Source organism: Trichosurus vulpecula, chromosome 6, assembly GCF_011100635.1.
Source record: "Trichosurus vulpecula isolate mTriVul1 chromosome 6, mTriVul1.pri, whole genome shotgun sequence".
In the NCBI taxonomy this organism is placed as follows: domain Eukaryota; kingdom Metazoa; phylum Chordata; class Mammalia; order Diprotodontia; family Phalangeridae; genus Trichosurus; species Trichosurus vulpecula.
In genome coordinates, this window is record NC_050578.1 from 79,066,330 (window position 1) to 79,138,418 (window position 72,089).

The following is a 72,089-nucleotide window of genomic DNA, read 5'->3' on the forward strand; positions in this document are numbered from 1 at the left end:
AGAAGATAGTAGCAGGTAACAATGCCTAGCAGAGACTAAATGCCCCCCAGTGACTACATACTACTCAACTGTGACCAGCAAGTTCTCTTACAAGCAGAGAACTACAATCATAGAGGATTAGGCCCAGTGAAAGCTACATGGTAAGATCACTGGAAGACATCATTGGGAATGTGAGTTAGGAGAGAAAGCCCCAAATTTATGAGAAAGCTGTTCCATTTCAAATCTTCTTACTGTATCATATGCTTCATTAAACACCTTTTCTTTGAACTAACTATGTCCTTTGAATAGAGCAAAAATGAATACATTGGTGGGGGCTGATGTGCAATCATTTTGAGTGAATATATCCCTGTGGAGTAACTTGAATCTTACATAAGTTATTCTGGGGTCCCCATACATGAGTGAGAGAATATCTTTGTGCTAAATCAAATTAGTTTTGACTACAGCATGAGAGAATTCCAGAGCACAAATGACACATATATAAAGGTAGGACAAAGTATACCCTATAGTAGGAAGGGTACCCAGAGTGGAGAGAATGTTTAAGTATCTTCCTCAGGTAAAGGACTGATGCTGTAGTTAGAACAGAAATACTGTTCCACTCCTTGGCCCAAGTTCCCCTCAGCCTAGTCTAGAGTTAAAAATGTAAAATCATCTGCATATAATATTTCATAAATTTATCTCAAATTGGCTTATTACTCTACTTTACCCCAGGACTCTGGAAAAATCTCTAAATATACCTCATGTCTCATTTCCCATCAAAATTCATATCTCCTTCCTGACTTCATGTGACACGAAAGGAAAATATACTCCCATTATAATTTCCAGTATTTTTATGAAAAAAATTAGAATTGAAAAGACAGTATTAAATATCCCAAGTGGCTCAGGTAAAAGGCAAGCTATTTACTCTCTAGGGCAGCAGCAACCACCCATGTGGGAAGCTTGAATTCACAATCTCACTTTTCCAAAGTGACTAAACTCCCAGAAGTCACTGGAAAAAGACTATCCTTTATTTCTCCTTAAATCACACTGATAAGGAGCAGAATATGCTTTCTTTTCACTGCAACCACAGTAGCTTATTGGGGTGTTCATCTGAGGATTCAGGGCCAGGAGTCATCTCCTTCCAGGGATGGCTATTTGATGAAACCACCCACAATGGTCTTGCCAGTGTCTCTCAAATGTTCAGTGCCCAACCTTCTGACCCTGGATACTGAGAGACCTCTATCCCTCAGGCATGGAACCTCCCCTCTTTCCCCCCAATCTATTGCATCTCTTTCTAGTCTGGCCACTGCCTTACTGCTAAGCAGGTCTCTTTCTTTGTCATGGTTGTTACAAATTGATTGGTTCAGTGAATTTTTTCAATCTCTGCCCAGAGTGATAATCTCTTATTTCATAGTTCTAGGATTTTCTGTCCAAACCACACAGACCAATAGTAACTATGTAGACCCCACGAATCTGTGAAGAAAAGATCTGTCTGCCCGGAGGGGTGCTGCATGGAGTTAGAAAGCACAAGAAACTTGAGACTATTGATGTTACCTAGTTAGTTTGGAAAATTTAACTTTCTTTTCCAGATCTATTGGCAGCTAGGGATGTTCTGATCAATTCCTACCCCCTTTCCCTACTACATATATATTTTTCTATGGGGTCATTCATTGCCTAATAACTATTTCATGCCTTGAATATCTGTATCGGCGTCAGGAAAGCTATTATACACATTGAGGTAACAAGCTACTCTATGAATACATTTGGAGATTTTCCTGGAGAACTTCATGTTGGGACAATGAGCTAAAGAGTAAAATTGACCCTTTTTGAGTCAGGCCCCCAGGGTGAGAACCGATCTGGGTGATCCTGGAGTCTTTCAGGACATGAGTTATAATGGGGGTGGGAGGTGTGTGGTTGGAGCCAGTTCCTACCAGTTTGTAAAAGCCAATTGTTAAATTTGCTGCATGAGCATTTGCCTTAGAAATTTGCAAATGCCACAGATCAAGCCTTGATTTATTGTTTTGCTGATTATCTAGACTTAAGAAAGCAATGGAGAAAAAGTTAATAACACAGATTTATCTTAAAAGTGTGTCATGTACGCATTTTCTTCTTCCCTTCACCTCACCCCAAGCTGGTTGCTAAACATTTACTGGCACATCCCTGGTTATAATTACCTACATCAAAGTTGGAAAGGACATTAGAGTCTGCCTAGTTTAATATATACTTTACCAAAAATTGCTTCTCTAATATCCCTAAGAAATAGTCAGGGTTTCCGCAAAGAAACTTAAACTTGGTGAGAAGTTAGGTACCCTACTCTCTTGTACTATCTCCTTATTTATATTCAACCAATCCATCAACTAGCATTTATTAAGTGGCAAGTACTTAATATTATATGATATTACCATACCACATAATATGATATGATATTTATTATATCATAGGTATCACATAGGTACCATTCAAGGCTCTGGGCATACAAAGACCCAAAAATATAAAACATATTTGCATATTAGTCATCTTGTGGGGAAAAAACATCAAACAAAAAGTAGTATATGCTTCAGTCTGTATTCAGACTCCATCAGTCCTTTATCTGGAGGCAGATAACACTTTTCATCATGTACTTTTGGGATTATCTTAGAATCAGATCATTACATTGCTGAGAATAGCTAAGTCCTTCACAGAGGATCATCTTAAAATATTGCTATTGTGGGGCGGAGCCAAGATGGCGGCTGGAAAGCAGGGGCTTGCATGAGCTCCCCACCACGTCCCTCCAAGAACCTATAAAAAATGGCTCTGAACAAATCCTAGAACTGCAGAACACACAAAATAGCAGAGGGAAGCAGGGACCCAGCCCAGGACAGCCTGGATGGTCACTGGATGAGGTCTATCGCACGGAGTGGAGGGGAGCGGTGCTCAGCGTGGGAGGCAGCAGGACCAGCCAGACCAGGAGCCGGGCAGGACAGGCCCTAGCACCCTGAATCAGTAACCTGTGGCACTTACCAGACTTCTCAACCCACAAACACCAAAGACAACAGAGAAGGTTAGTGGGAAAAGCTGCGGGGGACAGAGTTCATGGTTTGGCTACCTCCCCAGGGGCAGCAGGGGAGGTGCAGCTACAGAACTACAGCTGCAGTTACTTCCGGCCCCAGGCTGATGTGGTGGGAGGAATTAAGTGTTGGATCAGAGCAGGAGTGAAGAGCCTGCTGAAGATTTGTGTCAGGTCCCGGTTGGTGGTTCTTGAGGAAGGAGGAGTGCTGGGGTGGCAGAACTGGCTATATAGAAATAGCTCTGAAATCAACGGCGCATCCCCTCAAGCTTGGAACAAAGTACTCTTTGCTCTACAAGCAGTCATACCCCGACAAAAAACTCAAATGTCAAGTAAGTTGGCTGGAAACATGGCCAGGCAGCGAAAACGCATCCAGATTCAGTCTCAGACTTTGGAATCTTTCTTTGGTGACAAAGACGACCAAAACATATGGCCTGAAGAAGTCAACAAAGTGCAAGAGCCTATACCAAAAGCCTCCAAGAAAAACATGAACTGGTCTCAGGCCATGGAAGAGCTCAAAAAGGAGTTGGAAAAGCAAGTTAGAGAAGTAGAGGAAAAATTGGGACGAGAAATGAGAATGATGCAAGAAAACCATGAAAAACAAGTCAATGACTTGCTAAAGGAGATCCAAAAAAATACTGAAAAAAATACTGAAGAAAACAACACTTTAAAAAATAGACTAACTCAAATGGCAAAAGAGCTCCAAAAAGCCAATGAAGAGAAGAATGCCTTGAAAGGCAGAATTAGCCAAATGGAAAAGAAGGGCCAAAAGACCACTGAAGAAAATACTACCTTAAAAATGAGATTGGAGCAAGTGGAAGCTAGTGACTTGATGAGAAATCAAGATATTATAAAACAGAACCAAAGGAATGAAAAAATGGAAGACAATGTCAAATATCCCATTGGAAAAACCACTGACCTAGAAAATAGATCCAGGAGAGATAATTTAAAAATTATTGGACTACCTGAAAGCCATGATCAAAAAAAGAGCCTAGATATCATCTTTCAAGAAATTATCAAGGAGTATTGCCCTGATATTCTAGAGCCAGAGGGTGAAATAGAAATTGAAAGAGTCCACAGATCGCCTCCTCAAATAGATCCCCAAAAGAAAACTCCTAGGAACATTGTCGCCAAATTCTAGAGCTCCCAGATCAAGGAGAAAATACTGCAAGGAGCCAGAAAGAAACAATTTGAATATTGTGGAAAAACAATCAGGATAACACAGGATCTGGCAGCTTCTACATTAAGGGATTGAAGGGCTTGGAGTACAATATTCTGGAGGTCAATGGAGCTAGGACTAAAATCAAGAATCACCTACCCAGCAAAACTGAGTATCATGCTCCAAGGCAAAATATGGATTTTCAATAAAATAGAGGACTTTCAAGCTTTCTCAGTGAAAAGACCAGAGCCGAATAGGAAATTTGACTTTCAGACACAACAGTCAAGAGATGCATGAAAAGGTAAACAAGAAAGAGAAATCATAAGGGACTTACTAAAAGGTAAACAAGAAAGAGAAATCATAAGGGACTTACTAAAGTTGAACCGTTTTGTTTACATTCCTACATAGAAAGATGATGAGTATGATTCATGAGACCTCAATATCATAGTAGCTGAAAGGAATATGTGTGTATATATATATATATATATATATATATGTGTGTGTGTGTGTGTGTGTGTGTGTGTGTGTGTGTGTACATATATATACATATGTGTGTGTCTATATACGTATGTATGTAGGTATATATATATATGTGTGTGTATATATGTGTGTGTGTATATATATATATATATACACACATATATACACACACACAAAGGGCACAGGGTGAGTTGAATATGAAGGGATGATATCTAAAAAAATAAAATCAATTTAAGGGATAAGAGAGGAATATATTGAGAGAGGGAGAAAGGGAGAGATAGAATGGGGTAAATTATCTCGCATAAAAGTGGCAAGAAAAAGTGGTTCTGTAGGAAGGGAAGAGGGGGCAGGTGAGGAAGAATGAGTAAATCTTGCTCTCATTGGATTTGACCTGAGGAGGGAATACCATACACACTCAATTGGGTATCTTACCCCACAGGAAAGAAGGAGGAAGAAGATAAAAAATGGGGGGACGATAGAAGGGAGGGCAGACAAGGGGAGTAGGTAATCAAAAACAAACACTTTCAAAAAGGGACAGGGTCATGGGAGAAAATTCAATAAAGGGGGATAGGTTAGGAAGGAGCAAAACATAGTTAATCTTTTACAACATGAGTATTATGGAAGAGTTTTACATAATTATACGCATGTGGCCTAGGTTGAATTGCTTGCCTTCTTAGGGAGGGTGGGTGGGGAGGGAAGAGGGGAGACAATTTGGAACTCAAAGTTTTAAAAACAGATGTTCAAAAACAACAACAGCAACAAAAAAAAAGTTTTTGCATGCAACTAGGAAATAAGATACTCAGGCAATGGGGCATAGAAATTTATCCTGTCCTACAAGAGAAGAAGGGAAAGGTGGATGGGAGGGAAGTGGGGTGACAGATGGGAGGACTGACTGGGGAACAGGGCAACCAGAATATACACCATTTTGGAGTGGGGGGAGGGTAGAAATGGGGAAAAAATTTGTAATTCAAACTTTTGTGAAAATCAATGCTGAAAACTAAATATATTAAATAAATTAAAAAAAAATATTGCTGTTACTATGTACAATGTTGTCCTGGTTCTGCTCGCTTTACTTTGCACCAGTTCATGTACATCTTTACAGTCTTTCTGAAACCACCCTGCTCATCATTTCTTATAACACAATAGTATTCCATTGCAATCATGTACCACGACTTGTTCAGCCATTCCCCAATTGATGGGCGTCCCTTTAATTTCCAATTCTTTGCCACCACAAAAAGAGCTGCTATAATGTATCAAGTATTCTTAATCTAAAGTCCACAGACATTCACGATCCACACATAGACATCAGAGAGTCTGTGAACATGGACGGATAGGAAAAAATTACATCTTAATTTCAATATGATTGGTTTCCTTTTTTATCCAGTGAGAGTGGGGGTTGAGAGTAGCATCAGAACATGTACTACAATCATACACGCACGCACACACACACATGTATGCATATATGTATATGTATGTATATATACATATATTTATATATATTATTTAGTTCAGATTAGCATGTTGACATAGATGGCACTTAACCCTGTGCTCAGAGTCCCAGAGTGTGAAATTAGGAAAGGTATAAAGAAATCAAGTTGCAGAGAGTAAAAATTAAGTGAGCGTCATACCATATTTCATCATGTGGATGATCATACAAGATTATATCACAGAATTTAAGGCTCTGTCCTAGGCCCTCTTTTATTCTCTCTCTATACTCTCATTCTTGGTGATCTCACCAGCTCCCATGGATTAAATTCTCATCTCTATTCAAATAACTCCAAGATCTATATGTCTGGTCAATTCTTCCATCAACAGGCATTTATGAGGCATCTATACTATGGACCAAACACTGTGTTAGGCACTAAGGATATAAACATAAAGACTGCAATAATTCTTCAGTCCTTATCTTTTTCCTAACCACCAGACTGACATCAACATTTGTCTATTGGACATCTCTACTAGTGTGTCCCATAGGCATCTTAAAGTCAACATACCCCTAGTAATGATTTTTATGAACATAGCATGGCTTGGGGGACTTAAGGCTGCTAGCTTACAGTTGCCCACTTTACTTTTTATGTCTTGGGTGATTAGCTATACTATGGTAAAGTCTGGCTATAAAGAAATTTTTGGGAAAAGAAAAGTCATTAGACCAGTATTCAGAATATTGACATTTACTGCTACTTGAGGAGGCAGATTGAACAAGAAGAGGAAAGGAGGAAAGGGAGGGGAAGGGGAAAGACACACCACTAACAGGAAGGCAGAAAAGTGCCCCATGCAGCAGGGAGGCTGGGACCAGATTCCCTATTCATTTCTAACATTGCCATTATGAATGTGGAAGGAATGGTAAGATGCTTAGGAACCGACAGATTCCCATGACTATGGTATTTGAAATCCTGAATGTTACATTATACAAATACATTTATGAACACATATTTTCTCTTGCCTGAATATACACCAACTCAACTTTTAGCCCCAGGTATAACTACAAATTCTTAGGACAAGTATCATTTGGACAAACATTCAGCTAAATGTGCTTTCCTTTAAGCCTTCATCTATTAATAATAGTTTTCCTTTTGTTTTTTTTAAACATCTTGTTATTTGAAATGCTTATTCAGAGACACAATGTCACCATAAGCTTAACTTGAGGGGTCAGAATATATTGAGGCCTTGGTTATGAGCGCTACAATATTCAAACTTGACTGGTAATCTCAAATTTGGAAGTTAATTTCCAAAGACGATAGTTAATAATAATAATAGCTAGCATTTGCAGAGTACTTTAAAGTTAGCAAAACGTGTCAAATATCTTGTTGGATTCTCATAACAACTCTGGGAGGTAGGTGTCCCTATTTTAAATTGTCCCTATTTTACAGATGAGAAAGCTGAAGCAGATAGAGAGATTAAATGACTTCCCCAGGGTCACAAAGCTACTAGGTGTTTCTTCCGTAGTTAATAAACTTCCTTTCATCTTAAACTGTTCCTTTCTCACTCCTTCCGCTTTGTGGCACTCATTGAACCCAGCTTTTTCCTTCTTCACAGCCTTCCCTGTCACTCTCTCCAGAACTGGTTGCATTTTCGTGAATACCTTCCACCACCACCACCCCAAACCCCAATGGTCAAGATAGAGAAATCTAAATACTCTATGTTTCCTTTTTTTTTTTTAAACATTTCTAGACTCTCCATCTACCACTGTCACTCTGCAACTTCTACCTCCTTTGAGGTACATTCCATCCAAACTTATCACCCATTATCTATCCATCCACAGGACATTCTACTCTTCACAGCTGCTGCAGCAAACCTCATCCTATCTCAAGTTTCCATGCTAATCCCTTCATCTTCACAGAAGGGAACCTGTCCTCATATTTCATTGAAAATATTGAGCCCAGGGCAGCTAGGTGGTACAGTGAGTAGAGCACCAGCCCTGGAGTCAGGAGGACCTTAGTTCAAATCTAGCCTCAGGCACTTGACACACTTACTAGCTGTGTGACCTTGCGCAAGTCACTTAACCCTAATTGCCTTTCCCCCCCCCTCCAAAAAAAAAGAATGAAAGAAAAAATTAAGGCCATTTGCCATAGACTCCCTCTTCTCTCCTCATCTCCCATCCCTCAGACACCCTTCCAAACTATCTTTGCTTTCACTTCTATCTTGAGTGAAAAGGTGTCTCTTCTCTTTGCAAAGGTCAAGTCCTTTACATAGATCTGGGGTGGGGAACCTTTGGCCTCGAGGCCACATGTGGCCCCTCTAGGTCCTCAAGTGCAGCCCTTTGACTGAATCCAAACTTCACAGAACAAATCCCCTTAATTAAAGGATTTGTTCTGTAAAACATGGCCTCAGTCAAAAGCCCACAAGACCTAGAAGGCCACGTGTGGCCTTGAGGCTACAGGTTCCTGACCCCTGATGTACATCCTTGATCCTAAATTCCCTCCTATATACTCAAGCAAAAGGCTTCTTATATCATTCTTACTCCATGTTTCTCTTTTATCTTCAGTTACTCTCTATCTAGAGGCTCCTTCCCTGATGCCTACTGTCTCCCCCATTCTTCAAAACCCTCATTTGATCCTCCTTCATCTCTAGGCTAAACTCTTTTACTTCTCCTCATTTCAATCTCTCCTAAACCCTCTGCAATCTGGCTTCAGATCAGACTTCATTGAACTGAAACAGTTCTCTCCAAAGCTACCAATGACCTCTTAACTGCCAAGTCTAATGACTTTTTTCAATCCTCTTCATTTTTGATCTTTCTGCAACCTTTGACACTGTTGATCCCCTTTTCCTCCTGGATATTCTTTCCTCTCTGGGTTTCAGGACATTGCTTTCTCCTGCTTCTCATACATGTGTTAGACTATTCCTCTTCAGTTACCTTTGCTTGATCTTCCTCCTGATCACACCCAATAATAACCTTGGGTGTTTCTCAAGGTTTCAGTCCTGGGCTCTTTTCTCTTTTCCCTCTAAATGCTTTTCCAAGAGTTTCCCTCTTATGAACTCCCACTGATCCAATTGCCATCTCTACAGATGATGCCCAGGTCTATGCATCCAGCACTTTTCTTTCTCTAGATTTCCAATCCCACATTATCAACTGTCTTTTGGACAGAATTCATTATTACCCCCACCAACCTCCCTTCTTCCATTCCATTATTATTGAGGGGATCATCAGACTTTCAGGCTAGAACATCATTTTACATTCCCTAGTCTCACTCACCAACATATCCAGTCTTTTGCAAGTCTTTCCTACCTTCTTCAGTGGATCTCTCCTATATATTTCTGTTTCTCCATTCATCCAGCCACCACCCTGGTTCAGGCCCTGATCACCTCTCACCTGGACTATTACTTCAAGTCTTTCCCTCCAATTTATCCTCCACTCATCTGCCAAGATGATTTTCCTATAGCCTGTGTCTGCCTAGTCACTGTTCAATAAACTCTAGTGGTTCGCTATTCCCTCCAGGATCAATACAAAGTCCTCTGATTGGCATTCAAAGCCCTCTGTATCTTGGCACCTTCCTACTTTTTTCTTTTTTTACACCTTACACCCTTGCTGCTGTATGATCCAGTTACACTGGACTATTTATTTGTAACTCTTCATAGGACTCCATCTCTATCTCTCTGAATAGGCCGAAGCCATGGGATTCTCTTCCTCCTTATCTCTCTTAGTTAACCTGGTTTCCTGGAAGATTTAACTGAAATCCTTCCTTCACACCCCTCCCCCCCCACCCAGGTTCTTTCATCTACTTTGTCTCTACTTGAATCATATGTATGTCATTTGTAACTAGTTTCTGTATGTATACAAAAATGAGTAGTTGGACATACTGTAGCTAGAATGTGACCTTCTGTTTCCACAATCCAGCCAGCAGTTGTCGTGGGGGTGAAAGCCCAACAACAAGAACGCTACCAGAAAGCTGCCAGCACGCTGCAAAAGCACAGATTCTTTTGATCCGCTTAACTAAGAAAAGCTACGTTAAGGAGTTGACAAGCTTACTTTAATTCAGCATACTGACAGCATTCACTTAGTTCAGGGGAAAAAGCCAACACACTGAACTTCAGAGCAAATTACAAACATCAACAGACCAAATACAGATTCAAATCCCAATACATAGTAACCAGAGTTTAACAAAGTCCCAGCATCCAGGTTACAAGCTGGAGGGCCCTTAGCTACAGCTTCCCGGAGTCTCTGCATCAGCACACCAGCACAAGTGAGAGCCCTAAACAAATTACAAACAGACAGACCCAATACAATTCATAGTTACCAACATCTAGGTTCAGGGCTGGCCCAGAGTCACTCCTGCCACCACTGCTGTGGGAAAGAGCTCCTGGGCTGAACCTAGATGTTGGTAACTATGAATTGTATTGGGTCTGTCTGTTTGTAATTTGTTTAGGGCTCTCACTCCTGATGGTGCTGATGCAGAGACTCCGGGCAGCTGTAGCTAAGGAGCCCTCCAGCTTCTAACCTGGATGCTGGGACTTTGTTAAACTCTGATAACTATGTATTGGGATTTGAATCAGACAAGGTCTGTCTGTTGATGTTTGTATTTGTTCTGAAGTTCAGGGTGCTGGCTTTTTCCCTGAACTAAGTCAATGATATTTGTATGCTGAATTAAAGTAATCTTGTCAACCCCTTCACTAGCTTTCCTTAGTTAAGCAGATCAAAAGAACCTGTGCTTTTGCAGCGTTCTGGTAGTGTTCTTGTTGTTGGGCTTTCACCCTCACAACAGCTGCTAGCCGGATTGTTGAAACACCTTCTTGAGAGCAGGGACTTTGGCCTGTCTTTGCATACCCACCGCTTAGCACAGTGCCTGGCACATAGAAAGCATTTAACATAGCTTGTTAGCTGATTGGTGGAGTGGAGACTAGAACCTAGGTACTGGGCTAGGACTATAACTCCCCAGTCCAGGGTTCTTCGAAGTATACCCCCAAGGTCCACACTAGGGTGCAACTGTAACGGCTTGCCTGCAAACTGTAACTGCAGCAACCTGTAAATATCTTTGTAGACAAAATTGCTACATCTTTCTTTCCCTTGGCACGAACCATCATATCCTCGCCGTCTGCCAAGATTGCAATGTTGCAGCAGGAGGGCCTCCTGCGCCCGCCGTGTTTGAGGGGACGACCAGCTACCCGGCTCCCGGCTCCCAGCCTCCAATGACGTCAAAGACGCGGGAGCGCGCCGGCGGGGGAGGGCCGGCGTTCCAGAGGCCGGTTCCGGTTTTCTCCAGTCCGGGCCGCGAGCGAGAGGGAGCGCGAGAACGGGCGCCAGGGTCGCTGCGATTTGCGCGTGCTCAGAAAAGGGAAAGGGCGGGGGGAGAGGGAAGGCGGGCCCGCGAGGAGAGGCTTCATGGTTGGCTGAGGCCGCACTAACGGGGCTCACCAGCCGGTCTAGCAGGGGTAAAACAATAAGAGTGGGCGGTGGTAAAGGGGGCGGGACCCCAGGGTTCCCTGTCGCTCAATGCCAGAACCCAGCGCCGGGGAAGGAGGGGAGTCGGAGGGAGAGAGACACGCGTGCGCGCGCCCCGCAGGACAGCGCCCGAGACTAGCTCCGGGGTTTTTTTGTTGCGTCGGGGAGGCCGGGCCGAGCGGAGCGAACGCGGACCATCTGCCGCAGCCTCTTCTGTGAATTGAGTCTGTTTATCGGCTGGCCTCCGCCGCTGTTGGTTGGAGGTGTGTGTGTGTGCGTGTGTGTGTGAGCTGGGGGCAGGGAGGCTGGTGGTGTGGTGGCCGACGGGGCACAAACTGCTGGCGCACCCCGGCTCGAGGCAATCGTCTGGCGCGAGCCGCCGCAGGACATTGTTCTGGCTGGCGCCGCGGGCGCGGGACTGGAGCCGGGGCCGGGCGCCGAGGTGAGGGCGGCGCGGGCCTCCGGGGAGAAAGCGGGAGAGCAGACACGGCCCCGGGCTGGAGAGGAGGAAAGGAGGGGGAAGCGGCTGCGGCCGGCGCCGCCCTGCCCGGGGGGGGGGGGCGGGGAGGAGGAAGGGGGGAGGCCGAGACGAGATTCGCGGCCTCTGGGCACCATCGCTGTGAGGAGCGAGAGCCCGAACCCCGGCCGTGCTTGGGGCGCCGGCGTCACCTCCCCCTGCCCAGTGCATCAGTCCTTCTCCGAGCCGGGGAGGGGGCCTCCTCCTCCTCCTTCTCCTCCTCCTCTTCCTCCTCCTCCTCCTCCGCGGCCTCTTTGCAGGTGGGAGGCCTTTCCTCCCTTTACGCAGCCCCTAGCCGCCGGAGGCTCATCCTAGTCGAGCCTCCCTCCTTCCACGGACCCGGAAACGGAGATGAAGGGACTTGCCCCCCGACTCTCGCTCAATACGCGTTTCTACTCCGCAGATATGCAGGGGAGAAATCATTTAGGGGGTAGGGGAAATAGGTGGGCCATCCCTTTGCCTCTCTCTATTTAGATAAAAAATAGTGAAACCTAATTTTTAATGGATTTTTTAGGGGGGATGTTTTGCTTTGCCTTTTTTAAAGATTTTTTTTTTGTGCTAATTCCCCTTAGTGATGATAGACAGGCTTTCTTGGTTTTGTTATGTGAAGGGCACGTTCACTTGAGAGTCCACCACTGTCTGGCTCCAACCTACCTTTGCGGCCATATTTTATGATACTCTCCTTTGCACGTCCTGGGTTCTGTATTCCATCACTAGCTAAACCTCGCTGCTAGCCATCCCAGATCGTGTTTCTTCCTACCCTGCCTCTAATAGGCTCCTTCCATGCATCCATCACCTTCAGAAATATTCCCTGCTCTCCCCCGCCCCCCCCCCCCAATGATTCCTTCCAGTAATCTCTCTTGCCACTCTGTTCGACGTTACCCATGTATTTATACTGTTCTGACTTGTATCACATTGTAAATTGTTTTTTATTTCCGTGTTTGTTTTATCCAAACCTCTCCTAGATTGTAAACGTCTGGAGCTTATGTCCTGTGGCATCGGTGGGGGTGGGACAGCAGGAGACGGCGGCGGCGCAGCAGCTGCTGGAGGTTCTTCATCTTTGTCTCTTAGTCTAAGGGCCCCGAGTGAAATAGGTGTTTAATAAATATCTGTTAAAATAGAATTCAGTGGATGGATATTATGGTATGTGCTGTTGTATAATAGAACACTGATGACCAGAAGCATCCTCCTAGTGTTCAGCAAAGTGCAAAAATTGCATATACCTGGACCTTTGTAATGCTGTACTTTTGAAGGGAGAATGGCCTACTAAGCCTTACAGTTTGCTTTCTGGAAAGAGTATGGAAATTCCTTCCCAAGTCTATATTTGCCTCTTAATTTAGACTTCATTATGTGAACAAAATGACCTAGCTAAACATTCTATGGGCCTTTGGGCATCTAATAAAGCTGCTGTTTTTAATTGAATTCTGACAGATAACCTGGATTTGAACCCGGAAGAATGATGATTCTCCAGATGATATGATTTTATTTCTAGGAATGGCCAGATGTGGTCTTTCTGATTTCTCTTGATTACTTATTTTGTCAGTGCTTCATTAAGAAGCTTTGTGGTTCATTGTCCAGACTGTGTTGTTTCCTTCCTGACAGCTATCATGGTTCAAGTGGAAGTATGTTAAGTTGAGAAACTGGTTTTAAAAATTATTAACGGCATCGATATTAGGGGTTACAGTTGAAAAAAATTATTATGGTAGGGAGCAGAGAAGAGATTTTTATAACTTATGTCAGGGACCCTTGGTAGAAAAGGTAAATGCAGATTAGGATTCTTTTGGTAGTTTGAGCCACTGAATAATACATTCCTGTCATCGTGTAACATTCAATTTGCCTTTCAAGTCCTTTTCTTTTTGTGGCCAGCATTTTACGTACTATACAAAATTCAGAATATTCTTTTTTTTTTTTTAGTATTTTATTGATGCACTTAACTCAAGTTTTATCATTAGCCTTCAGATACTTAAATTTTAAATCTCTACTTGCAAACATAGCATTCATGTCTTAGAAACTGCTCTCCTCACAAAACCTTTTGAGTTTTTTGATATTTTCCTTTATTTTTCATGTGATTAAACTGAGACTTAACAGGTTTTGACTTGCCCATAGGGTTGTCAGGCTAGCACGTATTTTATAAACTTATTAAAGAATACGCTTGAATTTGGGTTTTTCTAGGATTTTCCAAGTCCATCCTTCCATTGACTTTTTTTTTCAGCAAGCATTTTAAAAATGCTTATTATATCCAATTGCCCTGAAAGACTTTGAGGATTTAAAAACTGCCTTCAAGGAGCTTCTTGTTCTACAAAATAACCACTCTTGCCATTTTAGTGTTTCTTTTTTGCCTAATACAGTTCCATTGGATAAGAGAGGGAGTGTTTTAAAGACTTGAAAATGGATATCTTTTATATTGCACTTACATTCCTTAAAATCAAGGCTTAATTGCCAACTCTTAACTTATTTTCCATCACTAGGTCAGTAATTTTTTCTTAGTTTAATAGCTGAAAACTTGTTTCTTAATTCTACCCCAGGATGCCAGCACTGGCCTCCAAAATGGTATTTACTGCTTATCATTTCTTTTTGGATCTTTTAGTTAACTTGTGGTGCCCCAGTTTGTTATTTATCTCATTTAATTTCCATGTCTTTTATTCAGTTCGGGTCCAGAGAGGGGGGATGTGATATAGAATCCTGGAGTAGTCTCCACTTTATTGAGTTTCTTAGTAGCTTGAAAGAAACTTACTGTAGATGACCTGGACTTCAGTGAAGTTCTTACAACTTTAACCAGGCAAATCCCCAAACCTCTGTTGCTTTTATAAGCTGGGGAAGAAGGCTTGCCTTCCTCCCAGGGTTGTTAAGCTAATTAGGTGAGAGATGGAAAAGCACTTGGGACACAAGCCATAAGTTTCATATGGTTGTGTTGTGGTATGTTCTTTTAGTGCTATTGATGTAATCCTAGATCTTTGAATGTGGTCTTGATTTTTACCTGATGTACAGTATTTTACTACCCTTGGTATATTGCTCTCCTTATAAAATTTCAGAGTCTGTTTATCAACTTTGATTATGGCTGAGAAATTTGGGGCTTGGGAGAAGCAACAAACTATTTGACAAAATCCTTTACCTGACACCATGGGACTTAGGTGTTGTTTGTAAAGCTCTGGTTGTATTGAGTTTCACAGAGGTGAATTTTTCATTTCTATGTAAGAAATAACTTGCTTCATAGCAGTGCAAAAATTGGAATGGGTTACCTCAATCAGTCAACAAGCATTTATTGGGTAGGTACTATGTGTTAGGCACTGAGAATGCTAAGACAAAAGTCTTGGTCGCTGCCCTCAAGGAGCACCTATTTTGAAGGGGGAGTGGGAGTTGGAGAGAACTGTATGTATCTAGACATGCACAAGGTACATACTGGGGGATCTAGGAAAAGCCTCCTGTGGAGAGTGGCACTTGAACTAAGCCTTGAAGCTGCTAAGGCTTCCAGGAGTCAGATGAGAGAATTCTAAGGAAGAGGGACTGCTAGAAGAAAGGCACAGAGCTGGGGCATGGGCCTCCTACTGGAGCAGCAAACAGTAAGTAGTGCCAATGTGCCTAGGCAAGAATCCATGTGTAAAGGAATAAGCAATGTAGAAAGGACCAGGTTGTGAAAAGCCTTGAATGTCAAATAGAGCCGTTTATATTTTATCCTAGAGGTAATAGAAACCGACTGTAGTTTGAAAGAGACAGATTGACATAATCAGACCCCCACTATCGGAAAATTACTTTGGCAGTCATATGGAGAATGGAGGATGGATTGGAGTGGGGAGAGATTTCGTGTCAGTTAAGAAGCATTCAAGTCCTTGCAGTCAGATATTGTACTAAGCAACAGCAGTCCCTGTTCCCTGGGAGCCCATTCTAATGAGGGAGACATAAATAACTTCGGTACCTACTAGATAATACATGGTGGACACAGACCTAGCCATGTAACCCTAGTGATCTCGGGAAGGCACTAGCTTTTAGGAGGAGTGAGAAATGTGTCAGTAAGAGGCCATTGTATTGTTCTTTGGAGGTAATAGGCAACCATTGGAATTTGAGTAGGAAATGACTGTAGGTAGACCTAGGCTTTAGAAAAATCACCTTGGCAGCTGAATGGAGGAGAAACTTGAGGCAAGAATAACAATTAGGTGGTAAAGAGGCCTGATCTTGGGTGGTGGCTCTAGCCTGAGCAACTGGGAGCATTGATGTCCTTAATAATAATAGAATGGGAGAAGGAAGGTTTTGGGTAAAGGATAATGTTGTTCAGTCGTGTCTTACTCTTGGTAACCCCATGGACCATACTGTCCTTCTTTCTTGGCAAAGATACTGAATCATTTACCATTTCCTTCTCTAGAGGATAATGAGCTTTGTCCAAAAGACAGTTGGTAACATGAGACTAGAAGTCTAGAGAGAGAATAGTTCTGGATTTATAGATCTCAGGATGATCTGCATAGAGATGAGAATTGAACCCATGGTACCAAGTGAGAGAGTAGAGATAGAAAAGAAGGCCTGAGATGGAGCCTTGGGAGACACCCAAGGTTGTGGGTATGACCTGGATAAGGATTAGGCAAAGGAGACTGAGAAGGGGTCAAGGTAAGTTGGAGAACCAGGAGAGAGCAATGTCATGAAACCCAGAGAAAAAATATCTGGGAGAAGGTGATCAACAGGGTCAAAGGTTGCCAGAAAGGGGTTGTTGGTAACTGGAGATTGCTGGTTCAGTCGAATGATGAGGTCACATCAGAAATCAGATTGCAGAGGGTTTAGGAGAGATTAAAAGGAAGGAAAGTGGAGGCACTCAAGTATGGATGATTTTTTTTAAGTAATTTAGGATGGGGAAAAGTGGAGGAGAATAATAGATTTGGGGGGTTTGTTTTTTAAGTTTGGAGGAGGTATTCATTGAGTGCTGAGAAGAAGCTTGTTGATAGGGAATGTTTGAAAATAAAAATGAGTTCGTAGTTATAAGACTTGGGTGAAGAACTAGGCTGAACCAGAGTGGTGGTTTTGTTAGTGGAAAGAGGATCATAGTTGTGTGATCATTTTCAGTCACATCTGACTTTTCATGACCCTGTTTGGGGATTTCTTAGCAAAGATATTGGAGTGGTTTTCCATCTCCTTCACCAGTTCATTTTATAGATGAGAAAACTGAGGCAAACAGGGATAAGTGACTTGCCCAAGGTCACACAGCTCGTAAGTGTCTGAGGCCAGATTTGAGCTCAGGATGATGAGTCTTCCTGACTCCAGATCCGGCACTCTATCCACTTCATCATCTAGCTGCCCCAGAATCCTATTGGGTTCTTTTTAATACAGTTTTTCAGCTAGTTGGTGGTGTTGTTATGGTAGTCTGGATTTGGTATGATTTGGCCTAGGTAGCCTCAGAGCTCTCTTTGGAAGGCTAACGAAATTGGAAGTTACTGTTCTAGACTGTAGCGAGAGAGGCAGCGTTTGGAAGTCAACTGCTTCAAGGTATATTTAGAGAAATAGCTGTGCTGTTCAAAGTGTTGGACTTGGAGTCAGCAAGAACTGCGTTCAAATCCTGCCTCACACTCACTAGCTTTGTGACCCTGAACCATTCACTTAAGCTCAATAAAATAGGGATATTAACATTCACTTTATGTGCTTTTGTGAAGCATTTTGCAAATGTTGGCATCATCCTCATCTTCCTTAACGTTCTAGTTCCATTCTACCACTAGTTGGGTGACTTTGGACAAGTCACATAATATCTCGGTTCTATGGAACCATTAAAAATCTCCTTTTTAGTTCAAGTAGAACCAAACATATCACCGTATTACTTTTCTTACAGTGTAATATGAGGGGCTTGGAGTTAGAAGGCAGGGAGGTGGCATAGTGAATACAGCACTAGACCTGAGTCAGACCTTTAGTCTTTGAATCCTGCCTCAGACACTTACTAAAGCTCTATGACCCTGGGCATCCATCTTATCTTAGTGTCAGTTTCCCTACCTCTAAAATGGGGATAGTGATGGCACCTGCCTCAGTGAGATCAAATGAGATAATATATGTAAAGAAATTTGCAAAACTTAAAAATGTTAGCTACTAAGTTCCCTTCCATCTCTAACTTGATTCTATAATTGTGATGTTTCTATAAACAAAGCCTGGCTACAGAGGGAATTGGGGAATCCTCCATGCTGACAAAGTGGCTGTTTCTCAGATCTGAGCTGCTGAAAGTTGGGCCAGGCTCTGAGGAATGCCTTGGCCATACTGCCAAAAGGGAGATAGGAGCTTCTCTTTCCATTCTTCCAGGGTGAGAGAAAAAAGCTAATTAACATCCTGGAATGCATCCTTTTTGTATCAGGGGTACCAAGTTTCTGGAAGCAAAATGTGTATTCTATTAAGAGGGATATTACTGTACCCCCACAACCCCCCATCAACATAATACAGATGTGTATCTTGCTCTAGTAAGTACTTTTAAAAAATGGTCTGTTATGTGTCATTTGACTTAGCATCTTACATTTATGCCAAATGTTGGTCAACTTGTCCTAATATATGAAGGAAATTGTTGCCAGGAGAACTTTTAGTTTTTTTTGTAGAAGCTATATTTATTTAGAAATGACTTTTAAAATTTTTACTAAGAAGGTCATTAAGGTCATGATTTTATAAATCTAAATAACTTATGTTTTCAGGGGTAGGTGTTTTCCTTTGTTTCTCTTTCTACCCACTTTTGGCCATTTAAGGGCTCCTTCAAATCTCCAACAGGGGTGGGCAAGAATAGAGAAAGGAGATAAAAGACTAAAATCAGTTGCCTTTGCTAATTGTTGATTTCTTCACCACTTCCCATCTTCAAAGATTTTTTTTTTTGGAGTGAGGATGATAAGGGGAGATTTTGCCACTATTGGCGAAATTCAGGAGAAGATTTCACCAATTCTAAGATAGACATGGAAACAGTGATATGAGTAGAATTATTCTCATCATTGAAATGCCTCAGTATGTCTGTGTGCATACAGACATCCATCCATGTGTTTGCAGTTAGCTCTAATTATCAACTCCTTGGATGATCTACAGCAATCTTTTAATCCCAGTTCAATTTATTCCCCAGCCATCTAACTCACTTCTGGAAAATTTTTGTATCTATTGGTCTGTGATGCTGAGTATGTTTATGTTGTTCAGTCATTTGAAGTCATGTCTGACTCTTCGTGACCCCATTTGGGGTTTTCTTGGCAAAGATACTGGAGTAGTTTGCCATTTCCTTCTCCAGCTCATTTTACAGTTGAGGAAACTGAGGCAAATAGTTAAGGGCCTTGCCTAGGGGTCACATGGCAAGTAAGTGAGGCCAGATTTGAGCTCAAGTCGTCCTGACTCCAGGCCTGGCACTCTATCCACTGTTCCACGTAGATGCTGAGTAAGGTTAATATTTTGAAATAGGTGATTTTACTGAAATATAATTAGGACTGTAGTAGTGATAAATTTGGGCATCCCTATCTATGTGTTCTCTAGTATATTTAGGATTTCTTTCTTAAGGACCATGCCTTAAACCGAAATTACTCTGGCTTTCATTGATTGGCCAACAATAAGTCTTTGGCCAAGTCCTGCTCAGTCATTGTTTGAGCCCTCATTGGCTCAGAGTGAATGTAAATAGCAATCGTTTCTGTTTTGGCCAGAAACACTGAGGGTCTTCACCTCATAGTTTGATTTTTTTTTTGACTACATAAAAGAGTCCATTTTCTGCTTCATTTCTTACCCAGCCTTAATCACTCAGTCAGACTGAGACCTCTTAAAACCTTAGCTTAAAAAGGCCACGGTCTCCCACTGCATCTAGGGCCATTTCCAGCCATCCTGATCTGGAGGAGAAAGTGAGGCTGGTAACTTTGCACAGCCCTCCCTCACTTCAGTCCATTTCATGTGCATATCTGGGCATTATCTCCCTGATATCACAGTCCTCTTTAAGAACAGGACCAGCAACAACACCAGGACATAGCATAGTAGGAGTGTAGAGTGTAGAGTCATTTGGTAGCATAAAAGAGAAGAAAAAGGAAAAGATGATTCCAAAGTTTCCAGCTTGATTAGAATTGTGTTAACTGTGGGCAGAATTGATAGAGTTGAGAAGGTAGATTGGTAAGACCAAATCAATCAGGACTTGGTGAATTATGATGTTGAAACCTAAAAGTAGAAGAGATCCTTGAGGCAATTGACATTTCAGAGCCAGAGTGAAGATGAGAGGTTTGAGTCACTTATTTAGAGGTGATCTCTGAAGTCACGGTAGGGGTCTCAACTTAGCTTTAGGAGTATACTTAAGGATGAGCGATAAGAGAAGTTCCAACAGAAATGATATTGGCCTAAAAAGTTTTGTGGTTGCATCATGAATGGAGGAATAAGACTTACTATACTGATGGAGAAGGGTGAGACCTAAGAAAATGCCACCCATTTGGCAGGGTTCATTTCGTTGCTTCTAAGAAAATAGTTTTAGGTAAATGGTTGGGGGAAAGATTTGTAGGGTTTGGAGAATGTCCTGGACGTGAAATGGACATGGGTGTAAACCACAGGAAAGGAGGACAATTTGGGAGTAGTATCAGGCAGGGTTAAGTGAAGATTATTTGTTCAAGAGTAGAGAAGCCTGAGCATGTTCGAAGGAGGCTGGCAAGGAATCTGTGAAGAGGCTAGGAACTGTAGAACTGATATCCCAGGAACTCTGAGGAGAGGGGACAGATGAAGAGATTATGGGGTAAAGGAGTTAAAGAAGGCAAGGTTTTAAAGATTCTCTTTCACTCTAGTCACAAAGCCCACATTAACTCTTACTTGGACTGTAGCAGTTATTCAGTCTCTTTCCTCTCTGGTTCATCACAGCTGCCAAATCGAGATTCTTAAAGCACTTGTCTAACCATGTTACTCGTTTGTTCTGAGAATTTTCAGAGGTCTCCCTCTTGCCTCTAGGATAAAACACAAACTTTTAAAACTCTTCAGTCTGGCTTCAGCGTATCTTTCTATACTTCACATTACTTTATTCTCTTTAACCTGCTGTACCTTCCAGTTGAACTGGTTGTTTCTGGGGTTGGAATGGAAGTTGAGTAGTCAAAGATAATTTATTTTGAATCTAGTCAGTACTATTAAGAGAAATAGGCAAGTCAAGAGGAAGAACAGAGACTCTGATTTAGGGGAGAGGAGATGAATTTATTTTTTGACATCGAGTTTGTGGAAGCCAGGATATGAAAGTAGAAATAGCCATCCAGCACTTGGAAATTAGGCCTGGAGGCTGTGGCTAGCGATGTATTTTGGATTCATTCACGTAAGAGGTGATTGTTGCAGCTGGGGAGTAGAGAGAGCTTGTTTTTGTTTTTGTTTTTTAATGATCGTGGAGGTTTGAGAATAAATTTTTTTTAAGCTAATGGAAAAGGAGAGATTGAAGCAGCAAGAGAGAAAGGAGGAGGGGAGGGCATTGATGAGCACAGGATGGATTTAGGTTTGGCACTGAGGAGGTTCATTTATTCCTCAGCAAATGGAGCAAATTGAGAGACTGGATGAAGGTATAGATAAATTGAATTATGCATCTGAGGGTGCTTATGGAACATCAAGTGGCCATGGTTTCCCAGTAAACTAAAAAGTGGTGTCCTACTGAGAATGAGAGGGAGAGCAGAGAAGGGGTGGGTGCTGGAAGAGAGATGAGTGGGTTGGAATAGTTGCCCCTGGGAATGCTGTGGAGCAGGGTTTCTTAACTGGGGTCTTTGAGCTTAAAAAAGAAGTTTTGATAATTGTATTTCATTATACTTGCTTTCTTTTGTAATTACACACACACACACACACACACACACACACACATGCGTGCGCACACGCATGTGGGCACGCGGGTACAAAGTTTGCTAGAGGGCTCCTGACACAAAAACTTTAAGAACCTCTGCTATAAAGTATCATCATGCATTAGAAAGCAACCTTTGGGGGTCCAAGTGAGCATAGATAGAATTTGTATATGCTTAACTTTAAAATGAAAACATTGTATACACCTGTATAAAAGAAAGCAAAGAGACCTGAACTTAAGTAGACTAATTTGGTGGAGTTTTTGTTTTATTCAAGTTTCTCTCTCTCTCCCCCCCCTCCCCTCCCTCTCTCTCCCTCTCCCTTTCCCTCTTTCCCTCTCTCTCTCTCTTTCCCTCTTTCTCCCTCTCCTTCCCCCTCTCTCTTCCCCCCTCCTTCTCCTTCCCCCCCCCCCCCCGGCCCCACAAAAAATTCCACATAGCACTTTGTACTCTTCCTTGCTCAGGATGTTGACCACTCAGAGTAATGCACTGCATTGAACCTGTGTGGTATTTGTTACAGCTAAACAGAGTGACCTTTGGTTACTGGCTGATGTCTGTTTATATTACACTTGTGGGTAAGTTAGCATTATGGTAAACATAGGTTGTATTATGTTTGTTAGGACTCTCTTATTCCCTTTTCCATCCATCCCCCACTCTCCCTCTCCCCTCCCCCATTATCATATTTCAATTGTTAGCCACATATTGCAATCATTCACTGTTATGATGAGGGTGTGTGTATATGTTTCCATACATGAACATGATTTTTCAACTCTTCATAGTGGCTGTGTGTGTGTTTTGCCAGATACTTGCTTTTATATAACTGGCCACTCAGAGTTATTCTGCCCCCTCCCCCCCATTTCTTATAGAAGTGGTTTCCTTAACTCCTAAATGCTCATTTGGTTGTTAGGAAGATCTCTGAACCCTTAGTTATGTAGTAGTTTGGTTTGTAGCCCCGATTCTGATGTGTCTGATGTCTCATTCCGATATTGGCCAATTAATCAAACAGTAAAATCTGTTTAAGCAGAAAGAGATGCTAGTACTGTATTTTGAATTTGTATTTTTCTTGAGGCCTTTTGTTTTAAAATCACATTCATTTCCAAATGTATTCCTCCCCAGTGATCCTTTCCTTACAACAAAAGGTTATAAAGAAAAAAGCAATTCAACAAAACCAACTGTGGCACACTGACCATGTCTCATCACCTAGATAGCCTTCTTCACCTCACCACCATCCTTAGTTCACCATCTCTCCCATGAAAGGAAAGAGAGCTGCTTTTACATCTCTTCTCAGGAGCCAAGTTTGGTCGATATGATTGACACAGCATTCAGTTTCATTTTTTGGATGTTTTCCATTTTATCATGTTGGTGTTATTGTGTATGTTTTCTGGATTCTGCTCATTTCACTCTTATTTTACTTCCTAAGTGCAGGCTTCTGTGAAATGATAAATAGATCCAGAAAGATCATATGCAAAGTTATTAAAGCAATGTAAATGGAAGAACCATAAAAATGAAACTCTGCTTTGTCATTATAACAACCAAGTTTGGCCCTGAAAAAGAGATGAGAATATGAATCTCTCCTTTGCAGAGGTGATATTGCAGCTATACTGTCAGATTTGATGCGTTTCACTCAACTGTTTTTTTTCCTCCCTTTTAAAAAAAATCTGTTATAAGGAATGGCTTTGTTGGAGAAGGAGGGAGAGAGATACTTTGAAATGAATATGATATAAAAACAAAAGATCAGTTAAAAAATGAAGATATATAGAGGGGGAAAATGTCCTGCAAGTTCTTAATAATTTCTGTTTCTTATAGTTTAATAATATTCCTTTACATTCCTATACTACCTGTGGTTAAGCCATTCTCAAGTTGATTGATAATCTAATTTACTTTTGTTACCACTTTTTTCTTCCTACAATGATAAGTGTTTTTAATTATTTTGGCGTATATGGGACATTTCCATCTTGGAAATCCTTAAAGTTTTTTACCTAGTAGTGGTATCTCAGGATCAAAGGGTATGGACACTTGAATCACTTAAAAAAAAAAATTCCATATTGCTTTCCAGGATGATTGGACTAATTCTTACTTCCACAGTGTATCCCCATTTTTTTTAGTTGTTTTGATTTTTTTTCCCCCTAATCCAGTGACTTGTAGCAGCCTTTTACGTGATGGTTAATAGTTTGCAGTTTTTTTGATAATCATTTATTTGTTGTCTTTGGCTACTTATCTGTTGGGAAATGGCTCTTGATCCCATGTATTTGTGTCGACTTCCTGGCTATTTGACCCTTTTTGAAGTTCTTGACAGTCATATGCCTTAATCTTGACCATTAGACCTTTATCAGAGATAATTGACTTCAAAGTTTTTTTTTTATTATTATTATTGACATTTTCACTTCAGTCAATAAGGTTGTTATGTGCAAGGTACTGTATTAGACATGTAGAAAAAATTGAAAACCTGCCCTCACTGACTAAACAATCTAAGTTCCTATCTTAGCTGCATTGATTTTGTTGGTGTAAAAAACTTGTGTGCTGGTACTTTAAAGACTTCATTGCATAGATTTTATAGCTATGATATATCTAAATTAAGTGTTGCTGCAGGACAGAGAATGTAATACTGTAATTTTGGAACATTGTAAATGAGAGAGGAAAGTTGTTTCTTTAGTTTACCACAGTTTTATGTTACATGGTATTAGACAACAGTTGGTTGGTGGGCTGTCATGTACACTGAAAACATTTGCATTCTGAACCACAACCAAGTAAGTCACTGACTTTTAATTTGTTGTTTTTTTTTTTGGTGTACCTTTCAGTATATTCATATTTTCTCAAGTCTTTATTGGACTTAGTAGTCCAATAAGTCAAAGAAAATTATTAGAGAGGGCATATATGACAAATGCAAAGCACTTTATACACCTGGAAACATCATATAAATCATTTATTAATAGAATCCATGAATTTTTTGGCATCTCTTCAGTCTGATCATTCTTGTCTTGCTGTTTTCTCTTTTTTTTTTTTAACTTTTTACTGTCCTATTCACTTTATTCTACACATACCCAGCTTTTTCATTGTCCCCTACAATGGCTCTGTATTATGTAGGAATATGGTCAATATTTCATTTTTAAAAAATTAACCAAACCCTCTTCATATATTAGTCTTATGTATTTGTTTTGTTTATTGCTATCTTTCAAAAATCTTAGCTTTTACATCATATTTGCTAGGGAGAAATTATAAGAAGGCATCTTTTCCCCGAAATCAGCTATCCCATTAATATCCATCAAGGTCTATATTACTGTACAATAGATGTTTTCCTGAAGGTCATGTAGATAAGAACCATAGTGGTCAGTTAGCCCCACCCCTTTATTTTGTAAGTATAAGGAAACAGACACACAAAGGTTGTGATTTGAACCAAGGTCTTCTGAGTCTTTCCAGAGAACCTTTGGAAAAGATATCTCAGCTAAAGAGATGGGGAAAATTACCTGTAGCAAATAAAATAAGAGAAGTGATCAGAAACACTATTTTAAAGGTATGTATAATGAGCGCTTTTCTAAAGTATGTACAATCTGTAAACTTGGTTTTCTTAAAATGTCCTCTTGTCTCTCTTCTTTCTTATTGTGTTAACAATGAACATTGTGCTCTATTTTTTCTTCCTGTCTCATGGTTCCTATACAGCTTAGCAAATACTAAATTATATTTGAAATGCAGTGTGTCCATCTCACAAGTTCCTGGGCCCCCACAAAGCAGATTTGAGGTAGTTTGAGGAGCATTTCATTAGGTGATCTGTACTTTATGAAGAGTCAGTGACTATTCTAATTCTTTGGAAGTTGTACAGCTAAATATTGCTAAGGATATATATCAATTTGACTTTTAGTAATTAAAAATGAAATCTCATTAATTTTTTCCTCTCATTGCCATAGCTTTGGGCATTTTACCTTCAACATTTCTATACAAAATATGGGACTTACTCTAGGTGCAGAACACTGGACCTTGAGCTGAAAGACTTGTGAGTTCAAGTTCTATTTCTAGGCTCTGTTATGTTGGGTAAGTGACTTTGCCTCCATGGTTCTGAGTTTCCTCGTCTGTAAAATGAGAGGTTTGGATTGAATTATTTGGATTGACCTAACTTTAACATTCTGTGATTCCAAGGGTGGGGTGGTAAAAGAGAAAAGACAAAATTCATTAGCAGCTCTTGGAATTTTTCTTAAGGGGAGGTTTGAGTTCAGATGGAGTTTGAAAAAAATCTCTTTCCTACTTTTGTTACCTTTTATTTTTTTGCTATTGATTATCTTCACTGCAATTCAATATGAGTATAAGCCACTCTTAGGTTTTATGAAAGCCATGTTTGAGGGAAAATTGCATCCTGCATTTGGACCAGCCAGATATCTGTGGTCTTGCATGCTACTAGTCTTGCCTATTTTTTTTTTTTTTACAAATGTGAGTTCATTCAGACCTTGATAAGTATATGCCCCTTTGATCTATCTTAAATTTGGATCCCAAAAGTGGGTATAGTCATATTGGCTTTTGTGAGTAGGCAGGTGTAAAAAGAATAAAGCAGTCTTAGAGTTAGAATGGGCATAAATGGAAATATAACCCAACTGTGGTACAAAATCCAAGACAAGTAGTCATTCAACCTCTACATGAATATTTCCAGTGATAATGTTTCTGTAGCTAGGTAGGAAGGATGTTAATCAGGAAAACATCCATGAAGGTGACAGGCAAGAAAATTCAAAACCCTATAGATGAGGTTTGGGATCAGGGATGTTTAACCACAAGAGGAGGCTTCCAGAGATAAATGACTACCCTCATGCTGAAATATTTGAAATGTTCTGAAGAGGGATTATTCACCTTATGCTTGGTTCCATAGGGAAAACAAGTGCTTACTGTGTGCCTATGTTGTGCTAGGTATTGTAAATACAAAGACAAGAAGAAAAACAGTCTTTACCTCCAGGGAGCTTGTTTTCTTGGTCAGAAACATATGAATAGTTAAATAATAAATGCAAATCATATGCGAAATAATATTGGGGGTGGAGTGGGAGAACTGCTAACAATTGTAGAATGCCCAGACTTTTCGTTGAGGTGGTCCTTTTGAAGGGAAATAGGGAGTTTAGGAGGAGGGAGCTCATTCCAGGCTTGGGAGACACCTTGGGCAAAAAGGGTTGGAGGTGAGATATTGAATGTAGACCAGTTTGGCTGGAATGTGCAATAAGTGAATAAGAGGAAAAAAAGTCTAGAACGATAGATTGGAATAATATTGTGAAAGGATTTAAATGTCTAACTGGGGTTTGTATTTTTTTTTATTTTTTTTAATTAGTATTTCATTTTTTCCAATTACATGTAAAGAAAGTTTTCAAGATTCACTTTAATAAGATTTCAAGTTCCAAACTTTTTTCTCCCCCTTTCCCCCCTCCCCAAGATGGCAAGCATTCTTTTTTTTTTTTAATTTATTTAACATATTTAGTTTTCAGCATTGGTTTTCACAAGAGTTTGAATTACAAATTTTCTCCCCATTTCTACCCTCCCCCCTCCCACTCCAAGATGGTGTATATTCTGTGGGGTTTGTATTTTGAAGACGACAGAAAGCCTACCATTGCTTCTTGAGTTCCAGGGTGACATTTGACCCTATGCTATAGAAATGAAGCACGAGCTTTGCCAAGATTGAATTGAAGAAGGAAGGGAATGTAGATAGGAAGACTAGTCAGTAGTCTAGTAGAGGGGTGTTTAGGGCCCAATGCTGTGTGATATGAATGGAGAGGTTTGGCTGATAGATTGTTAGGGATTGTGAGAGTGAGTAAGATGGTGCAAAAGACATGTAGATTGCAAACCTAAGTGACTTGCAGGATGGTACTAGTGCCTTGGACAGAAATAGGGAGTTAGGAAGAAACGTGTGTGTGGGGGGGAAGATAATAATTTCTGTTGGATATGTTGAATTTCAAAAGTCTGTGGAATATTCAAGTAGAACTTGCCAGATATTAGAAAGTTACTCCTTATATATTGGGCCAAAATTTCCTTACTTGTAATTGCAAATCATTGGTCCTAGTTTTCCCCTTTGGAGCCAAGCATAATAAGGCTAATCTTAATCCCTCTTCTACAGAACATTTCAAATATTTCAGCAGTAGAGTGATCATTTATCCCTGTAAGCCTTCTCTTAAGGCTAAACATCTCTAATTCTAAACCTCATCCAAAGAGTTTTGAGTTTTCCTGCCTTTCTGGTCACCTTCTTGGATGTTTTCCAGATGGTCAGCATCCTTCCAAAAATATGGAGCCTAACTCTAGAAGCAGTATTCCAGATGTAGTTAGAGCCATGTTTTTCATTCTGGTCACAATCAGCAACATTCCTATATATTTAATGTTGTGATCTTGCCTTTGGTACTCTCTGTTTTATACTTTGCTTGATATTTATAGTTGGGTAATGAAACAGTTACCTTGGAATCTTTGTATGATTTTGACATGCGTGGAAGAGAGCTTGTGTATACACTATTTCAAATGCATTTTTTACATTCAGCAAATAAACACAGTAATATCTTATTTTCTCTGTACCTTTCAGACAGTTGTATGTCACTAAGGATGGTTTGCTGTAAAACATATTTAGTTAGCAAAAACTTGTTTCCCTTTCATTAAGGAATTATTTGGTGTGTTAATTGTTCTGATGTCTTTGTAGAGGGCATTTTGGAGAGTAATCTACATAGATGGTGAGGTCTTTCAGATTCTTCTGTTGTGCTGGCTGCATTAAACTCCGAGTATTGTCAAGCTTGGTAAATGACAATCCATGATATTTCAAAAGAATTAGTCTCTACTCACCATAGAGGAAAACCAAGTGGGTAAAGAAGGCTTATTAACCTATACTATGATACTGTCTGGATAGTCCAGTTGATGTTCAATTTGGAGGTCTTGTCCCATAAGTATAGTTATCCTGGATAGACTGCATTTGGTCCAGAATTGAATAGGCAGAAGAGAGTTGGTTGGATTGGTTTTGGGGAATTGAATAGCCCTCTTGAACGATGGTGAGCTTTCCTGAAAAACAAAGGGCCACCTTTAATTCTCCTGGGTCAATCTTAATTATTATGGTTAAAGAACTTTGCTTTTATTCTTTATGTTTACATTGATATTGTATAGCTTGTTTGTCCTTGTTCTGCTTATTTCACTCTCAGTTCATACAAATCTTCACATGATTCTCTGCATTTACATTTGTTATTTCTTGCAGCACAGTAGTATTTTGTTACTTGTGCTACAATTTTTTTTAACCATTCAGCAATCAAAATGGCAATCTCCTTTGTTTCCAATTTTTGTAGTATCACAAAAAAGTACAGGCCCATGTTTTTTAATACTAATTTTCTTCTTTTGAAGATGTTATACATCTTCAAAGCATGGAACACCATAATTTCCAAGGAATTAAAGTTGCAGTTTACCCAAAGGACAATCGATCATAGAACTTGATAGGTGAAAGAGGACTTATAGGCTATCCAGTCCAGTCTATATCTGAAAAGGAATCCCATGGGGCAGCTAGGTGGCGCAGTGAATAGAGCACTGGCCCTGGAGTCAGGAGGACCTGACTTGAAATGTGGCCACGGACACTTGACACTTATTAGCTGTGTGACCTTGGGCAAATCACTTAACCTAACTGCCTTACCTTCTCCCCTCCACAATATACTGGAATATACCTAGCAAGGAGACAGGTAGCTTCTGCTTGAAGACCTGCAAGAAGCAGGAACTCCCCACCTCTCAAGAGCAGCCTCATCCTCATCTTGGGTAGCTTTAATGGGCAGGAAGTTTTTCGTGGCATCAAGCTTACATTGACCTCTTTGCTATCTTTGTCCATTCCTCATCATTCTGCCTTCAGGTCAGTGGAACAAATGGACTCCCTTGGCAGCTAGGTGGCACAGTGGATAGAGTGCTGGGCCTGGAATCAGGAAGACCTGAGTTCAGATCTGGTTTTGGACACTGAACTAACTGTATGATCCTGGACAAGTCACTTCCTCCACTGTAAAAGAGGATAATAACAGCACCTACCTTTCAGAGCTGTTGGGGAAGTCAGATGAGATGATACTTGTAAGAGCCTTAGCACAGTGCTTGGCACATAGTAACTGCAGTATCAGTGCTGATTTTCTTCTCTCCCTTCCTCCCTTGTCTTCTTCCATGTAACAGCCCTTCAAATACTTGAGGGTATGTCATGTATGCTCTTTCTTTTCTCCAAACTAAACATTCCTGGTTTCTTCAACAGATTCTCATATAACTTGCACTCAAGGCCCTTTACTATCTTGGTTACTCTCCTCTGGCAGCTTAATGATATCTTTAAACCATGGTGCTGAGCAAGGATTGAACATAGCATTCTAAATGAAGTCTGAAGAGGGCAGAGCACAGTGTCCCTTCTCTATTTCCTGGAAACTGTGCATCTCTTAGTGGTGCTCAAGTTTGCATAAGCTTTTTTGGCGAATGCATCACACTGCTGACTCATTGAACTTGTAGTCCACTAAAAACCACGCTCCAGACATTTGTCTGAAGTATTCTCTAGCTAGGTCTCTCCCACCTTATGCAACATCTATAGAATGTTATCTTAGATTCAGCCTTTTGCTGTAAAAGATTATTTAAAGGAGGTGCCTGTATCAGAGTGAGTTTCACATAAGGTGAAGTTGCAATTGCAAGTCTTAATTGTCTTGTACCTAGTTTTTTCCCCCAGAAGGCAAACCAGGATATTACAGTTTTGGGCTCATCATTTGGACAGTTGCCATCATTGTACAGTATATACTTTTCAGAAGTGCTCTTCTTGTGTGCGTTAATAAATATGCTTCAGTGAATAAAAGCATTTACTGCCATCAAACCAGCCATACTTTCAGAAAAAAAGGGTCCTTCTTGGGTACTTAGTCACTTTTTTCAGATTTTAGGGGTTTGTGCAATGGCGTATAGTAATGGAGTAGAAAAAAAAAAGAGTCCACTCAGCAGCACCTGAACAAGGTAGCTATGTAGCTGGTGTTTCTTTGTTTTGTTTTTTTTTGTTTGTTTTTTGGCAGAGCAATTGGGGTTAAGTGACTTGCCCAAGGTCACACAGCTAGTACATGTGTCAAGTGTCCGAGGCCACATTTGAACTCATGTCCTCCTGACTCCAGGGCCAGTACTCTATTCACTGCGCCACCTAGCTGCCCCGCTGTGTAGCTGCTTTATGTTTTGTGATGTAAGTAAAGTACTATTAAAAATGGAGGCTTTGAAAAAGGAGTTTCTGGGGAGGGGAGTCCAAAATTTGGGAATTTGACAGTTTTTAGAATGGAGGGTGGCTATAATTGGGAAACAAGATATCAGTATAGTTGGGTTGGGACAGGACGTAGAGGAGAATAGGGTGTGGGGCTTGCAACACCATTTGACTCTCTTAGGAGCTACAAATTGGAGACTGGGGACAGGTGAAAATGTGAACACTTGTCTTTCATTAGCTTAGGATTAGTATCATTCCTTTTACCCTTTCCTTTCATCTGTGATTTTAAAAAATATTGTGCACCTTGTGTGCTGGTGGCAAAATTATTGTGAAAAATTTAGTTGAATACCAGTACTTATTAAGCAGTAAATCTCTGTCCTAGGGCTAAAAAACACAGCCTTTGCCCTCTAGGAGCTTAGAATCTAAAAAAGAGAGGGGTGTGTGTGTGTGTGTGTGTGTGTACAAATGTAGATATGATACAGGGCAAAATGTGATGAGGGCAAAGGTCTATAAGAAATGGAAGGGGACTTTTTTAATTGAGGGAATCAGAAAGCTTCGTGCAAAAGGCAAATGTGATGGTTTAAGAAGCCTTTTATCGAGCTCAGATTTGTTAAATCATTGATTATTTTGCTGTATATAATGTGTTCCTGAAAAATGTGTCAGTAGCATAAAGGTTGGACTAAATGTTCTCTAAGGCCCCTTCCTGTTTTAACTCTCTGGTGCTCTGATCTCCTCTCCTCTCCTCTCCTTTCCTTCCCTTTCCCCCCTCACCCCACCCACCCCACCCTCCCAAGTCCTCTCACTGTAATCTTTCCCTTTGTGGTCTATACCCACTGCCTCCGTTTCCTCATCTTCTGCTCAGAGGATTATAGGTTAAGATAGAAAGCACTTTAGCCACTCTTTAATTCAGGGATTCTGCACCTTTTTTGTGTCCTAGACTCCTTTGGCAGCAGTCTGGTGAAGCCTCGACCCTTCTCAGAATAAAGTGTTTAAATGCATAAAATTAAATCCATAGGATTACAAACAAAATCAATTGTAAGAATACAGTTATAAATATGTATGTGTGTCTATGTGTGTGTATCAATGTACATATATACACATACGTGTGTGTGTGTGTGTGTATGTATATAAAGTTCACAGGCTTCAGGTTAAGAACCTCTTTCCTAAATCAATCCCCTCATTTTATAGAAGTCCCAGAGAGGTAACATTACTTGCCTGTTGTCAGTAGGTAGTAAGTAACTGAGCTGGGATTTAGCCTAGGTCCTCTGTTTCCTAAACCACAGCTTTTTCCAGTATTTTTTTTCCTCAGTATTCAGCCATTTAAAATGCCTACTCCTACTCACCCTAACACTATTCTCTCTAAGGTTACTGATGACATTTTAATTATATGATCTACTGGCCTTAGTTCTTATATTTCACATTTCTGGGGCTTTTGTATTCTTTCATCAATCACATCAACTTCCAAGGTTTCACTTACCATCTTGATAGATATATAGCTCCCAAATCTCTGTTTCTATTCCCAGTCACTCCTCTAAGTTCCATTCTCGCACCTCCTGATGATAGTTATCTCTACCTTAAACATAACATGTTTATCTGTATCTCAAACATTATATGTTGCAAACTGAACTTATCGTTCTCTTCCTCCTAAAGTCTCTATTTCTGTCAAAGACTAAACACCAGCTTCCTTTTTCTACTCCCCCATAGTCCATTGCCAGAGCTTGTCAATTCTCCCTCTGTAGTATTTCTCAAATCTGTCCCATCCTGTCCATTCACATTGCCAACACCCTAGTTAACTAAGGCTCTTGTCCTGCCTTTTGTGTACATTATCATTAAGTAATTTCTAAAAGTAAATTTAGTTTCTCTCCCTCCCAATCCATCTTTCACACAGCTTCCTAAATACTATTCTAATAACACTGGTCTTACTGTCACTTCCCTATACAAAATCTTTCATTCATTCCCTGTTACCTATAGAATAAAATACAAGCTCCTTAGCTTGATGTATAAGGCCTACCATATAACTCTCTAGCATGACTTCCTAGCCCTATTTAGCACTACTTAACTTCAGGTACTGTACATTTCAGCCAAACTGGATCATTATCTCATCTTGCATTCTTGTATTCACACATTTGTTCCTGTTTTCTGCCTGTTAAAGTCCTTCCATCTCCCCCCTGAGGTCTAGTTCAGATGCCTCCTCTCCTGTTAAAGTTTACTGATTTTTCTCCACTCTTCCCCTTTCTCTCTCCTCACTTCTCCCACCCCACCATTTCGCCTTGTAGTAGATTTCTTTGTATAGCTAGAGATTGACTTCCTATCAGCATTTGCTTGGGAAATTAATTTTAAATCAAGGAAGGTTACAGTCAACCTATGGACTACAAAAGTTCATTTTAGAATAGATGGAGCCCACTTCATTTTTTTGTTTACTTCTTTTTAAACAGTTTAAAAATTGATACTTTTTGTTTTCAGACCACAACAATTTTTGTAACACGGCCTCACTGAATCTTGAGACAAATAGTTAAGCAAAATCAATCACCACAGCAACCAGTCTGACAACATATGTACTCAGTACCTACCCTTAAATCCCTCACCTCTGTTGGGAAGGAGGTATTTCATCATATGTTCCTCTGGTAGAGACGGATTACTTTAACTACTCTTGAGTTCTGCAACTCTTTAGGGTCGTTTTTTAAATTCACATTGTATTTTCCTGCTCTTTTTACTTAATTCTGTATCATTTTGGGTAAGTTCTCATCTTTCTTTGAATTACTCGTTCATTTCTTATATGCAATAATACTGTGTTGCATTATATGTCACAATTTGTTTAGTCAAAAAGTGCAACTATGAATGTTTTGGTATATATTTGCTGAGAGTGTATTTTCTGGGTCAAAAAGTATATGAGTGGTTTAATGACCTCACTTACAATACCAGATCATTTTCTAGGTAGATTGGACCAATTCATGGTTCTACAAACAAGTATTTTACTATGCCTCTCTTTCTACAGTCTCTCTCAACATTAACTCTTTGCATCTTTTATAATCTTTGCCACCTTGGGTATAAAGTAAAACCTCATTTATGTTTTGATTTGCTTTTTCTGCTTTAGTAATTTTGAGTATTTTTATGTGGTTATTAATATTCTGAAATTCCTTCTTTTGAAAATAATTCATATCCTGGGATCACTAGGTGGGCATTGCTTTTGATCATTTGTGTCTAGTTTGTTCCATTTTTTGAAAGTTCTAATTATTAGCATTCTCATTTCCAAGAAATCTATCTTCCTATAACTTTCCATCATTGTTTCTAGTTCTACCCTCTGGAGTAACACAGAATAAACTTAATGTCAGGTGATAGCCCTCCAAATATTTAAGGACAACTTTGATGTGTCCTGTTGATGTTTCTCTTCTCCATATTAAATATTCCCACTTTCTTCATGTGACATAGTTTCTCATGTGACATAGTTTCCAGAATTTATGACACTAAGAGGATTACTCTTGAATGTTCTTTTTCAGCTTTCCTCTTTAAATTTACCTAGAAATGAACATAGGTTGACCACAGGTTGTCCATAGATTGACTGTAACCTTCCTTGATTTCAACATGGTGACACCAGCAGAGAAGAGCCAGTAGATAAGGAAGTGATTAAACATTAGGAAGTATGGGGATAATAGAAGAGTCAGTCTATATGAGAAGGTGAGAGGGGATGGAATCCCAGAGTGCATGTTGAAAGATTGGCATTGGCAAGAAGGGCCATGTCTTCAGGAAGCCTAGGTGTACAAGAGGAGATAGTAGAGAAAATGTCCAAGTTTGTGAGACGAGTAGGGGAGAAGAGGGAGCTCTTGGCAAATGGCTTCAATTTTTTCAGTGAAGTATGAGATAAGGATCCAGTTGAGATTACTATATATAAATTTGTAGTGGATCAGTCTATAATTCTGTGCTTTTTCTACAGCTATTGTCATCAAATGAGTAGGAAAAAAGGAGGTAGATGGTGGGAATAATCTAAGGTAGGGATTTGGCCAGGTGTGATCATTGATAGAGCAAGAGGACAAGGGATTCTAGGGAAGAGGGAAGCCAGTGGTGCCAGTATAGGGTTGACAGCCTGGGAAAAGTCTTGAGAGGTAGAGGGATTAGAGATCAAGATGGTGAGGACAAAAACAGGTGATTGCCTTGTAAGGCACAGGCAAAAGAAATCAAGAGATTATGATTAGATAAAGGAATTTTGGAGTTCACTAACAGAAAATTGAAACACTTGTGGGTGATGACAAGATCCAAAGTTGTAACCATTTTTGCATTGTTGAGGTGAAGTGATGGAGGAATGAATTGAGGGACACAGGTGATTAGAGTATCCTTTCTTGACATGTAGTCTCTTGGCAGTTTGTGATATTGTGTTCTGCAAAGGCCACTTCACAGTAGACAGGGTCGGGCAAATGTAGGGACTTGGAGAGTTCAAACAGGAGGAAGGAGCTAGCGGTGGAAGTTGGAAATGTTTGAGAATGGCCTGTGAGGGAATGGCTCTGGAGAAAGCAACAAGGGGAAGACCAGATTCTGTACTAGTCCAGGGCTTTGTAGGAAGGACATCTTAAAGATGGGTAGTTAGTGCCCGTGCTGACACTGGCCCTATAGGGGCTTGCTGGAAAGATCCTGGAGGGAGGACAGTAGAGATGGAGATGTCAGATCCCTGGCTGACACATGGCTCTGTGGGAAGGCACTGGCGAGGAGACAGAATCCTGAGGCAGTATAGGAGAATGTACTTAAAATTCACATCAGTAGTATCTGTACCAGGTTTTAGTTTGGGAAGGTGGACAAGGCATATTTTATGGGAGAACTTAATTGCTGTACTTGATTTGTGCCCTTCTTCCCTTCTGATGACTTACCCATTTGAGTCTAATTTCTCCATATTATGTCACTTGTAGTGTTTATCTCATTGAAAAGGTAATTGCTTGTATAGTTATGCTTCTTTTTTTCTTTTACAGCATTTGACATTGCGCAGCAAAGAAATGGTGATGGAGAAGCCAAGTCCCCTGCTTGTCGGGCGGGAATTTGTGAGGCAGTACTATACTCTGTTGAATAAGGCCCCAGAATACTTGCACAGGTAATTAGAAAATACACAGTTAAAATTAAAGACAGCTTTATTGTGTTCAGTATCATATGGGACTGCATTGAGTTACAAGGGTTCTTAGGTAGTTATTGTTTCCATTCATCCCTCTTTTCTCTCTGTTAGTTTCTCTCATTCTTAAATGTGGTACCTTAGCTTTTGCCCCATGATTTTATTTTTTTATTCTAAATTCTATGCATCTCTTTTCAGAATATTAACACTAATCAAAATGCTTTATTTCCACCCTTTCGGAAAACATGGAGTTTATTGTATATAGAGGGGGAAAACTCCCCAAAACTTGGTTCACTTACTCAGCAAGTCTTTCATAATGCATTGAACCAAATAGGAAACAATTCCTACTTAAGGATCTTGCCTTTTATCTAAGGAGACAGCATATATATATATATATACATCAATAAGTTCGTCTAAAATGAATACAGGATAATTAGTGAGGGAGGGCACCAGCAGATGGGAGATCACCAAAAGGCCTTGTCTAGCTGGTTGAGAGAGATAAGCCCAGTTTGGCTAGACTGTAGAGGGCAAGAAAGGAAGGAGTGTATCATGAAGCTAGAAAGAGAGCTTGGAACCAGATCGTGAAGGGCTTTAAAAGCTGAACAAAGTTTGTGTTATCATGGAATCAGTAGAAAAGCTGCTGGAATTTGAGTTGGGGGCACTTAAAAAAAATCACTTTGGCAGCTGTGTGGAGGATAGATTAGAGCAGGGAGAGACAAGACAGAATCTGACTGCTGCAGTCGTCCAGGTGAGACGTGATGAAGGCCTGAGCTCTGGTGCTCACTGTGTGAGTAGATGGTGATATGTAGGAGAGATGTTGTAAACATAGAAAGATAGATTTGGCAGCATATTTAGATACGGGAGGTTAAAGAGTTGATGCTATAAACATAGGAAACTAAAATCACTAAATAAGATGATGGTTTTTTTTTTTTAAGAGAAATGGGGAAGTTTAAAAAATTATAATGAAATTAACAAATACCATGTTAAACTAGCAAAGCGTAGCAGAAGACGACGATTATACATGAAACTTATTTTTCCTTTTAAGGGCTAGGGTTAAGGAGACTACCTGGTATAAGGTGCTTCCAGGGAGGAACCTCTCATTAGCAGTGCAGGTCTGCACCTTTTCATCAACTTAGGGTCTTAGTTGTTTAGAAGACTGAATGGTTAAGCAGCTGGCCCAAGGACTGTAAGTATCAGAGGGAAGACGTAGTCCCAGGCTGGCTTTGGTGCCAGCTCTATCCACTACACTACTTTTAATTCAACAGAACTTTCAAAGCTGCTTGCCCTTTGCCATTTCCTTTTGGCAATCTCTTTTTATACATATATATACATGTATATACATGTATAAATATATATATGTATTTTTTTTAAATGCTTAAATGACACTTTTCCCCTGACATGTATGGCTAGTCTCATTCTCTCTGCCACTTCCTCAGATTGGTGTGGTTAAGTGGGAACAAAACCCTTGAAACAAATCTGCATAGTCAGACAAAACAAATTCCCACATTGGCCATATTCAGAAATGTTATGTTTCCTTCTGTAACATGTCCATCACCTCTCTGTCAGGTGACTGGTAACATTCTTCATCAGTGGTCCTCTGAAAATGCAGTTGGTCATTGCATTATCAGGGTTCTTAAGTATTTCAGAGTAGTTTTTTTTTTGTAGGATGAATTACTCTCCTGGGTTTTGTACACTTTGGTATTCATCAGTCCATGCAGTTTTTCTCAAGTTTCATTTCTGTACCATAATTTCTTTAGCCATTCCCCAGTGGATAGGCACCTTCTTAGTTTTTAATTCCTTGCTTTTACAAAAATATGTGCTAGAAATGTTTTTGTACATTGGGTCCTTTTCTTCATTTTTTAATCTCTTTGGGGTTATAGGCCAGATAGTGGTGTCACTGCATCAAAGGGTATGCCCAGTTTACAGAGTTTTGGGATATAGTTCCAAACTGCTTTGCAAAATGACTGGGACTGTGGTTGTAACAATTGTATTTCCCATTTTTTTGGTCATCTTTGCCAATCTGATGAATGTGAAGAACTTCATAATTGTTTTAGTTTGCTTTTTACTAATTATTAGTGATTTGGAACATTTTTTCCATGTGGTTGTTGATACTGTTCATACCTTCTGATCATTCTTTGGTTAATGAATCTTGTTCTTCTGTACTTGAATTAGTTCTTTACATATCTTGTAAATGAGATCTTTGCAAAAAAGGTTTTTTCCAGTTAACCTGTTTCCGTCTAATTTTAGCTTCGTTTGTTTTATTTGTGCAAAATCTTGAATTTTATGTAATCCCAAATGGTACGTCTTATCTTCTGTGATCCTCTCTTAGGCCTTATTTGGTCATGAACTCTTCCCCATCCATAGTTAGAAAAGCTTATTTCCTTCCTTGTTCCTCTAATTTGTTTATTATGTAATCTTTTACTTCTGAGTCATGCATCCATTTGGAGCTTTTCTTGGTAATATGGTGTGAGATATTTCTGCTGTATTGTTTTCTGCATTTCCCAACAGTTTTTTTTTTAATCAAATAGTGCGTCTTTATACTCAGTATTTGGGCGCCTTAGGTTCGTCAAACACTCTTGTTATTATGTTGTTTGTTTCTGGTATGTTGCATGTCTAATCTGTTCCACAGATCAATCTTTTTTAACCAGTTTCAGTCTGATAAACCCCTTTCATTTCTACTTTTATAAATGAGGAAGTTTGGAAGATGGCTTGGTTTTGAAGGAAAGGTGTTATTTGAGATGTTTCTGGGGCATCCAGTTTGAAATACATTTGACAGTTGAAGGTGTGGACCTGAAGCTCAGGAAAGAGCCTTGTGCTGGAAAATTAGATGTGTGTTATCTGAATGGAAATGCTAATTAAGCTCATGGAAGCTGCGATCACTAAGCTGAAGAGTAAAGAGAAGAGGGCCCAAGACAGAGCCTTGGAGTAGAGAGCTACAGTTGGTGGGGACATAATATGGATGCTGTGCCAGCAAAGGAGACTGAGAAAGAGAACCAGGAGAGAGTAGTGTCACAAAAGCTCAGAGAAGAGAGAGGGGCCAGGAGGAGAAGTTTGATAACAGCATCATTTAGCAGAAGTTAAGAATGAAGACTAAGAAAAAACCCTCAGAGTTTACAGTTGAGAGATTGTTGGCAGTTCTGGAGAGAGCAGTTTCAGTTAATTGATGAGGTTAAAATAAAGATTGCAAAAGGTTGAAAAGTAAGTGAGAAGAAAGGAAGTAGAAATCATAAGTGTAGATGGCTTTTTTTCTAGTAGTGCCTTGGCTGAGAAAGGTAGGAGAGGATGATAGCTTGAAGGAATGACATGATCTGTGGGGATTTTGTTGATATTGTATTTTAAGATGGAGGAGACTTGGATATGGATACATTTGAATACAGTAAGGAAGAAATCAGCCAATGGGAGATTCAGGATGAGGGCAGAATCTCAAGATGAGGAGCAGTCTGCTGAAGAAGACAGGAGGGGATGGGATCAAGGGCACATGAAAAGTTGGCCTTAGCAAGAAGGCCTCCTCATTATTAGATACTGAAGGAAAAGAGGAGAGAGGGAGGGGTTTTGTAATGAAAAGAAGGGGAGAAGAGTGAGTCCAAGGCAAATAGCCTCAATTTTCACTCTCAAAAGGTGAGTTCATGTTTATGTAAGGCATTTTTTTTAACTCTATTAATACTGCCATAGTATAGTTTGCAAAAAAGCACTTAATGAATGCAATAATAACTATTCAATTGTCTTAACAGGTTTTATGGTAGGAATTCTTCCTACGTTCATGGTGGAGTGGATGCTAGTGGGAAGCCCCAGGAAGCAGTATATGGCCAAAATGTAGGTGAATTTCCCCCCCTTGCCAAGGGATGTGGGTTGGAATGGCTAGACAAAATGGGAACTTAGCATAACACTCAACATTCAAAAGTATTTGTTCATTATACTTATTTAAGTACTTAATGTGCCCAGTTCTGTGCCAAGTGCTTTGAAGATGCGAAAGCAGAAGATGTGATCCATGTTCTAGAGCCCAAATACCAGAACAGACAGTGAGAGCCGTGTGTGACACTGCACACTTCATCGCCAAATTGTGCAGTGGCAACAGCACTGTAGGAATCAAAGAAGCAAAAGTGAATCACTTACCATTGTGTTGTATGTTGTGACGATAGGTAGCTGGGTGGCATAGTAGATAGTGGTGAACTTGAAGTCGGGAGGATCTGAGTTCAAATCCTGCCTCAGATACTTAGCCGTGTGACCCTGGACTTCTTTCAACCTCAGTTTCCCCAATTTAAAAATGGAGTTAATAATAGCCCTTTCCTCCAAGTGTTCTTAGGCTTAAATGAGAGAACATGTGAAAGTCTACTATTATTATCACAAAGTACTTTACATATATTACTGCATTTTGTAATAGAGAAAGACTATTGAAGAAGTGGGATTTCACCCAGGCCCTGAAAGGAGTATAGGATTTGGATTCTCTGTCAGAGTTAGCATTGAAGAAAGAGGGACTGATTGAATATTGTCATGAAAGTGGATATGGGGGCAGCTAGGTGGCGAAGTGAGTAGAACACCGGCCCTGGAGTCAGGAGGACCTGAGTTCAAATTTGACCTCAGACACTTGACACATGTACTAGCTGTGTGACCTTGGGCAAGTCACTTAACCCCAATTGCCCTGCCAAAAAAACAAACAAACAAAAAAGAAAGTGGATATGAATGTTCCAGTGTGTAGTGGGTGAGGTAGTAGTACTGAGGGAAGCCTGACTGCAATGTCGTAAGACACTTGGTAAGATTTGGTTATTAGATCAATTAAAAACCTTTGCTTGGAATTCACTTGGGGACTTGGGTTTGTTTGTTTGTTTGTTTGTTTTTGAGCTTGGAGAGTAATAAGATAAAAACAATGATCTTAGAGTTGTTTATCTGGTGGGATTGATGTTGGGTGGGTGGGAGAGGATCCAAAAAGTAAATTGGTTTGGAAGGTAGTAGGATAATTCAGATTGTAAGTGATAGGGGACTATATTAGGACATAATAAACCAGAGCATTGTTCAGTGTTATGTTTTTGATATCTCATGTTTTAAAGTCTTACTATAATTTTATATTAAAGTACCAAAAAAACTAAATTTTTAAGCTATACTTATTTAAATATCAGTTATGCCATCTGCATCTCCTTCAAGTTTCTTTGCTCATCCTTACAAATTTATTCAGAAATTTTTTTTTAATTGTAGCTGGTATGTATTCTTTAAGTTTGTTATTTTATATAAGTTTTTCCAGATTTCTTTATATTCTTCATACATATTCATTTTAATTGTTCCACCGTATTTGTTGGTTTGGGTTGGTAGAGGGCTTGTCATCAATGAGAGAGCCCCTTACATTGATGAAATCCTAAGTCTGAAACAAAATACCTCCAAACTTTACATTAAAAAGCCAGAATTTATTCAGTCTCTTCTTGAGCGTTTATATCGTTTCCAAGTTTTCTTTTTGCCATTACAAATTATGCCGCTTTATTCCCAATAATGGATTATGGTATCAAAAGGTAGAATTTTTAAAAAAAATTTTCAGTATGCTACCAGATTGCTATCCAAAATGATTCCAGTTACAATGTATAAATGTATTTTCCCCCTTGAACTCTACTTAATCTTGGCATTTTTGTCTCTCTTTTCAAAAGGATATTCACCATAAGGTATTGTCTCTGAAGTTCAGTGAGTGTCATACTAAAATTCGTCATGTGGATGCTCATGCAACCTTGAGTGATGGAGTAGTTGTTCAGGTCATGGGTTTGCTTTCTAACAGTGGACAACCAGACCGGAAATTTATGCAAACCTTTGTCCTAGCTCCTGAAGTAAGTTCCTTGAGTTTCCATTTTTATCAGTACAGCTGGTTATAACTGCATGCTGGTTAAGCATGCACAAGATATCTCCTTTACTTGTTTCAATTGACAGATTAAAGTGATAGGCTCAGAGAGTTAGAGTTTGAGGCCTTAATGGATAGATGACCTTAGAAGCTACCTGCTCCAATTCTCCCATTTCACAGGTGAGGAAACAGAGGCCTTAGGAGATGAAGTAACTTGTCCAAAGTCACACAGGTAGTAAATAGAGTGCAAATTTTAAAAGATATGTTTGGAGCCTAGTCATATAATTTCATGGCATCTGTCGATCTGTAATTGTGGTTATTGGAAATGGAAAAGTAAGCATTATTTTGAAAATAATTAAATAGATCATTTTACGTTTTCAGAAAATAATGCAATGACTCTTCTGCTATATTTATAACAGTTATCTTTTAAAATGATTACACTGTCCACTAAGCTACTCATTGCTGATATTTTTTTTTATCCAAAGTCCCTGAATTCAGTTACTTTCTTCTTTAATTTATTTTTAAAGCTCTCCAAATAAGGGGATTAGAAAGTGCTCATTAAATGATAACACCCAACCCAGTGTCCTTGGTTCTGTGAAAACATGGAATAAGCAAAAAAAAAAATGCAAAGGACAATATGCAGTAAGTAATATGGCTGCACACTGAGCTTGGGTATCCAAGTGCTAGCTCAGATTATTAGTAGTAGTGTTTTGATAGGGTTTGGTTATAATGGCTAAGTGTCACAATTATGAAACTTGATTGGGTTTTAAGTGGGATATGCTGTTTGCACAACGTAGAACTTGAAAGTAGAAATTTTAGTGATTCAGCATATTAGGTAACATTTTGGATGATATAGGAGAAATAATTGCCTATTGAAATTTAAAAAAAAAAATTTGGTAATTGTCTTTGAAAGCTCAATTGTGTACATATGTGGCTTCAAAATACATATTTGAATGTCAATGTTGTATGTGGTTATTGATGGATTTTGTTTTTCCTGTTCCTGCAGGGATCTGTTCCAAATAAATTTTATGTTCATAATGACATGTTCCGTTATGAGGATGAAGTGTTCTGTGATTCTGAACCTGAACTTGATGAAGGTAAGGGAAATTAAGAGCTAAGCATCCAAGATTCTAAGTTAGGACTTAGGTCCTTATAACTTACCCACTTTTTTAAAATTGAGGAATACTCTTCTTTTTTTTTTCTTACTTTGCACATTCATGATTTTATTCAATTAAAAATCTTCTCAAACAGAACCTTGATCACAAAAATGATTCACCTTGCCAGCTGGCAGAGTGTGGGGTACAATTTGAAAGTCTATATTCTGAGTTCACAAAAAATTTACCTTTGTAGAAAGATGAAAAATCTGAGAGATTGCTATTGATTGGCAGGTGTTACAAAAGCAATCTTTTTAATATTCCTGTCATTTTCCTAAGGAGATTAAAAATTCATGTTTTTCAAAAATTTTGTGTTATATTTCCTGAAGAGAGATGCTATATTTTATATAATGTTTGTCAGAATCAGAAGAGGAAGTAGAAGAGGAACAGGAAGAACGGCAGCCATCCCCTGAACCTGTGCAAGAAAATGCCAACAGTGCTTACTATGAAACTCACCCTGTAACGTAAGAATGGTTCTAGTGTTCAGAAGTTAAATTGCGCATTATTACATTGTTCCCAAGGGCATATGTTTTTCTAGAAATACCATGGAGGTGGTAGAGGTAAATTAATTACATCACTTTGTTGAGCTTCTCTGGCTAATCACTTTTGTCAATCAGATGACAGTGAAGTATGTACTGGGTGCTAAGTGCAATATGTAGCCTTCTGTCCTCCTTCTTAGAGGAGCTGGTGTCATTAATTTAATGCACAATCATATAGAACTTTTGTTAAGCTTCAGAAAAAAGTACCATGGACTCTGAATTTAGTATGTTTGCAAAGTTTAGAAATTGACAGTTGATACCACCCTGGACTGAAATCAGTGTATATCCATTATTAATTAGACATTGATGAGGAGGGGATAACTCTTCTTTTTTAGCTGGTTGGGGTGGAGCAGTGTTGCCAGTCATTTATTATCCTTTGGGCCTTGCTATTCTTCATTTTCTTCTAAAATAATTACAAAACACATTTACGCATAAAAGCCTATGAAATTGAAGATTGGAAATTGGGTTGCTTTTTAATTTCAACCAATAGTTTCAATTAGACCTTTTAGAGTGAACAAAATATCTTGTCATAGTAATGGAATAGAGGAGCCTTTGGAAGAATCTTCTCATGATCCTGAACCGGAGCCTGAATCTGAGACAAAAACTGAGGAGTTGAAACCTCAAGTGGAGGAGAAGAACTTGGAAGAACTTGAGGAGAAGTCGGCTTCTCCACCTCCTGCAGAACCTGTGTCACTGCCCCAGGAACCACCAAAGGTTAGATCAAAGTGATCTCTTTGTAGATTTATAGCACTAAATGTTCCTACCCAGTGCAGTACATATGTTCAACCTTACTTATTTTAAATAACTTGAATATATTAAAATGCATAGTGGAATTCATTGATATTAATTTTCATGTCTGAAAGTTGCTGTTTGAGCTTTTGAGCTTAAAGGCCTGAATGTAGATTTTCATGTTTGTGTTTGTTTGTTCTTAAAAGCTCCCCAGACAGGGTTGTAATGATTGATTTAATGATGCTCAGTCACAAATGTGCTGCATCTAATACAGTATTGGGATATTCTGCAGTTCCACGTAAGACTAAATTGCTATTTCATTCTATACTGTATCATCCTTTGGACAGAGACGAAAATTTGAACCTAGTAGTTGAAGCTCTAACACAGACCCTTCCTAAACAAAAGAGTTTACTAGAAATTTTTGGAAACCGGTTTTTTGTTTCCATTTTAAAATGAGGTCCTTTTTCTTTTTAGCGTACTAGTTAGTCTGGATTAGCATTTGGTTAATGAAGATTATATTCAAGTTGATAAAAATGTCTGGACAGATTTCACATCTCATTCACAGATTATTATTTAAATCTACTTTAATCTCTTTTTCTGAATGTGATTTATATTCTACAGAAATAGTAGTAAAATTATTTCGTGAAGTTCTTGGAAGGCTAAGATTGATTCTGGGTAATGGGAAGGTGTGCTACTCTTAGAGGAAGTGCATCATCTGTTACTATAAGGGATTGGGGAATGTATGCCAATCTTTCCAGTGAGTACTCTATCCCTTCCACCCCTCCTATCTCCCTCTGAAGTGATAAAAGGTGGGGTGGAGGTGGAGTGGGGGGGGTACTACTTGAATTGCTAGGGTCAGGATTTTCCTGCATGAGCAGTGGTATGGTTTTGTTGGCCACTCACTCCTCCAGAGTATTTTTTTGTGGAGTGGCATGTGGAGGAGCTTGTTATCTAAACATTTGGAATCATTCATAATTTAACAAGTGGGCTCTAGTAATTGAGGAGCTTTTGAAAGTGGGCACATAGGCTGGCACGTGTATGCCTGTATTGAGTTGTCTTCCTAAATAAATAGTTTAGAAATGAACAGAAAATATGTATTTGGAAGTTTCCCTATAGAAATGTTGGTGGTTTTCCATGATTAGTAGTCTAGGTTTGTTGCATTTCCTGCAGGCTTTCTCCTGGGCTTCAGTGACCAGTAAAAACCTGCCTCCTAGTGGTACTGTTTCTTCCTCTGGAATTCCACCCCATGTTAAAGCACCAGTCTCACAGGTAACCAATCTGTGAACACATTGGATTGTATCCTTGTTACATTGCCAATTGCTTACTTTTTTATAAGTCAATCAGAAATTGTCATTTGCTTAAGCATACAAAAAACCAACTTGTCTTATATGTTTATGCACTCACTTTAAATGCTGAATCTCCATTATATACAAATAGGTGGTATTTGAGGTATGAGTGTTGATAATGCAGATTAAGTTGGCCTCCAAAGTATATAGTATAACATAAAGGCTTTTTCAGAAACTATCTAGAGGTGCTAATTTTCACTTTAAAAATTTTATAGCAAGGAGTTTTTGGTCTTCTAATTATGCAGCCTGTGAGGAATTTAATTACTTTACTTTGGAAAAGCACAAATATTTAACGATTCATTGTCAAAATAGAAAATAATCTTTTATTTTATACTGTATGTCAGTCATGTGTGGTTTATATCTTTTAAAATGGAGCCTGTACCAACTTATGACTGTAGTATGCATTTATGGATCAATTATTTTATAGACTAGTGTCAGACCTTTGAAAAATATTGGTAATATAACTCATTACCCAGTATCTATAGGCATTGACTTAGGTCATATCAGAATTGATGGTCACATTTATACTAAGGAAGTATTTTCCAAATAGATAATTGGGGACTATTTGGTTATCCTTTCCATCCAGGCATAATTTTAGATCAAGAATCAAAATTCGTTTTTAGTTTTGAAGTAATTTGCCTAATTTCCTATGATTTTTTTTGTTTCAGTCTTTGAAGTTCTTCTAAATGATTTCTGTCATTTTTCAGCAAGAACTCTTTTAAATGTGACCTTTGGGTCTTTAAAGCCATTTTTTTCCCATGCGACTTGTGATTTTATACACATACATACACACACACACACACATACACACATACATATGTATATATTTCACATCAAATGATGCAAAATTCTAGGGTACTTGAAATATAAATATACAAATAAGAGAGTTAATATGATAATGAGAGAACTTACTGGAAATCAGCTAGTTCATATGAAATAGTATTTGTTCAGCTGTTTTTTAATGACTAGTAACTGGTCAGCATTTCTGTCTTTACTGAAGTTTTGTTCAGTAATTTTTGACAGTGACCTCCATTTTGTAGGGCTTGGTACTTTTACAAGCACTCAGGCAAAATGTTCATGTTCGCCCCTTCCACCATATGACTTCCTCCTCTACCCCCTCTCGTACCTTTCCCAGTAATACTCCAGAGTTTGCAATTATGTTATTAAGCTCACTGTTAACCAATTTTCATTGAATGATTGACCCAAAATTAATGAGAATGGACAGCATTAGCCCTTCTGTAAGATCACTAAAAGAAACCTTATTCACCTTCTGGCTTATTTTTCCCCTCCTTGTTCGGGCATCAGTATGCATGGCTGTAGTGATGAAACATCCGTGATGATGTTTGGAATTTATGTTTTGGATAGTGGTTTGAGGCTTTTCCCCCTTTAAATTGTTGAGGGTGTCTCCTTACTCATTCTGATCTCTTTAGTTTTACTTGTAATTCTTTTTACTTAGTTCATTTTGAACATAGAAGAGACAGATTATCAGTTAAGGGTTCTATATATATAGTTCTACTTTTAAAGATAAACTTGAAAAAGGTGCATTAAAGAAATATAAAGAAATTTAGTTTTCTCATGTGAAGTTCAAGTGACAGTTTCATTAAGATGTTTTAATTTTTAAATAAATATCTATTTTGATGTGTAGTAACAGTTCTTAGTGAGACCCTATGATTGTGTAGTGCTTCCTAGTGTACATGATCTCATTTGATCCTCATAATCCTGTTTGGAGGGCAGGTAGTATTTGCTGAAAATGAAATTCAGAGAAGTTAAAGTCATTTGCCCTGAGTTACATAGCTAATTAAAGTTGATGAGCTAGAACTCAGACTGGTATTTCATGGAACTCCTGAAATGTAAACTCTACATTGATTCATATGCAGATAAGCAACTCCCCTATAACTTAAAAGCCATAGAGGGTTGCCTGAGGCCCTGAGAGGCCAAGTGAGTGAGTTACCCATGGTCAGATAGCCAGAACATGTCAAAGGGAGGACCTGAGCCCAGCTCTTACTGATACAAAGGCCAATTCTCTTGCCATTCAAAAGTAGAATACTACTTTAAAATAGTTTTATTTAAAATCTTCACTTTAAGATTCTTTGCAGTTTTCTCTGATTTTAGATTACACAGATTTAAACATCGCTAATTTGTTATACTTTAAAGAATCAGTACTATAAATTTTCAGCTGTCTTTGCATTGAAGAAACTGAGGTTAGCAGTGACTTGGCTGCATTTTGTCTAGTTGATGCAATAGAACCACTGTTTGAACACTGGCTTCCAGATTTGTTTGTGGGTTTGTTAAGGAATTACGTACTTTTATAGTAATGGTATTGGCTACATTATTCTGAAAGACCAGACTAGGAAATAGCAGTTTGTTTCTTTGAAAAAGACCTTACAATTGAATCATGATCCCAGTAATGGTTTTCTTAATGGACAACAGAGGGTCTTCAGAGCCATTGCACTTCAGGAATAAGGAGAGTAGATCATAGTCTATTATTTGTTTAATTCAAAGACTAGAAGAAAGGTTAAAGAATGTAATTTTCTGCTTGAACATTGTTTCCTCATTTGTAAAGTTGGATTTAAATGACCCAAGGTTCCTTCCAACTCTTTTCTGGACATTTTAAGCAAAGCAGAGTCAACAGCTGAGTAGTTACCAGTTTGCGTAAGAAAGAACAATAAGGAAATATTTGAGGGGGATATCAAAGTCTATGGATAATTTAACTATAATCAAGGAACTTCTGTTTGACCAGTTGAGATGTCAGAAGAAAATTATTGGGCTTCTGCCTTTACCTGCAGACTTAAAACACATGGTATTTGGGGGACAGGAAAAATTAATGGGCTGCTTTTAATTTTATAAAGACAGAGGGCTTACATTTTTGTTTTAACTTTTGAGCCTTCTGTTTCTCATCTTCATGCCATTTTAATTACATGTCTGCAGGTGATAAGTTATAGCAATGATACTTTTCTGGTAGTGAAGTAGATTTTTATTAATGGTGTGCCTGTTTGGTTTGCTTCTTTCTTTTATTTACAGAATAAAGGTTATTTTCTTAAGTTTTGAAAGTGTATTTACATGGGATTGGTATTTAAGCTTGTTTGAGATTATTTCTGCATGTACTTTTTTTTGCCATGTTCTAGTATTATCTGATGATTTGTTATTGGGAAAATAGAACAACTGTTTGGATTTCTTTTCCTTTGCAACTTAGATAATTCTTAAGATTCTTGATGGACCATGACTGATGGTGCTAAAACAATTTTTTCCAATGTTATCATCTGCATGTTTTTCTTACCAATCTGGTTGGAAGCCCATTACTTTGTATAAATTTGTCTTAGTAGGAATTTCTTTAATTTGTTATTGGATCTGTCCTTGATCCAGCCATAATAAATCAAAACTCATTTTTAATTGGTGAGTTAACTGGGCTTCCATGAAGAATAGAGAGAGACTACCCTACAGTCCTAGATTGGTACAGAATACCTTACAAAGATTATTTTTCACATTGATAAGTCTTTCTATTAAATTCTCCCCAAAATTATCATTATAGACACTTGTGAGCTATTTGTCATTATTTAAATTTTATAAGTACCTCCTATATTTCAGGTGCTATGTTAACATATTGCCTAATGGTATTTTTTTTCTTCCCATTTTAGCCAAGAATTGAAACTAAATCTGAAGCTCAATCTCAGCCTCCTCGTGTGCGTGAACAACGTCCAAGAGAACGACCTGGTTTCCCACCCAGGGGACCAAGGCCAGGTAAGCCTCTTTTTTTTTTTTTCATCTTTGGCAAGCAATGTTTAAAACATTTTCAATCAAGAATGCTTTGGTACTCTGTGGTCTGCAAGATCTGCTGAAAACAGGCACATACTATGACAACTAGTTGACCAGTAAAAAGTTTTATTGCATATGGTAAAATGTAGAGAAGTTCTCTATGTTGATGAAATCACAGGTCCAGATCCTCTCCCTGTAAGGAATATTCCATTGGTGCCTTTTGTTTTTATGTTAGTTGTTTGTGGCCGTACCCCCATTTCCCAGCCTCCTTGCATGCTTCCTTGAAACAAAGAGAAACAGCTAGGGGACATCAAGTGAGGCGGTCACAGCACCTGAAGAATGGATTTGCGTTCTCTCTCTGGTGCCCTCTCTGCCTCCTGAGCTCTGGGACCAAAACTCTTACCCACTTAACTCTATAAATAGCTTGATTGGCACACTGGCTTTGTTCTATGAAGTTTGGATTCAGTCAAAGGGCTGCACTTGAGGACCTACAGGGCCCCCTGTGGCCTCAATGCCAAAGGTGCCCCATCCCTGCACTGGACCAATCTAGAAAATTGTTGACAGGCTCTTTAAAACTTGATTGTGAAAATTCAGACCTGGCTGCGAAGAACCCGTTTCCTTTGTTGGTGGCCTTGGTGTCCTTTCCCTCAGTAATCAGATGAGAAGGTATCAGAACATGCTGGAAGCTCTGGGCACCTTTGGAGGGCCAGTAACAGAGTTAAGTTAGGTTAGGTCGTGATACTTTGCAGTATCCAGAGTTCTAGAACTGTCCCAGGGTCACAGCTTCAGAGCTGGAAGGAGCCTTTGAGTCCTCCAGTCTTAGTCTCCCATTTTGTAGATGAGGAAGCAGGCCCAGAGAACGGAAGAGGCCTACCTGGGATCACACAGCTGAGACTGAACAGCAGAATTTGAATCCAGGTGTTTCTGACTACGAGTCAAGTGCTCTTTTTACACTTTTCAGCTTAGCATGATGTTTAACTAGATACCAAACACAGTTAATATAATTTGGTAAAATTCCTTTTAGTAATTTTTGTTTCTTGTGTTAGGATTTTTTCCTATCCAGAAGGAATAAAAAGCGTATCTTAATCGAGGAAATGAAACAAAAGAAGGAAAAGAAAACTGGAACACTGTAATTTATAGTGACTGAGCTTGGTGAAGGAAAAGAGATAGAGAAAATGTCCCTCCTCTGCGGAGATGAGGGACTTTACAATGCGGAATGTTGCATACTTCGTCATGTCAAACTCTTGACCTGTTGGATTGTTTTGTTGAACTTTTTTTTACCTCTTCGACAGCTTGCTGAATAGGGAAGGGGCAGGATATATTCAGAAATAAATGGGACGTCAAGATAGCAATAACAGTTTTTGAACTCATAAGAATTGTTCCATCTTTGTTCATAGGCCGAGGAGATATGGAGCAGAATGAATCAGATAACCGGAGAATAATCCGTTACCCAGACAGTCACCAACTCTTTGTGGGCAACTTGCCCCATGACATTGATGAGAACGAATTAAAGGAATTCTTCATGAGTAAGTTTTCTTTTTAAACAACTTACTTTATTTTTTTAAATGAACCTGGACACTCCAGGAAGAACTAAAGTACTGAGTTTCTTTGGCCATGGAGTGAGGCAGAGTTTTTGCTGCCTTTTCATACTTTGTCACTTGCCCACATTCTTTCTTCAGAAAGTTGCCAGTTTCTAGCAGTTTGTCAAAAAATCATAAGAACATGACACACCATTCTGGCTACCTTCTGTGACATGTGCTAAGATAGAGGAGCAAGGAGAAAGAATGTGGAATTTTGGAGTTGAGTTATGTAGTTCAGTATACGCAGATGGGGAGTAGGGCTAGAACTAGGAACACGGATTTTCCGTAGAGCTGCAGGGACTTAGAGGGAGAGGCTGGAATTCCTGCTAAGACGTGGATGTCAGCTGTTACTAGTTGCCTGCTGCCTCCTTCCGCGTTTGAGCTACATTGATTCCAGGAGTCTTCAGCATTAAAAGTCTAGGGATTGAACTTTAGTTTTCCCCAGTTAGGTGGATAACTGCATTTCCTTGTCTAAAACCATCTTTTGTTTCAGTTTAGAATAAAATTATTACAATGTTTAAGTTGTACAATGAAAACTTCTGTGAAGTTTTAAAAGCTATTCTTTTTAAAGGATTTAAGACTTGGGCTTTCTATGTGCTACTCTGTTTTTGTAGGTTTTGGAAATGTTGTGGAACTTCGCATTAATACTAAAGGAGTCGGTGGAAAGCTACCAAATTTTGGATTTGTGGTTTTTGATGACTCTGAGCCAGTTCAGAGAATCTTAGTTGCAAAAGTAAGTATTTCAAGTTCATCTGAAATATTGTGATCTTTCTGTTCTATCTTACAGCACTGATGAATTTTATTAGTTTCATAGGCTTATAGATAAAGAGTTAGAAGAAACTCCTGAAGCCTTTATTGAAGACATCTTTGGGGTGGAGAGGCAAAAGCAGTGGATTTGGAATCAGACATTGGATTATAGTTCCATTTCTGTTCCTTATTATCTATGTTACCTTGAGCATAATTTCAAAACTTTATGGTCTTTTTCAACTCTAAATACTATGATCCTATGACAAATCAGTACATTCCTTGGTAATAATGTGAATAAAAGGTTATGTAAAACAGTGTTTTTCATAGCTTGCAATTAGTGAGGAGGGTACATAATTTTCTGTATTTCAGTACCTGGAAAGGGTGGGACAGAGAACCTCAGGATTGCTAACAAGAAGAGGGAAGGTTGATTGGGCCTTGGTGTTTGGTTGTTATTTTTTTTTTAAGAATTTTCCTCTCTCTGAAAGTGAGTTAGTATCTAATTTAACTACTTAAATCTTCTCTCCTTTTTAAAGCCAATTATGTTCCGCGGGGAAGTCCGCTTAAATGTAGAAGAGAAAAAAACAAGAGCAGCCAGAGAGCGAGAAACCAGAGGTGGAGGCGATGACCGTAGAGACCTTCGGCGCAACGAGCGGGGTCCCGGGGGTCCTCGTGGCCTGGTGGGCGGCGGAATGATGCGTGACCGGGACGGACGAGGGCCTCCTCCGAGAGGTGGCATGGCACAGAAGCTCGGCTCCGGACGAGGCGGCGGGCAGATGGAAGGCCGCTTCGCAGGCCAGCGGCGCTGAAAGCCCACTGTTGGCAGACGGTCTTGGCAGTGGTACATTATTCGTCGTGTTTGCATTCTTGTTGATTTTTTTGGCTTTGGAATGTGACACAGCCTTTTTGATCATTTCTTTGATGTGAAAAGCAACCTTTGGTTACCAGTTAAATTGAGGTGGACGTTCTTTCCCCAGTTTCACAACAGGATTCACATGGTTAATTTATAAATCTAGACTTGGAGAATTAAGGACTGAGAAATGACCAGTATCTTAAATGATCTGCAACAAATGTGAACCTAAAAGAAACGCCCAACTGAATTCGGGTCCTTTTCAGTCAAAAATCCTCTGCTGCACATTTTGTTTAAGTGTTACTGTTTCTGCCTATTACTGTTGGAAACATCAGTAGTGCAATTTGTGCAATTGGAGAATCTTGCCTTTTTTTTTTTTTTTTTTTTTTAAAGAACACTTGGCTAAAAAAAAAAATACAAAACCCACCACCAACAAAAGAAAAAACAAAACAAAAAAAAGACAAACTCGTGTTATGCACTTATCAGAATGCACTAATGGGTACTCTGAACTCAATTCCATTGACATCTGCAGGAGGAGGCAGCAGGAAAACAGAAAGTCCTTCTACTTCTTCTCTAGATAGAGAATAGATTCTGAAATGATGCAGGCATTCCGTCTGCTGCACGTGTAAACCTTACAGAGACTCTAAGTATGTTCCAGAGGGAAAGCATTTAGGTGTGAACTAAATAATATGGTCCAGAACTCTACTGCTCTGGTCTTGGCTATTAGACCAGTGTAGTAGCTCATCTAAGATTTTTTTCTACCTGCCCCTCTTCAGTCCAGGGATGGTTGGCTGCTCAACACACTCCTCCTCCCCTTTGTCCTTTCTTTAAGCTGTGTACAGTGAAAATTGTCCTTACTGTATTTTTAGTTCTCTGGTAATGTAATAAGCATGATGGTGCCTTCTCTTAATACATCATTCCAGTCTCGCTGGTGATTTTGTACAGTAGAGTGTATGGTTTGCTGTGCTGCAAAGCCAAACAGCTGCAAAATGTTTAAAGAAATCATTGAAATGTATAAAAATTGCAGTATCTTTCAATCAGTAAAAGTGACTAGCATGTTCTTTCCCTTGCTTTCAGTTAACAGCTGTGATGCTTTCTGTGGGAGGGAGGTGCGGTGGCGTAAGGGAGGGGTGGGAGACGAGGGTGACATCCAAGTAGTCCCCAGGTCTGACTTTTCACTTAAAAAGCATGAAGATGAATAAATGTTGGCATTTAGCATTTGGAGGTGCTTTTGAAAAGTCAATCGATTTCATGTACATTTCTAGTAATTTTTCAAGTGATCATATCTATATGTGGCAATGAAAATGAGGATACTGCAATTTTCAGAGCAGAGGGCAGCTATAATTGTTTGCATCTTGTTTGGGGAGGGGAACTGTCCATTTTGCACAATTCTTGAACTAGTACCCATGTGGCTCAGAATTTAGGGCTGGGGTGACATCCTTTTTTATTTTCACATGGATCTTAAGCAATTCTGTGAGGAAGGTTCGCAACTACTGAATTACTTGCTATCCTGCCTTCATAGAAAGTTTAATTAAATTGCAAAGCAGCAAAGGATATTACCCAGTTGTGTGCAGTGGTATTCAGTAAACACCAGTATCTGATGCTTCAGGTTAAGAGTGGAGTGGAGTGGATAAGTGTGATGGACCACTTAAAGCTGCTTTTAAACATGGAAGACCTCATTACATTGTAAATCTTTTTTTTTAATGCATATGGTATAGTAGCAATTTGTTTCTGAATTATGCAACTGTTTGCTCTCTAGTAAACTGGCAGATGATGCACATCTTTTGTTTTTCCTGTACCAAGTAATGTGAGTGAAATTGTATCTGTCTAGTTTTTTCTTTCCAAAATTGAGGTCTTCCATGTTTGATAGGAAGTCTTGCACTATTTCAATATGTTTTTTGGGGACACATTTCATGGTTTCCATTTCTGGCTTAAGGATTTTTTTTTTCTGTTTGAAACCGTTTTACAGTTTCAAAAGTTAAGTATTGTACTTGAAGTCCTAACCAGAAAACATGACTTTGGTCTTGAGTTTTGAAGCCTTTATTCAAACTATTTTTAAAAAGTAGTTTATTACCCATGTTTTCTTTTAAACCTGTTAGCCCATATCTCATGCCCTTCCCCACCCCATTCCTTATTACCCCACGTTCTCCTTCCCTTTCTTACTTTGTTTATTCCTAATGCTTGATTGTCGCCCTGCCACCATATAAACTCTTTTCTGGCACCAGGAGTAATTACAAATAGAAGTGTAGAAACCTAGAACAGCAAAGAGCCATTCCGCTTCAGTATTGCTTCTTTGAAAACCATGGTTAAATCATTAATTAAAATATCAAACAGAAGTTTACATGGTGATTGCTCACCTACTGTACTGTGGACTTTAACATTCTTGTCCCCCTTTTTTTCAGCAAAAGCAAAGACTCATCTACCATTAATGTTAATTGCTGATTTATTGATGGTAGTTTTTGATCATTCTGACCCCATTTCAACAAAACTGGCTTTACCATTTGGGCTTGAGTTAGGTATAGAAGACAGTGGATTACCATCTTTATTGCTGTAATGTGTTAAGCATTATATGCTCGTAGAAGCTAGTTAATTGTTTCCGGTGGAAAGTATTCTTTGAGTTTCCATTTTGAATGTGTTTTGACTAAACATACAATAAACTACTGATGTCTGCAGCATTTATCTATGTCCTTAATTTAATCTGTAGGTTTTTGTTCTTAAGAATTATCTATTTCTCCAAGTTTCATTTCATATAGCCTTGTTAAAAGTCAAAAGAAGGGATTACCCTAAATTTAGCTTGTTTTCAAAGACAGCTTCTGGATTACATAGAAAAAGGAGATTATTTAAGAAACTGTTCAAAAGAGAAAAAAATGGTCTGGGGTAAAAGTTTAAGAGTGTTGAATAGAAGAACTAGAAAGGAAGATCACAAGAATGGCTTCGTCTATTATAGGAGGAAACCTAGAATCCTGGATTTTCTAGTTTACCTACTGAGTTCAACATTGAGAGCAAAACTAGACTCTTTCACGAGCCAGCGGAGAATCAAAAGGGAGACTGATATAAGTCTCTTGGCATAGGTGATAATCTGTTATTTGTAAAATCTGATATGAATACATGATATAGATCCCTTATTTCAAATCATCTGGGAATTACTGGCATGTACAATTTCATATGTACTTTTATAGCTATTTTAAGATGTACTTTTTCCTATAAAGACAGTAATATAGTGAAATATCTTTTCCTGGATCACATACTCCTGACAGTTTGTTTTAGGTACCAGAGCAGTTACTTGTTATTACCTTTGGCAAAATTGTGGTAGAAAAACCAAATAGAGATCAATCTTGGGTCGGTTTATTAGGCTTGTCATTTTTTATTTACATGTTGAATTTACTTTCATTTTAAAAGATAGTAAGCTCTTGGTGTATCTAGCTTGAATGCTTTTGAAGAAATGACTCTGGGGAAGGAAGAAAATATGTGTATGGACTGGGAATGACTGCCCCAATGTGTTGTGAGAAGTTGTGGAGGATCAAAGTATTGAGTAACATAAATTACTTTTCTAGTCCCAAAAGAATAGAAATGGAGACAAAAATTCTTCCTGGTTAGTGTGGGTGTTATTGTTTCTGGCAAATTAATAATGGATTTCAATCATGCCATTCAATGGCATTGTCTGCTTAGAACTTTGATGATGCATATGAGAGTTGTCGTTTAACAAAATTTCAGAAAAGCACAGTGAAACAGGACGTGGGGTTATTCGTTAAAATATTTAAAAATGGGAGAGTTGTGTTTAGCTACGCTTTGTGTTAACATACACATAATACCCTGGATAAAGTGTAATTCGTGGACCATGACCCTAAGGATCTTCTAGTACTGAAATGGAGTTACTGAATGGAGTTCTAAATTTAAGTATGGAATACTATGATTTGTTTTTAATTAAGGATAGACAGCTTGAAGCTCTACAATTTATTTATATTTAGGTTATTATTTTTTTTTGTTTGTTTTTTAAGGGGGGAAGGCAGGGCAATTGCCCAAGGTCACACAGCTCATAAGTCTGTCAAGTGTCTGAGGCCGAATTTGAACTTGGGTCCTCCTGACTCCAGGGCCGGTGCTTCACTCACTGTGCCACCTAGCTGCCCCTATATTTAGATTATTAAGGGTAAATAGGGATTTTTAAGTAGAAGATACTTTTTTTTTGTCATTGGGAAGTGTGATACGGGAAAGTAGGAATAAATAAATTGAGTACTGTCAAAAGATGAGAAATTATGTTTTGAAGGAATAAAAATGAAGAGATTAGATAATTCCTTTATAAATAAATTGCTGTTTTCTTGTGAGTTTTATAAATACAATTCTTGAATTATTAGAAAAGTAGCTTTGTCCTTCTATTGAAGACGTCCTATATGTGATTTACTTGGGAGTTACACAATTTCAGTTTGTAAGAGGATTTTGGTTATCATTAGGACCTATGATAGGATGAAACCAAGTTAGGAGAGAATTCATTTCTAAAACATAACAACGCCCGTAAGAAACTGTGTTAAGTCAATGTCCACAAAAAAATGCATTTCAAAAAATTAAAAAATCTTTTAAGTAGAGGACCTAAAATAATCAAATTTATTCCCATTTCTTTTTATAAAAAAAATTTCCCTCACAATTCCCCCAGCTGTTCATTGAACAATTAAAAAGAAACTCGCAACATTCATAGCCTAACAAACCAAATTCCCACATGGTTCATGTAAAAAAATGCATTTCTCATTTCCAGATTCACTTCTCAGCAGGAGGTGGCCAGTATGATTCATCTACAGTCCTCTGGACATGTTTATGATCAAATTAATCAGTTCTAAAAGAGCTTTTAAAAAAACTTTTTAAAAATCCCATTTCCTTTTAAATTGAAGAGATGTAGAAAATAAAGTTAAGAATATTTTATAGTCCTAGCTCTGTTACTAATTTGCTCGCATGGCCTTGGTCTATGTGGCATCTTCTCAGCAGTGATCTCTCATTTCAGCTAGCTCTAAAACTGTACTTGTCTGAGAGAGGCAGGCACACAACATCTTTGAAGAGTGAGCCATTTAAATTCAGGTAATGGGTGATTCCAGAGTCAGATCCTTGGTTCAAATCTTGCCTCTAATGCCTGTGTTACGTCAGACAAGCAGCCTGAGTTCCCCAATGGGGCCATGGCTTCCTTATCTATGAAATGAGGTTGGTCCAGATAGGCTCTGACTCTTCCTCCAGTTCTAGATCTTCAGTGGTGTGATCTGTGATTTTGAGGGAGAGGCATGCTAACAGGGCTGACTCAGCATAATGCCTCCAATAGGCAGTTGGAGATGTGAAACTGGAGGTCACGAGAGAATAGGATCTGAGAATCTGCATCAGCATTCAAATAAATCCTTGTCGAGTCAATAAGTGAGTGCTGCCTTTTGACTATAAAGATTAGAAAGTGACCCTCCTGACCCCCGCATCTATCTGTAGATATCTCTGTAGGACCAGGGCTGGCCAGAGTCAGTCTCTCTGACTATGAAGTAAAATTAAGTTAAACATTCTTCAAAGTATTATGTAAATGGCTTTTACTAAAATTTTTCTTTGTACTCATGCTCTACTAATGGATAGAAATTGTCCTCCAAACTTTTTTGAAAAATGGAAGAAATGTTTTAACATGCATCCTGAACATGGTTTTAAATGAGGCAAGGGGGTAGGGCGGAGAATTGTGGACAGCAGATGTCAGCTTTCTGAACTCCAGTACTAGATGCTAGCCACTAAGGGATATAAGAATTGAAGAAATGTTCCTTGCATTCGTAGGGTTGGAGACCCCATCAGTAGTAAATGAAACTGTATAGCTGCTCTAAGGAGAATAGTACACTCTGAGCATGACAACTGACCTGACTAGAGAGAAAAGGCCTGTGTTGGAAAGTAGGATAGAATTAATGAGAAGGGCCTTGGAAAGCCAACTGAAGACTGGGCCTGATGTAGTGGACTCTTGAGAAAAGGCTGAGAATGGTGTTTAAGGAAAGCCCAATCTAACAATGATACAGGCTGGGTTAAGATTGGAATCAAAGGCATTTGTGTAAAGTGTAGATAGTTGGGATGGCAAGAGAAGAATGAGCTACATCCTTGTTGACTGAAATGGCATTGATAATGACTGAAAATAGGGAATGAATTAGACGGCTGAGTCATAGGATCATAAATTTAGGGCTGAAAGGGAGCTTAGAGGTCATCCAATTCACCCCCAATTTATAGATATGACATGTGTGAGGTCATCCAGTGAGAAGCCAGGTCAAGATTTGAACCAAGGTCATATGTTAGGGTTACCATGGGTCTAGGGTCTGATAGGTTCAAAAATGCTTCTTCACCACAAATTGAGCAGGTCAGGAAGTAATGATTCATACAAAACTCAAGAGGGACTATTCATAATTGAATTGTCTACCTTGGGAAGTAATGCGATCTCCTTTACTGGAGGTCTTCAGACAAAGAATGACCACTTGCTGATCATGTTAGAGGATGCATTGGTATTCAGGTTTAGGTAGAACTAGGTGGTCGCTGAAGTCTCTGCCAATAGAACGTTTTGAGTTGAGTCTTAAAGGAAGCCAGGGATTTAAAGAGGCAGAGGTAAGGATGGAGAGCATTCCAGGCACTGGGAATAGACTGTGCAAAAGCACAGAGAAGGGAGATAGTGTATGTGTGAGAATAGCAAATAGACCTATATGGCTGGATTGTGAATGGGGATTAAAGGGGAAGACTATAAAAATACTAAATGGCCACATTATGAAGAGCTATAAAGTATTTTGGATCCTGAAGGGCAATAGGAAGCCACAGGATTTTACTGAATAGTAGTATTGCATAGTCAGACTTAGCTGTAAGGCATTCCCTTTGGGAGTGGACAGTGGATTGGATTTGGAAGAGTTCCTGAGGCAGGAAGACCAATTGGAAAGATACTGCAATAGTCCAAGTGAGAAGTGAGGAAGACCTGAACCAGGGTGGTAACTTATTGGAGAAAAGATTTCTACAGATCTCTTGTATATAAATGTAGAAATAAGATTTGGCTACTGATTGGGTTGCAGGGTAAGTGCCAGTGAGGAGTTGGGGATGGTTAAAAAAGTTGTGAACTTAAGTAAATGGAAAAAGAGTGATGCCCCTCGGAGATAGAGCTAGGTAGAAGGACTGAGGCTCACTGTGTAGATCTGGGAATCATCTGCATAGGAATAATGACCTTAGGGTAGCTTTCTGCCAGTGCCAGATGGTCTTTTCATATTGTCCTTTCTACTTGAGTATCTCCTTCACATTAGAATCATAGGATTTTAGAATTGGAAGGGATCATGTAAGAGGACCCCACCTCCCACTCCCACTATTTTACAAATGGAGCCCTTGCAATGGGCTCAAAGGTTAAATGACTTGCCAGTGGCCTGGGCTGATGGGTAACTGAGTCATGGAGCTAACTCCCTCACTTGTGTTCTTTCTTCTCTACCACATTTACCTGTGTCCCTTCCATTTGGGCCTTTTGTACCAGATCCATAGTCCTCTTCATACAGGGTTGAGAGAGATTAGATTTTCTACTTCCTGAAGCTTTTAGAAAATAAAATTTCTTGAGTAATGCTCAGGAACTACTTTTCCGAAGTAAGCAAGAATGTATGAAAGAGTACATGTTGCAGTGGTTAAACAAATTATGCCATTGGCTCTCATCCTTCGGTGGAGAATCCTTCACCAATAACATTAGTGAACAACAATAACATTCCTGAAACTGCTACTTTTCCCTCTTGCTTTACTGTCATTGGCCATGAATCATGTTCTCTGTTTTACTGGAATTTTCTTTAGTTAACAGTTCAGTCGAATTCACCTCAACAAATGTTTTATTTAGTGAGGGCTTATTGGGGTACCCAACACACAGTGCTAGATGCTATGAATGTTATTAAAGATGAATATTTCTGCTCTGAGGAATTGATGGTCTTCTGAGGAGACATTACTTATACCTCCCCCCTGCTACCCAAACAATTACAAAAAGATAGAATTATAGATTAAAATTTGGTAAATGTCTTATTTTTATTATGTAAGATTAAATTCTATGAGAGATTAAGAAAGTCAGATTTATGTTCATGACCTAGGTGGTTACAGAGATGCTTTAAGGGTACCTGAAAAAAAGATGCTGGTAGTCACAGTCTGCCCACTCTCTGGAAGTGCCTGTCTCCTTTATCATTGACTTACCACCAAACAGACTTGTCTGATAGGCTGAACCTTTATTCCAGTTGTCCTATGAGGATCTCAGCTTATCCTGGCTGGAATCAATCCCCTGCCAGTTGAAGATGATTTGCCCCTGCTAGCCTACATGCTTACAGTTATACAGAATTATAGCTGTGTGATTCACTGGAATCTCGTTGGTCCCTATGATCCCCCAGATCTGCTTCCTTTCAGTATTATCATCTATTCTGGGCAGTCATGCCAATGGGGTCATTCAGGGTAGGGGTATCAGAGGCTCATGATGTGGTTGGAAAGACAGCTCCCCTGCTGCACCTCCCCCCGCACCCTCCCCTCCCCCAGCCCTTGGCACAATCTTGATCCTTCCAATTTGACTGACATAGTGAATCTGGGAAATAAAAGTTGAGGCACTTTTGAATGTAGGTTTGCTCTCCTCCATAGAGGTCTTCCCATTGGTGTGATGATCCAGGATGCACTTAGGTCTGCTCAAGTGAGGGGAATCTCACAAATTGCCAAGGACACAGCCAAGGCTCCGGTAGATTGATAAACTTGTAGAGCTTAGCGAGTTTAGGATTAGCCACATTCTTCTTAATGGTGTCATTAAGGCAGAGTAATCTTGGGATCCAGGACCTGGAGCAAACTCTCAGGCTCAATTCTGTACTCAGACACACACATCCTGGCCCAGCTACTCTGCTTATTGTCCCAGATGCCCTTGGACATTTGTCTGGCCTTGAGCCTGTCAAAATTGTTACTGCTGGTCCCCCCCTTGCGCCCCCCAATTCCCATTGATGTCATTTTCCTAGTTGAATAGTCACCATTGTTGAAATTCCCATGTCACAGGTTCCTCTGTGGCCTGGACCACCCAGTATCCTTTTTTTTTCCTTAATAGTATTTTATCTACCTCCCCAATTATATATAGATAGTTTTTAACATTCATTTTTGTAAAATTTTGAGTTCCAATTTTTTCTTCCTCCCTGTCTTCCTTCCCTCCTCTCCCAAGACAGCAAGCAATGTGATAGAGGTTATACATGTACAGTCATGTAAAACATATTTCTACATTAATTAGATTGTGAAAGAAGAAACAGAACAAAAAGAAAAAAAAAATTTTAAAAAAACCTCAAAAGTGAAAATAATCTGCTTCGATCTGCATTCAGACTTCATAGTTCTTTCTCTGGATGTGATTAGCAATTTCCATCAGGAGTCTTTTGGAATTGTCTTGGATCACTGTATTGCTGAGAAAAGCCAAGTCTATCAAAGCTGATCATTGTGCAATGTGGAGTCAGACCTCTACTGTGGGGCAGGGTCTTGGGGATCTTATTTTTTATTCTCTAAAAGCTACCTTAGCTGTATGATAGTACTCAGTGTCAGACAACCAAGATGCTATTCTCTACATGCCCAGGCCTAGATTCACATCATTACAATGTCTTCCCTTCAGACGTCTTAGAAATCCTTTTATTGAAGCATATTAAAGACTATGTTGCCTTGAGAAACTCCCATTTTCTTCCATTAAAATATTAAAAATTCTCAAGTCTTACATTTATGATGGGACAAATCTATCGTCCCTTCTCCCATTCTTTGAGGGAATGGATTTCTTAGTGCAAAATCTCTTGCCCTACAATTAGAAAACTCCTGCTTTCCTCTTTCATAATGCCTATGATTCAGAGCCCTGCAAAAACTCTTATCTTGCTATATTTCTTCATACTCTCTGTCCATCTCACGCTTGCCTCTTCTCAGGCCCTATTTGGCCTCTTACTCCATGGTGTCCTTTAGAAATTGTATTATCAATCCTAGATCCCTAGATCTTTGCCTCTCATGCCCCGCTCCCCCCCACCCCCGCCCACCCCATTCTGACCCTTATGGAAACTGATTCTCTTCAGATGACTGCACCTCTGGCCAGTGTCTCCAGCACACTGGGGTCTACATACTCCTTGCTTCCAATTGTGATCCCACATAGTCCCATTGTCACCTGTGCTTTGTGACCTCTCCAATTTTCTGAGGTTCACTCCATCCAGCTATATCAACTAGTTGCTGTCATCTTGCCAGCCTCCAGGTCACTTTCTGCTTTTTCTAGGAGTTCAAACCTGGTCCACAGGGTTCACCTCCATCCCAACTCCTGCCCTTCTACTTGAAACTTTAATATATAAATTAATGTCCTCTCAAGCACTGTGACTTCTCAGTCCATCAACAACTTCATCTCCCCTGACCTACATCTTTACCTTAACTGCTCATAAAGTTGTCATACTTCAGGCTTCACGATCAGCTGTAATGTGCCACCTTGCATGTTCTTGGGCTCTCAAATATCCCTATCATAGAGCTAGATCTCAGAAGTCATATAGTCCAACCTACTTATTTTACAGATGAGAAAAGCCCAGGAGAAGGTAAACGGCTTGTCCAAGGTCATCCAAGTACTAACCATTGGAGGCAGAATTTGAACCCAGATCCTTTGACTCTAGAATGTCTGACTCTACACTGTATTATTCTGTCTCCTACCTCTTCCTCTACCTCTCTCTTAGAACCATTTTTTGTTCTTACCTCTAATCCTTCTAACCTCTATTTTCCTAGTCAAATACCCCATTCACTGGCCTCCTTTACACAGTCTTGATAATGGTTGATTAGTCCAACTATACATCATTCTCCACCCTAGAATCCTTTGCCTCCCTGTGGTCCATTACAGACCTGTGCTGTCTCATTTCACCTGGGCTCTCAGTGTGTGTGTGGGGGGGTGGGGGGTAGGGGGGTATCAAAATGTAAAGAACAAAACAATCCCTAATCTCAAGGAGTTTACATTTTAATGGGGGATGACAGATATAGAAGAATCAGGAAAAGGTGTCCTTGTGGAAGATGATGCTTGAGGGACTGGGAGGTAGAGGTAAAGCATTATTTGCCAGGCACAGTATCAAGCAGTAAGAAATGCAAATACAAAAGACAAAGCAAAAAGGCAGTCTCCACCCTCAACGAGTGTACATCCTAATGAAGGAAGGCAAGATAAAAAGGAGGTTGAAACAGGGTAGCCACCCTGGGCCAAGGGGAGTCTGAAGCTGAAACATGTTAGAAGTGAGCAGGAAGGTTGTGAACACTCCTAGTGGAGGTCCAGGAAGGAATTCAGCAGGGGAAGGAGGAGGCTGCACAGGTAGAGACATTTCCAGCTTGAGAAGGTGGCCAGGGTGGCACTGGAAGAGAACTGGGGTAGTAAAGAGCATGACTGGCAAGGGCACTTCCTCATATAGAGATCTCAGGAAGGACACCCATACATCATGCTTCTAGAACAGACACTTGGCTGAACCCAGCCGGTTACCTGCTTTGTATGGCTTGAGAGCTAAGGATGGTTTTTATATTTTTAAAGAAAGTTTATTGCATTTAAAAATGTGAAAACCATTCTTAGCTCAAAACTGCATGGAAATAATAAAATATAATCTCTTTCACTTTCAAAGCAGCCCTTCCAAACTCCACCCTTATCTGTATTTCCAGCCTCACTGGATATTCCTCCTTTCCCCATGCTCTGCAATCCAGACAAAAAGACCTCTGTTCCTCATCTCATCTATCAGCCTCTGAACTTGCTGTCTCCCTTCCTTGGGGGAATCTCTTTGGAGAATCATCTCACTAATTCAGTCAAGGAATATGGAACAGGAGAACTATTCTTAAATGGATTGGACGGAAGGTGATTATGCCTTTGTCCAATCACCACCGTGGTCAGGTCACAGAGTAGTCTGTCCTGGGCTGATGAGGCCCTTTAGAAATTTGTTAGACCTTCAATAAGAATAATATGAAAGATATTTCAGATCAGGAAATTATTTCTGAATTGATAATTAAAGAGAGATTGATACAGTTTCTCATTCAGGTGGGACTGAAGTATTGTCCTAATGCTGTTGTGTAATATGTAGCCTAAAGAGGGAAGGGGGATGGGAGAGGACCTCAATATTTGTTTCCAAAGTAGGTTTAAAAGCCAGCTTTCCTCCCTTTATTTCAGCTTCCCTTCATCTTTTATCAGTAACCACAATTCTCGGTTTTCTGCCTTTCTCTTTATTGCACTGTCCACTTCAGTTCCCAGATGATCAGTCATCACACCATAATGCTACCAAGCAAGGATTAGGGAGGGTAGAAAAAAGCAGCTTTCAGACCCACCAGGTCTGTTATTACACTTTAGGCTTTTAGAGGTGAGGCAGTTCTTTTCTAGCCTCACCTTGTTCATCATTTTGGCCCCTTAGTCACCATAACATATCCCTCCAAAAAATTTGAAAAGACTAAAGAAAAGAAAATGGAGCTAAGAACCAAAGAAAAAAATTTAAAATATGCACAACTACCATAAAGGAAACAAGAAAACCAAAGAATAAATGATGGGACAACTTTTTAGAAACACTGTGTGTGGCTCTAATGGCAGCACTTGCTTAGTTTAGGTTCAATATCGATATGAAATGAGGCGCCCTACAAGTCAATGAGCAGTTAACAAAAGGAGGTTTACTTTGCCCTAACACAGCAAGGATATGTAATAAGGATTCAGTAACACTTGATTTCTCTAGATGTGGCCCCCAACATCTCTATATGGAAATTTGTCTGGTCATCAGGGCAAAATATAGTAAAGGATAGGGTGACTCATTGTATTCAGAAATCTATTAAGTTGGAGGGACCCAGACTCCCAAGTAGTTGGGGGTTTTGTGCCCTTAGGTCACCAGGAAGCTGCATCGGGGAAGCAGGTCCAGGGATAGCTTTGTCTTCTTTTAGGGAAAGCTAATCCCTGTGGAAGACAGGACAGAGGAGGATTCCCCTTGTTATAGCTAGGAGGTGGGTGGATAAAAGCTGTCAAAGAAATGCTGGTTAAGATTAGTCCTATCAAGTCCACCTCCTGGTGACAAGATCTTTAAGTTCTTCCAAAGGACCTTCCAGCATTTAAATGCTTTTACACGTTTTACTGGACAGTCATCCTATCTTGGGAAATATTAAGGGGTAAAGAAAAAAAATTGCATCCCCCTCTCCTCCTTGGAATCACCACAAAGAGAAAGAAAAAAAAATGTGGGGGAGAACAAAAGCCAGGGATCCCAGGCTTTTCCTCCTGTCTTTGGAAAGAGCAAGTCTGAAGTCTCAGCAGTCTGGTTCATGCACTGGATAATGCCAAATCTTTGCCGTTTATGGTGGGTCTCCTAAGGCAAGGTGGTGAAGATGAACAGGAGTGGCCCCAGGAACATCAGAGCCACTGCAGAGATGACGTATTTGGTACAGTCGCAGATTCCTTCTGGTGCTGGTGATGTGCAGGAAAAACTCCATGGATGTCAGGGCCATAGCAGGGACACTTCTGACACAGTCAACAGACATCATACATCAAGGTTGTCTGTAGGAAAGTGGCTAAGAGGGCATGAGCCTGCTCCAGGATCTAAGTTCACACCTCCTCCTGAGAGGATATGATATAAAATCTTTGCTCCCTCAGAGGCCTTTGTGGAGGGGCTCTCACCTTCTTTCACAGGGGCTAAACAGGGACTCTCCTTTACCCCCATCTAGTGACTCAGAATTACTACTAAATCAACCAAGGGAACTCTTTTCTTTCAAGTAAATATCTCCCTCTTGCAAGAATATAAGGCACCTCCTAACAATACCACTCTTTGGTCCCCCAAGCCCTTTCTGGGAAGTTGTCTGAACCATCACAGAGGTAAGGAAGCCTGCCAATTGCCAGCTGAGAACCTGAGCTATTTCTCCAAGGTGTCCAGAGCCCTCTCCTGGAGACAAAAACTTTGAGATCAAGGCAACGCTGCACCAGGAAAGAAATAAGGAAGGGCTGGAGAGGGTCAGCTGGAACTATATATATGTGTGTGTGTGTGTGTACATATGCATATATATACATATACATACATATATATGTGTATATATACATATATACACACATACATATATATACAGATATACATACACACACACACACACACACACACACACATACAGGGTGTTCCTAAAGTCTGGATATATAGGAAATGTGGAGTTATTGCATCGAGTTCACATGAGTCTTTCAAAGCGAATCAACCTTTGCATCACAAATGATGGAAATCATATTGAAGATGTTATTTGTTAACATTCCAATTAAATAAAATGTTGAAATTTCATTCATTTCATTTCTTGAAAATACACATTTTTTCCTATGTGTCCAGACTTTAGGAACACCCTGTATATATGTGTATATGTATATAAAAAGTCCATTCTTATCAGGTGTCTTCCTGGAAACTAGATCTCAGAAACCATTGAATCAAAGAGCCCTTATCTTTCCCCAGGTGGCATTGGTTTATCACAGACATGGCTTCTGGGAGGAAGGACACCACACTTGGCAGTCAGGTGCAAACAATGAAGCTGTTTACTTTTTGCCTTCTCAAGGCAATGAGAGAAGGGCATTTTGACACTTGGGGACAAATTGAGGGCTACTTGGTTTGGGTGGGGCTCCAAAAGGAGCCCAGTTGGGAAGAAATAGCTGCCTTGTCCTTAGGGGGATCATATGTCCTGTACCAAACCCAAGACAGCATCGCCATTCCAATATCCAAAGTGGCTCTGAACCTCCTTCCCCAACATCTACTGTTTTGAAATGTCTCCAGTCTGTTCATTTAGCAGATGATGTTTCAGATGACTGCTGACTTATCCCACAAACAGCTATTTACAATCAGAAATATCAACAAAATTCCTTCATTGGTGCTGACCTCAAAGGAGAGAGCCTTTAATTGTCTTTCCCTGTTTTCTCCATGGCTAGACCAATGACCACTGTGCAGGAAATACTGTAGATGAAAACCTTCTCTGCCTCGTCCCTCAATGCTCTCACAAGCCAACCACGCCGTCCATAGCTCAACCTACTGGAAGGACTCCCAGGACTCCCATTTCCTGTCATCAGGTTAATAGCTGATGAAGTCCAGCTGTTCATACCTCTCTCATAGCAGATGAAGTCCTTGGTTAATTGGGCAAATTGGCTTTTCCAAGGAGCCAGCTCTGTATAGGTGGAGGCCCAATGGGCCAATGGAGCGGGGAGGGTTGCAGGGTCTGCACTGGAGGCCCCTCCCTGTCTGTGACAAAGTCCCCACCTGTTTGTGCAGGACACTAACATTGGAGGGATCCAAGCAAACGTGATTTCTATTGCATCATTTCCATTTAACGATAGAAGCTTTCTATGCTCTAGTCATCATGTTGGAGGAACCATTTTGCATCTCTTGTCCCATGATAGCCTACGCTGGACAAAGGGTGATTGTATGACCCTGTGTCATCAGTAGCAGTTAAGGCCCAGGAGCAGGTGACCAGATGCTCTTCAAAGGTGATTTAATAAGTGAGGTCCAATAGCCTGGCCACCTCTTGGTGCCTGACAAAAGGCTCCACTCAGCCTTATCTTTATGAATAGAGACCTCCAGAAATATGAACCTTATAGAGTCATCAGAGTCTAAGTATAAAGAATGCTAGGAAACCTGCTTTATATCTTACAGGGTTGTGGTCTGGTCGGGGTCCCATTGGAAAGAGGCAGACTTGTAGGTGACTTGGTAAATGAGGGCTATTGAGACACCCAGGTGAGGGAGATGAGTTCTCTAAAAGCTAGAGTCCAGTCTCATTGTTTGGGCCCTGATTAGCTCAGAGTGAGTGTAAATTTGCAACCATTTCTGTTCTGGCCAGAAATTGAGGGTCTTTCCTTCCCAGATTGATTCTTTTGTGAAGGCAAAGTGGGCCATCTTTTGCCTCAATTCTTACTTAGCCTTTAATTATTGAATGAGTGTTGCCTCAGACAAACTGAGACCTGGGAAAGACCTTAGCTTAAAAAAGTCAAGGTCTTCCACTGCATTCGGGGTCACCAGTCATCCTGACCTATGTCTTGCCACTGGACTCTGATGGCTCTGGAGGAGAGAGTGAGGCTGATGATTTTGCACAGCCCTACCTCACTTAAATCCAATTCACTTGCAAGTCATGACATCACTGTCCTGATGTCATCGGTCATCTTTGAGAATGAAGGATGAACAACAAAGAGTTCAATAAGTCTCTTGAGTAGTGGAGAAGCAATTATCCATACACATTTATTAAGTACCTACTGTGTGGAAGGCACTCACTACTAAGTGCTGGGCGTACAAAGAAAGGCAAAAGACAGCTCTCACCATCTAACAAGGGAGACAGCATGCAAACAATGATGTATTTACAAGCCAGGATAATCCACAGGGAGAAGGCACTAGAATAACGTGGAATAAGGAAAGGCTTCCTGTAGAAGGTGGGATTTTAGTTTAGACTTGAAAGAAGTCAGGGAAATTAGGAGGCAGAGGTGAGAGGGTGAGCATTCCATGTATGAGGCACAGCTAGTAAAAATGCCCAGAGCTGGGAGATGGAGCAGCAAGGAAGCCGTTGTCTCTGGATCACAGAATACCTGAGGAGAAGGTGTAAGGTACGTGAAGACTGAACAGGTAGAGGGGGAAAGTTTATGAAGACCTTTGAACACCAAATAGAAGATTTTATATTTTATCCATAAGGTCATAGGGAGCCAGTGGAGTTTGTTGAGTAGAGGGGGTCACATGGTGCTTTAGAAAGATCGCTTTCTCACAGCTGGTGGAGGATGGGCTGCAATGGGGAGAGACTGGTGGCAGGAAGACCAACCAGCAGGCTAGTCTAGTCTTGAAGTGATGAGGGACTGCACCAGGATGGGGGCAGAGTCAGAGGAGAGAAGGGGCTACATCCAAGAGATGCTACCAAAGTAAAATCGACAGGCCTTGGCAAGAAATTGGATGGGGGTGGTATGTATGAGAGAGTGCAATGTTGAGGATAGTACCTAGGTTATGGACCTGAACAACTGGAAGGTTGGTGGTACCCTCAACAGTAACAGGGCAGTTAGAAAGAGGAAAAGGTTAAGGTGAAAGGTAACGAATTCAGTTTTGGACATGCTGAGTTTCAGATGTCTACAAGACATCTAGCTTGAGATGCCCAATTGGCACTTGGAAATGTGATTCTGAGGTCAACAGAGAGGTTAGGTTCAGATAAGTATATCTGAGAAACTTCGGCATAGAGACAATAATTGAATTTGTTGGAACTGAGGAAATTACTAAGTGAAATAGTATAGAGGGAGAGAACAACAGGGTCCTGGACAGAGCTTTACGGGACACCTACAAGTGCCTATGGCTTATTCTGGACTATGTCCGGAACACTCTAAATTTTCCCTACTTACTGTATTCCCCAAGATTTGACTGAGGGGGCTTGGCTCCGGATTTTCTTAGGGTTGATTTCCCACCCCTTGTCCTTTATATGGGCCACCATCTGATCTACAGTCTCTACCCCTGTGACCTCATCTATCCTGGTCAATATTATGTCATTAATGTAGTGGTGTATATCAATGCCTTTAGGAGGGAGGCCTTTTAGGTCTCTGCCCAGCATAATGTGGCAATATAAGGAGAAATTCAGATAGCCCTGGGAAGGATGGTGAAGGGCTATTGGACCTTTTCCCAGGTCAAAGTACATTGTTCCTAACCAGTCTCAGTCACAAGAATGAAGACAAAAGCCTTGGTGAGGTCAATAACCCCATTCATCAGGAGCAGCTGTCGTGATGGGCATAATGACTTTGTTGTGTTCCCTGTAGTTTGCTGTAGGCTGCCAGGTGCTGTCTGCCTTTCTCACAGAGCTATTGTGAGGTGAGCTGATACAAAAAAGTATTCCAGCTTCCTTCATCTCCATCATCTCTATTGAAAGAAATATCTTTCAACAACTCTCCCTTAAAAAATTGACTTTATTTCTTTAAGTATATTTTCTCTTTACTTCTATGCAAACATTTTGTTCTTCCCCCATGAAATGTAAGCTCCTTCAGGACAGCATGTTTTTAATTTTTATATTTGTATCCCTTCCAGTACCTAACACGGTATCTGGCACAGAATAGGTACTTAGTAAGTGTTTGTTATTTCATTAATCCAAGAATATTTCAACAAAAGAATCTGAGTCCTATTTTTTGGGACATCATTTGAGAAAATGTTCCAGGAATATCCAAATAGATGAAGATATGAAGAATCTACAAAACACATGTGACATTTAAAAAGTTCAAGAGACATTATTTCTGGGCAATTAATCATTTTATTAACAATGCTGGAATTTTATCAACAAAATGGGTCAGTGACACTCTAAAATGACAAGGACAAATCATAGTGGTGGGCTCACAGTTTATATGCCCTTGGAAGAGTGGGTTTTCCTGAGGTTGGCAACCGACTGTGATTGGTTAACAAGTAATGAGAGAAAATGAATGTTACAATGAAGGGCTGGTGGATGTAACTTTGACTGTGTCATTTACTTCTAAGTTTCCCAGCCTTGGACAATCTAATTAAAGAATTTGTAGAACACAATGGGCTTCCCCACATTAGATTAAATTCCTTAAAAGGTTGTGTGGGGTCTGACCAAGGCAACCTTCAGAGACCGAGCTGTGAAATGAGGAAGTTGGAAAAAGGGGGAAGTCTGTATCTACCCATTTGTTGGTTATTAATAAACATTTCTCTCAACTAGCACTGACAAATTTCAAGACTTACATCTTCCAGATATGTTAGTGTGAGAAACTAATACTAAAACAGTAAGAAAAAATCCTGACAGCTACAAATAGAAGTGAGGGGCTGAGGGATCTCAATCAGGCATACCCTGTATCTGACACAGCACCAAGGGCCTAAGTGGACTTTGTGTGGCTTTCTACTCCCCTGGTTCATTGCCCCTGGAATCTGGAATCATCATTATGTCATATATTGCCTAGTGCCTTGTCACCAACTCCTCTTACAGGAAGGTGGTTCACAAAACTCAAAGAATTAAAGTTTAGAATCCCCGGGCAAGTCAAACAATTGCATAGGAAAGAAACAGCATTGCCCGGCTACCTGCAATCATCAACTGTTTTCCCCAAATTCTACCCCTGAGACTATTTAGAAAACACCAATCTATTCTTTTGATGATACTACCAACAGACCAGGAGTTCTCGAACTTTGCTGTGTCATTCACCCCTTGGGAGACATGATGAAGCCTATGGACCTCGTCTCAGGATAATGCATGAAACAGAATGTATAGAGTTGAAAAGAAACCTAATTACACAAAAATAGAGTTGTCAAAACTTAAAACAAACAAATTAATTCAGGTAAGAACCTTTGCAATAGGGTATGTTTGGCATGATGATAGAGAGAGCTGGTCTTTATTTGTTTTTGTTTTTGTTTTTTGTGTGTGTGGGTGCGGGGAAGGGTGGAAAAGTTTTCTGAGTCACTGAAACAGAATGGAGATGTGGAGAGGAAGGGAAAGTATCTGCTTTGTGTCTGGCACTGTGCCAAGTGCTTTACAATTATTATGTCATTTGATCCTCATAACAACCCCGAGAGGTCAATGCTATAATTATCCCCATTTTGTAGTTGAGGAAACTGAGGAAG

General features: G+C 39.8%; 1 protein-coding gene across 2 annotated transcripts; it reads left to right on the top strand.

Annotated features, from left to right (window-relative positions):
- Positions 1 to 11,535: 11,535 nt before the first annotated feature.
- On the top strand, positions 11,536 to 55,238 carry G3BP2 (G3BP stress granule assembly factor 2). Of its 2 annotated transcripts, XM_036763140.1 has the most exons (12): positions 11,536 to 11,801; positions 35,920 to 36,038; positions 39,785 to 39,866; positions 41,684 to 41,857; positions 42,875 to 42,965; positions 43,384 to 43,486; positions 44,095 to 44,275; positions 45,461 to 45,559; positions 49,272 to 49,374; positions 50,787 to 50,915; positions 51,584 to 51,702; positions 52,250 to 55,238. In XM_036763140.1, the coding sequence occupies exons 2-12, from the start codon at positions 35,944 to 35,946 to the stop codon at positions 52,520 to 52,522; spliced, it is 1,449 nt and encodes a 482-aa protein (XP_036619035.1). In that variant the 5' UTR covers positions 11,536 to 11,801; positions 35,920 to 35,943; the 3' UTR covers positions 52,523 to 55,238. The 2 variants fall into 2 exon arrangements, with proteins under 2 accessions (XP_036619035.1, XP_036619036.1); XM_036763141.1 differs by lacking the exon at positions 45,461 to 45,559 and having other exon boundaries at positions 11,564 to 11,801.
- The last annotated feature ends 16,851 nt before the right edge of the window (positions 55,239 to 72,089 follow it).

Bases quoted from the DNA above. Each gene is read 5' to 3' on its own strand.
- G3BP2 (XM_036763140.1), top strand. From the start codon at position 35,944: ATGGTGATGGAGAAGCCAAGTCCCCTGCTTGTCGGGCGGGAATTTGTG. The intron at 36,039-39,784 runs GTAATTAGAAAA...TTGTCTTAACAG, and splicing joins GCCCCAGAATACTTGCACAG to GTTTTATGGTAGGAATTCTT. The intron at 45,560-49,271 runs GTAACCAATCTG...TTCCCATTTTAG, and splicing joins TTAAAGCACCAGTCTCACAG to CCAAGAATTGAAACTAAATC.